The sequence below is a fragment of the Quercus robur genome, chromosome 3, assembly GCF_932294415.1.
Source record: "Quercus robur chromosome 3, dhQueRobu3.1, whole genome shotgun sequence".
NCBI lineage: Eukaryota > Viridiplantae > Streptophyta > Magnoliopsida > Fagales > Fagaceae > Quercus > Quercus robur.
Window position 1 is genome coordinate 54,798,886 of NC_065536.1, and position 70,468 is coordinate 54,869,353.

At 37.3% G+C, this 70,468-nt stretch overlaps 6 protein-coding genes and 1 pseudogene across 6 annotated transcripts in view; 5 read left to right on the forward strand and 2 right to left on the reverse strand.

The window, feature by feature from the left end:
* The first annotated feature begins 2,296 nt into the window (after positions 1 to 2,296).
* On the forward strand, positions 2,297 to 3,355 carry LOC126719800 (uncharacterized). The gene has a single exon (XM_050422315.1). The coding sequence runs from the start codon at positions 2,297 to 2,299 to the stop codon at positions 3,353 to 3,355; it is 1,059 nt and encodes a 352-aa protein (XP_050278272.1).
* Positions 3,356 to 4,652: 1,297 nt separating this feature from the next.
* Positions 4,653 to 5,879, forward strand: LOC126719801 (uncharacterized). Its single transcript, XM_050422316.1, has 2 exons — positions 4,653 to 5,012; positions 5,118 to 5,879. The coding sequence occupies exons 1-2, from the start codon at positions 4,653 to 4,655 to the stop codon at positions 5,877 to 5,879; spliced, it is 1,122 nt and encodes a 373-aa protein (XP_050278273.1).
* Positions 5,880 to 13,728: 7,849 nt separating this feature from the next.
* LOC126718412 (peroxidase 5-like) lies at positions 13,729 to 15,285 on the forward strand. Its single transcript, XM_050420584.1, has 2 exons — positions 13,729 to 14,265; positions 14,433 to 15,285. The coding sequence occupies exons 1-2, from the start codon at positions 14,050 to 14,052 to the stop codon at positions 15,201 to 15,203; spliced, it is 987 nt and encodes a 328-aa protein (XP_050276541.1). The 5' UTR covers positions 13,729 to 14,049; the 3' UTR covers positions 15,204 to 15,285.
* A 20,793-nt stretch (positions 15,286 to 36,078) lies between these two features.
* On the forward strand, positions 36,079 to 43,164 carry LOC126719802 (pentatricopeptide repeat-containing protein At2g13600-like; annotated as a pseudogene).
* Positions 43,165 to 43,597: 433 nt separating this feature from the next.
* On the reverse strand, positions 43,598 to 44,854 carry LOC126719803 (uncharacterized). Its single transcript, XM_050422317.1, has 2 exons — positions 44,296 to 44,854; positions 43,598 to 44,250 (listed from the first exon to the last, which is right to left on the reverse strand). Exons 1-2 carry the CDS (start codon positions 44,852 to 44,854, stop codon positions 43,598 to 43,600), a joined length of 1,212 nt encoding a protein of 403 aa, XP_050278274.1.
* Positions 44,855 to 59,581: 14,727 nt separating this feature from the next.
* LOC126718413 (60S ribosomal protein L27a-3-like) lies at positions 59,582 to 60,239 on the forward strand. The gene has a single exon (XM_050420585.1). The coding sequence runs from the start codon at positions 59,675 to 59,677 to the stop codon at positions 60,113 to 60,115; it is 441 nt and encodes a 146-aa protein (XP_050276542.1). The 5' UTR covers positions 59,582 to 59,674; the 3' UTR covers positions 60,116 to 60,239.
* Positions 60,240 to 66,845: 6,606 nt separating this feature from the next.
* The window catches only part of LOC126718417 (protein DETOXIFICATION 29-like), an 8,996-nt gene continuing 5,373 nt past the window's right edge, over positions 66,846 to 70,468 (reverse strand). Inside the window, exons 3-8 of the mRNA XM_050420595.1 lie at positions 70,375 to 70,461; positions 68,543 to 68,599; positions 68,194 to 68,432; positions 67,906 to 68,024; positions 67,566 to 67,652; positions 66,846 to 67,204 (exon numbers count right to left, since the gene is read on the reverse strand). Coding sequence (XP_050276552.1) covers positions 67,127 to 67,204; positions 67,566 to 67,652; positions 67,906 to 68,024; positions 68,194 to 68,432; positions 68,543 to 68,599; positions 70,375 to 70,461 — 667 coding nt within the window. The 3' untranslated portion in view covers positions 66,846 to 67,126. The remainder of the gene's footprint in view (positions 67,205 to 67,565; positions 67,653 to 67,905; positions 68,025 to 68,193; positions 68,433 to 68,542; positions 68,600 to 70,374; positions 70,462 to 70,468) is intronic.

Genomic DNA, 70,468 nt, shown 5'->3' on the forward strand with positions numbered 1-70,468 from the left:
GGAGGAGTCCTACCTCCTCTCACAAACGTGTGGGTCGTACATAGGTCACACATTGGGACCCACACCTCTTGTTTGAGAAGTGAAGACTCTACAAGAAATTATTCACTCCTAAAAAAAGATTATGGGAGTGAATAATTTCTCATAAGTTAGTGAAGACTAAAACATGTTGGTTCCTAAGAAAGAAAAAGGAGATAGCTTTAGTATATCAAAACTGGTGGTACTTGGGAATTGTGATAGGAATTAAGTTCTAACACTTAACTGAACAACTTAATAACAGGATTTTCTATTCGGGTTTTAATTTTTAGCGTACTAAATACCCTCACACAAATTCTTAAACACTAAAAAATGCCCTTATTTTTTAGTTAAATAATTTCAAATTAAAAAACACAAACTGGTTAAAAGAGTACTTTATTGTTCCAAAATTTTAGGTTTTTTCCTTTATCTTCTTCATTCATTCTAAAATTTAAGACACTATCTTTATCTCATTTTTAAACATTATTCCACGTTACCTTACATCTTTCTTAAAAATAATAATAATAATAATAAATAAAAAAACACACACATGCACATAGTTATTTATATATCACTTTAAACATTATAACACTAAACCAAAAAATAAATAAATAAAAAAAAGAAAATTATTGCACATGTAAAGCGCGTATGATGAGTGTAGGGGTAAAATTCCCAAGTCAAACAATGGGCCTTGGGCCCCGTACGGAGTCTAGCCACGATCAAGGGGGAAAAGGGGCACCAAAAGACTTCCAGCCCAACCCTGTTGAGCCCAACTTATTTAAAAGACGTCCGAGGAGGAATGTCTCCTCGGACGTACCAAATACGGGTCCAATGTGCACCTTATCCATAGTGAAGAATCATCCTAAACGAATATGGGTAGTAAGAATGAGCCTCACAAAGCAGGAAGAAGGAAGAAAATGTAAGACGTCTAGGGGGAAACCACAACTGCCGCATTAAATGCAAGGAAGCTACTTTTCCAGCCGCATTAATGTGGAGAAGACAGGTGAACAGTGTTACATTGGCCAATGCAACTCACAGAAAGATAGGGTGGATGTCCGATGGGACAGGCACTCAAGTGAAGGTCCAGATGGTTAACAAGTGTAAGGCTCTTATTAATTTAAGGAGGCCATATAAGAGAAGGAAATCCCCATGAAAAAGGGATTCGAAAAAAGGGAAGAAAAAGGAGATAGAGAGAGAGAGGATTGCTATAGTCTTTAATCAGAACCAAAGGTGCACCCATACATCTCCTCGGACCGAACATCCTGTGGACATAAAGGAGATATTCTTACGTTCAAACTGCTGCATGGCATACAATTAACTAACATTCACTTCGTCAAGCCCTAGTTCTGTAACTCGCTCTCTACAAATTCAGTGTCTAGGGTTCTTTGGGCTAGAATCATTTACTTGCTGGGCCTGTGCCTCAAAAACCGACCCTACAATTGGCACCATCTGTGGGAAGAACTTGTGTCTCGACAAGTGAGACTGTTAAGAAATGGAAGGATCAGGTTCGCGCCAAACCAGACACGCAGATTCCCAACGGCAGAACAACTTTTTGAATCTCCTACAGGAGAAAAATCAAGACAAACAGCGAGAGGGCAGTGTGAACACCTCCCACATAAGCAGAAGTCGCTCGAAAGGGAAAGATCATGCATCTCATAAGCAAAACGATTGCAAGGCTTTACAGCAAGAAATTGATGACTTAAAGAAAAAGCTGAGCCGAGCAAAGTGAAAGCGTCCTTCACTCGGCTCGGACACTAGCAGTGAGGAGGACAATGAATATAGGCAGAGATCAAGAACCCCTACAAGCGAGACTTTTTCCTATGAGGAAGATCAACCTCGCAAACGTGGTCACAAAAGCCCATCTTACCAAGGCCTAGCCAACGATGCTATGAGCAAAGCCCTGGATCGCATCTCCAGTCGCCTTTCACGCGTAGAATAGAAAGGGCAGAGCTTCCTCGGCGGTTCCATCAACCAACCTTTGCTATATACAATGGTCGGACAGACCCAGTAAAGCATGTAAGTCAGTTTAATCAGAGGATGGCCGTCCATTCCAGGGACGAGGTGTTAATGTGTAAGGTGTTTCCGTCCAGCTTGGGACCTATGGCGATGAGATGGTTTGATGCCCTTAAGCCAAAATTTCATAAATTCATTTAAACAGCTGACACAGGCTTTTGGTTCCCGCTTCATTACCAGCAGTAGAGTCCCTCGGTCCCTAGATTCCCTCATATCCTTGTCCATGCGGGAAGGAGAGACACTGAAGGCCTACTCAGACAGGTACTAGGAAATGTATAATGAGATAGAAGGAAATTACGATGACGTCGCCATTAGTACATTCAAGAGGGGCCTGCCGACAGAGCATGGCTTAAGAAAGTCCCTCACTGGGAAGCCAGTCACTAGCATGCGCCAACTCATGGACAGAATTGACAAGTACAAAAGGGTTGAGGAAGACCAGCAGATGGGGAAGGGTAAAACTAAGGTTGTCCCTCAGGAGAGGAGGGACTTCAAGTTGGACCGCATTATCAACAGTAATAGGCCGAGAAGAGATTACTCAGAACAGTCTGGTTGCACTGGGGCACCAACGGTCCATGCTGTGTTCCGAGAACCACTACACAAGTTCCTAAAGAAGGTAAAGGGTGAGCCATTCTTTCAATGGCCAAGCAGGATGGTAGGTGACCCCTCGAAACATAATCAGAATATGTATTGCGCATACCACCAAGAGCCAGGTCACATCGCCGATAATTGCAGGAATCTAAAAAACCATTTGGATCGGCTTATCCGAGAAGGGAAGTTGAGGCATCTGTTACATTGCCCTGAGGGATGGCAGGAACAGTCAAATATCGAAACCAAACAAAGTACATTGAGGCCACCCATTGGCACAATAAATGTCATTCTTGCCGCACCTGGAAGGACCGGTTCCAACCCTTTCAGAGTAATGTCAGTGGGCAGGTTCCCGGCTGAACCGGGTGACAGGGAATCCAAGAGAGCCAGAGTAATTGCCACGCCCTTAATCGGGTTCTTGGATGAGGACAAACAAGGAACCCTTCAACCCCACGATGATGCCCTAGTCGTCACGCTCAAAATTGGAGGTTATGACATGAAAAGAGTGCTGGTTGATCAAGGCAGCGTCATGGAAGTAATGTATCCTGACTTGTATAAAGGATTGAACCTGAAGCCAGAGGACCTGTCGGCATACGACTCCCCTTTGGTCAGTTTTGAAGGAAAAACCGTCACCCCGAAAGGCATGATTAGGCTGCCTGTACAAACAGATTCAGACATGGGGGAGGTAGACTTCATTGTAGTAGATGCTTACTCCCCCTACACAGCCATCGTGGCCCGACCGTAGCTTCATGCACTAGGGGTTGTGTCATCAACTTTACACAAAAAAGTGAATTATCCATCGGGAGGTCGAGTGAAAGAAGTAGTTGGGAACCAAGGGATGGCCAGGCAATGCATGGTGTCGGCAATCTCACGAAGACCAAATAGTGAACCCCCTCCTCAGCCGAGAAGAGCTTATAGCAATTAGCAACCCAGGTCCCAACGGCGGATAGCAGAGGATCAGCCATGGAGGTGAGTTGCGAGGATCTGGAGAAAGTACTTGTCGGATCAGACCTAAAGAGGTTTTTTCAGCTTGGCTCAGAATTACCGCCCCAAGAGAAGTCAACACTAGTTGATTTTCTCAGACAGAACAAGGACGTATTCGCTTGGGACGCCTACGAGGCCCCTGGGGTCGACCCAGATTTCATCTGCCATCATCTTAATGTTAACCTGGTTATAACGCCTAAGAAGCAGCCTCCTCGGCGACCGTCGAAAGAACACACAGACGCCGTGAGAGAGGAGGTCATAAAATTGAAGAAAGTAGGGGCTATCAAGGAGGTATTCTACCCCAAATGGTTACCAACACAGTTGTGGTAAAAAAGAAGAATGGGAAATGGCGGGTCTGTATAGATTTCACGGACCTAAACAAGGCCTGCCCGAAGGATCCCTTCCCCATGCCGTGGATAGACCGATTGGTGGATTCGACTGTCGGACACCCTCGAATGAGTTTTTTGGACACCTTCCAAGGCTATCATCAGATACCCCTGGCTGCTGAGGACCAAGAGAAAACTGCTTTTGTCACCCCCGTTGGAAATTATCATTATAAGGTGATGCCCTTTGGCTTAAAGAATGCCGGGTCGACCTATCAAAGGATGATGACCAGGATGTTTGAACAGCAGATGGGTAAGAGCGTTGAAGTGTATATAGATGACATGGTGGTAAAAAGCAAATTAGTGGCCAACCACGTTAGAGATCTTGGGGACATCTTTCGAATTATGAGAAAGTACAAGCTACGACTAAACGCATCCAAATGTTCATTTGGGGTTGGATCAGGGAAATTCTTAGGTTACATGGTGACCCACAGAGGTATAGAAGTTAACCCTGACCAAATTAGAGCTATACATAGCCTGCAGCCTCCTCGGAATCCCAAAGAGGTCTAGAAGCTCACCGGCATGATTGCCGCTTTAAACCATTTCATTTCCCGCTCAGCGGAAAGATGCAGGCCTTTCTTCCTCCTATTGCACAAGTGGAAGGGCTTCGAGTGGACTGAGGAGTGTGCTTTAGCTTTCCAATAGCTCAAGGAATACCTCGCCTGACCATCAATTATGTCCAGTCCTGATGCCGACGAGGTGTTGCTCGCCTACATCGCAGTAGCCTCTCATGCAGTGAGCTTAGTGCTAATCCGAGAAGAGAATGGCACGCAACGACCCATTTACTATGTGAGCAAATCACTGCATGAGGCAGAGACCCGTTATCTCCCCCTCAAAAAAGCCATCTTGGCCATCGTACAAGCCACGCGAAAGCTCCCCCACTATTTCCAGGCACACACTGTAGTTGTGCTAACTCAACTTCTGTTGAGATCCATTCTCCGCAACACCGACTACACAGGTAGAATTGCAAAATGGGGAACGATTTTGGGCGCCTTCGACATTAGGTACATGCCTCGCACCGCTGTGAAAGGTCAGGTCCTCACCGATCTAGTAGCTGAATTTGCGGAGCCCACACTAGAAGGAAAGGAAGGGTCAGGATGACTAAGTCCTGATGGGAAACTGATCAGCACAATCTCTTAGCAAGAACACAATTGGTGGAAAGCACACATCGACGGTGCAGCCAACCAAAGGGGCTTAGGGGTGGGGCTCGTTCTGGTCTCCCCTGAAGGGATAACCATCGAAAAATCGTTGAGGCTTGGATTCTCTGCCACGAATAATGAAGCCGAGTATGAGGTACAATTGGAAGAAATGTCAATGATCCAGAAACTGGGTGGAAAATTCGTGAACATGTTTTCGGATTTGAGACTCATCGTGGGACAAGTAAATGGGGAGTTGGAGGCGAAGGATGAAAGAATGCAAGAGTATCTCGTCCAAGTTAAGCACCTGCAGACCCATTTCTATCACTTCCATCTGGTGCATGTATCCAGGAGCAGGAATACCCATGCTGATTCTCTCGTGACGCTCACCACCTCCTTGGCTCAGCCACTTCCTCAGGTTATTTTAGTAGAAGATCTCTACCGTCCAACAACGGAGAAGGCCAATGGAATACGGGTCCACAACGTCAGGGCTGGACCTAGCTGGATGGATCCTCTGGTGCTGTTCTTAAAGCACGACACCTTACCAGACGATAAGAATGAGGCCGACAAGATCAGGAGGAAAGCTTCTCGATTCTGGTTGTCCGAGGACTCCAAACTATACAGGCGCTCGTTCTCAGGGCCATACTTGCTGTGTGTGCACCCAGAGGCTACTGAACTCATCTTGGAGGAGTTACATGAAGGAATTTGCGGAAGTTATACGGGGGGTAGGTTCTTGTCCCATAGGTCCATAACGTTGGGTTACTGATGGTCGAGCATGCATAAAGAGGTGCACGAATATGTGAAGAAATGCGACCAGTGCCAAAGGTTCGCCCCGAATATACACCAGCCAGGCGAAAAACTTAACCCGCTGTCCAACCCTTGGCCATTCGCACAATGGAGCCTAGACATCCTAGGACCATTCCCCAAAGCGGCAGGGAACAAGAGATTTCTTCTTGTCGGCACTGATTATTTCACAAAATGGGTCGAAACTGAGGCATTGGCAAACATTAGGGACGTTGATGCCAAGAAGTTTATTTGGAAAAATATCATCACTAGGTTCGGGACCGCCCACACACTGATCTCGGACAACGGCCTCTAGTTTGACAGCAAAGCCTTCAGAAGATACTGTAATGAGCTGGGAATTACCAACAAATACTCCACGCCGGCTTACCTACAGGGTAATGGGCAGGCAGAAGCCGTCAACAAAACTATAGTGAATGGGCTGAAAAAGAGGTTAGACGACGCGAAAAGGAGGTGGGTTGAAGAGTTGGCCCATGTCTTGTGGACATACCGCACCACACCTCGCAGGTCCACGGAAGAAACCCCCTTTTCGATGACCTACGGAGCTGAGGCTGTCATTCCACTGGAGATAAACTTCCCAACACAAAGGACCACTGCCTTCTGCCCCATTGCCAACAATGGACTTCTGGAAAAAATCTTGGACCTCATCGAAGAAAGAAGGGAAAGCGCAATGGTCCACCTAGCATACTATCAGCAAAAGCTCAAGCAAGGTTACGATGCCAAGGTGAAGCTAAGGCCCTTGGCGCCCGGGGATCTGGTATTGAGGAAGGTCCTGGGCACTGCGAGAAACCTTGCGTGGGGAAAACTCGGACCAAATTGGGAAGACCTATATCGTATCACCTCCATAGCCGGCATAGGAGCCTACTTTTTGGAAGATTTGGATGAACATGTAGTGCCCCACCCTTGGAATGTAAATAACCTGAAAATGTACTGTTATTAATAAAAGACATAATTCTTGGCGCCACACTATTGTACAGCCATTTTCATTAAGTGTTAAACAGAACCTAAGTACTGCCTGGCTCCTCAGACCACAGGCTTGGGGGAAATTAACCTTGAAGCCATTTTCTCTAAGTGTTAAACAGAACCCAAGTACTGCCTGGCTCCTCGGACCACAGGCTTGGGGGAAATTAACCTTGAAGCCATTTTCATTTTCGCTAAGTGTTAAACAGAACCCAAGTACTGCCTGGCTCCTCGGACCACAGGCTTAGGGGAAATTAACCTTGAAGCCATTTTTGCAAGTGTTAAACAGAACCCAAGTACTGTCTGGCTCCTCAGACCACAAGCTTGGGGAAAATTAACCTTGAAGCCATTTTCATTTTCGCTAAGTGTTAAATAGAACCCAAGTACTGCCTAGCTCCTCGGACCACAGGCTTAAGGGAAATTAACCTTGAAGCCATTTTTGCTAAGTGTTAAACAGAACCCAAGTATTGCTTGGCTCCTTGGACCACAGGCTTTGGGGAAATTAACCTTGAAGCCATTTTCGCTAAGTGTTAAACAGAACCCAAGTACTGCCTGGTTCCTCGGACCATAGGCTTGGGGGAAATTAATCTTGAAGCCATTTTCGCTAAGTGTTAAACAGAACCCAAGTACTGCCTGGCTCTTCGGACCACAGGTTTGGAGGAAATTAACCTGGAAGCAGTTTTACCTAATCATTGACTATCACTTTTTACACATTGATTATCATTTTTTACACATTCACTCATTCATGCTTGGTTCTCAACAGTTAGTGGCAGAATAGATATTCATTTATGATGAAAGCAGAAAAGGTATCAGTGCAACAAAATTTAAAGGAAAATGACATCATTCATTGAAATCCAAAAGCGTTCTTTCACATACATTAACAGTACAAAATGTAAGGATTAAAGAAAATAGCTACAGATAAAGTCCTACACTACTTTCCTAAATCCTAACCCTGAGTAGGCTCAGGTTGATAATCTCTTGCCTGAGGTCCCGGAACAACCTCCTTGGCTTACACGACAACATCCCTGATTGAGAGACTGACCTCAGGCGATTTATCCTTCGCGGCCGGCTGCGTCCCCTCAGCTTCAGGCATATGGGAGTTCGAAGTTAGGTCCTTCGTAGGAAGAGGTTCCTCAGGAGCAGCCGAATCGGGAATCTCTCGAATATCTTCCAAGAAAAAGATATTCTCATCTTTCCGGAGATCGGAGTCCGCTGGAACTGCCGCCCGATCCAAGGCTACACCCCAAGACATAGTGATGTAATCCCTGCATACGGCGGCCACCTCTTCAGTCAGCCTAATCTCGATGTCCTTAACACCACGGTCATAAGAGGCTGACACCGCTTTCTCGGCCGCCTCCTTGACCTTTGCTAGCTCGGCCCTGAGATCTGAGACCGCCTGCTTCTCTGTCGCGAGCTTGCCTCGGACTGTTGGAGCTGTTGGCGTAGATCCTTAGCCTGCTTGGTGGTATTTTTAAGTCTGGCCTTGGCGCTTGCGCGACCCTTCTGCGCCTCCTTCACCTTGCTGCTCAGGCGATCCTTTTCCTGCCTAAGGGTGCCGGCGGCCTTCTCAGCAGCGAGGCGGGAATGAGCCTCATTGTGCAGGTCCTCGTGAGCCTTCTTGGCCCACTCCTTGGCAACAAAAATTTGTTGAGTGACCTACGCCAAAAAATAGAAGCCAAATTAAAAGAAAATGACGAACAAATAGGTACGGAATAAGAAAGCTAGATAAAAGAAGTCTTACTTACCATAGCCATGTCTCTCTTCAGTGACATGAAATGGTCTGGTTACCGAGTAGCCCGAAGACCCTCCATATCTCGAGGCAAAAGGAGGGGCCGTTGCAGGGCCTCGGCCAGGAATGACGCCTGTCCTCACTGGGCTTCCCAGAGAGTTGTGTCCCAAGAGATCGGAGCGCCATCCAACTCGAGCAGTGGCGATCAGGTCCGCTGTTCCCTCCGAATAGCATCCTCGTCTCGGCTGTCAACGGACCTGGTCCTCTTCTCCTTGGGCTCTTTACCCTTCTTCTGATGCTTGGCCTTTTCAAGGCCGGCCTCGCCCTCCTCCAATTCCTCCACGGGCCTTTTCCGCCTCAAATTGGGTATAGGCTGTAGCGTTGGGTCGGACATGGGAGGAAGGGGAGGAGGAGCTTTGGAGGTAGTTTGTTCCTTTGGGGCATCCTTGGAAGATTGCCCTTTGTTCCTGTTGGAAAGGAGGCCCCTGAGACCAGACCTGCGTTTCAATCATTGATCTGGCACCCAACCGTCAGATTGAAAGGATATAAAACCGCTAAACGCAATAATTAGCATCTCATGGGTCATTAAACGCCTTCAGCATTAATGAGGCACGTGGGAAGCATATCTCCGCACGGGTGAAGCAGGAATCCACAATAAATGATCCTATGAATGTCAAAATCCTGCCTTTCCTCCTCAGACAAGAGAGAAAGAGTTGGAATTTTGAGGGGCTATTGTAGGGGTAAAATTCCTAAGTCAAACAATGGGCCTTGGACCCCGTACAGAGTCCAGCCATGATTAAGGGGGAAAAGGGACACCAAAAGACTTCCAGCTCAACCCTGTTGAGCCCAACTTATTTAAAAGACGTCCGAGGAGGAATGTCTCCTCGGACGTACCAAATACGGGTCCAATGTGCGCCCTATCCATAGTGAAGAATCATCCCAAACGAATATGGGTAGTAAGGATGAGCCTCACAAAGCAGGAAGAAGGAAGAAAATGTAAGACGTCCAGGGGGAAACCACAACTGCTGCATTAAATGCAAGGAAGCTACTTTTCCAGCCGCATTAATGTAGAGAAGACAGGCGAACAGTGTTACATTGGCCAATGCAACTCACAAAAAGATAGGGTGGATGTCCGATGGGACAGGCACTCAAGTGAAGGTCTAGATGGTTAACAAGTGTAAGGCTCTTATTAATTAAAGGAGGCTATATAAGAGAAGGAAATCCCCATGAAGAAGGGATTCGAAAAAAGGGAAGAAAAAGGAGATAGAGAGAGAGAAAGGATTGCTATAGTCTTTAATCAGAACCAGAGGTGCACCCATACGTCTCCTCGAACCGAACACCCTGTGGACATAAAGGAGATATTCTTACATTCAAACTGCTGCATGGCATACAATTAACTAACATTCACTTCGTCAAGCCCTAGTTCTGTAACCCGCTCTCTACAAATTCATTGTCTAGGGTTCTTTAGGCCAGAATCACTTACTTGCTGGGCCTGGGCCTCAAAAACCGACCCTACAATGAGTCTAATTAATTATAACTTAGTAGACTTCCTCTTTTTGCCAATGTTGGAATTAGGTATCTAACACTTAACCTTTTGAGAGTTTTATTTATTTGTTTTGGGTGGTGCTTGGGTTTTAGATTTAAGCCTTTGGCTTGTGCTGAAATAATTTCGGATAAAGTTGCCTAGGAATTTAGGCTTAAGGAGGCTTTAATGCATTGCTAAAAGACTTGAGCTGTGGTTGAAGTTGCTTCTTTTGAAAGTAGAAACCTGGAAGCCATTTGATTAATTTAGGACTATGTTATAGGCTTTTTGCTTGAAAGGCTGGATTTGGGAGTTATTTGTTAATTTGTTGGGTTGGTAGAAACCTTGGATCTCGTTGGGCTTTGAGGCCCAATACTGTGCATTTTTTTTTTCATTGAGGTTGCCTTAGCTAAATAAAACCAGAACAAAAAAGGGTCCTAAACCCCCTTGAAACTACTATATTTTTCTAATTCAACTAACTAGATTATTATCTTGATAAATATTCCATTAATTTAGTTATTTAGTTTTTTGGTTAATTGATGGTAGATGATAGATGGGGGATAGGAGTTTTGAACCTTAATTCTTTTTCTTTAAAAAAAAAAAGGGGGAACAGGCTATGTTAACATTATTTTTTCAAAAAAAAAGAATGAAGGAGAGAATAAATGAAAGAAACCCTTTATTTCATCAACACAATCAGAGCTCCTCTTAAATAACACAACAAATTTAGGACATTTATGACCACATGATGTATATAGTGTATTTTTCCAACTAATAATTATAAGGCGAAAAACACATTTTGGTCCCTACATTTTCAGTCGATTCCCGTTTTAGTCTCTAAGTTTTTTTTTACCGCTTTTAGTCCCTCTCCTGAAAAACGGTTCCATTTTGGTCCCTACCGTTACATCATAAACGAATATTGCTGATGTGAAACGGCATGCACTGTTGGCCTGACGTGGCCATTAAAATAATAATAAAAAATGCCACGTCAGCATTTAAATTAAAAAAATTAATTTATTAATTTTAACTAAATAAAAAAAATTAAAAACAGAATTAAAAACTAAAAATCATATGAATTAAGATCTAAGTGTGTCTTGAACAAGAATACCAAGAACACAAACTCAAATCCAAGAACACAAACCCAGAAATTTTAAAAAAAAAAAAAAAAAAAACCATCAAAGCATTAGTTCAAACCCAGATCTCCGCCGATCCAAACCTACGCACACATCACAGCACACAAGCTCAAATCCAAGAACACAAACCCAGAAATTAAAAAAAAAAAAAAAAAAAAAACCATCAAAGCATTAGTTCAAACTCAGATCTCCGCCGATCCAAACCTACGCACACATCACAGCACACAAGCTCAAATCCAAGAACACAAACCTAGAAATTAAAAAAAAAAAAAAAAAAACCATCAAAGCATTAGTTCAAACCCACTCCGATCTCCGTCGATCCAAACCCATGCACACATCACAGCACACACCCAGTTTCGGTCACGCCCAGATCAACCTAGAAACCCACCGATCCAAACCCACGCACACATCACAGCACACACCCAGCTCCGGTCACGCTCAGATCAACCCAGAAATCCACCACCCAACAAATACCAAATCAGAACAATCACTTACCCAAACCACAACTTACTGATTTGTTTTCCGTTTCACTCAATGGAGATATCTCACAATCCACACTGATCTAAGCTTCACGCCGATCTGAGAGTGAGGACCGTTTGGTTCTCCACAAAAAAAAAAATAATAATAATAAAAAAATAAAAATCTAAGCTCCGATCTGAGAATGAGGAAGGATAGAGAGACTGAGATCTACGGATTCGAAGATCCAAACCCAGAAATTGATGTGTTAGCTATGGGTTCAAAAGGGTTTTTCAGTTTGGGTTTTTGAGAGATGAGTGTTAGGGGAGATGGTTTTTGGGGACTTAACGTTTTTGAGAGATGAGTGTTAGGGGAGATGGTTTTGTTTTCGGGGAAGGAGAGTTTTTTTATTATCCGGTTCTAGTTTTAGTTAATTGAAGAAGTGTCAGGTGGATAAATAGTGAAAAATACCTTCTTCTTTTTTTTGTTTGTTTTTTAAATTTCTGGGTTTGTGTTCTTGGTGTTCTTGTTCAAGGCACACTTAGATCTCAATTCATATGATTTTTAGTTTTTAATTCTGTTTTTAATTTTTTTTATTTAGTTAAAATTAATAAATTAATTTTTTTTAATTTAAATGCTGACGTGGCATTTTTTATTATTATTTTAATGGCCACGTCAGGCCAACAATGCATGCCGTTTGCCACATCAGCAATATCCGTTTATGATGTAACGGTAGGGATCAAAATGGAACCGTTTTTCAAGAGAGGGACTAAAAGCAGTAAAAAAAAAAACTTAGGGACTAAAACGGGAATCGACTGAAAATGTAGGGACCAAAATGTGTTTTTCGCCTAATTATAAACATGATGTAGGATGTGAACAACTTGCCCATTGATTTTTCTATGGTCCATTATATGTACAATTGTCAAATGGGAAAAATATTACTCTAAGTTTGTGCTCACGGAAATTTTCACACCCTCTCTAAACCAGGTGTTCTGGTGGTCTCATATCGAGTGAATGGTTATTCAATGTGATGGAGTATGTGACACTTTATGTGGAGTTTTTATCTAGCCGAACTTAAATAATTATGAAGAAAAGTGTGAGAAATGTTGAGGGGTTGAACTAAGCTAAAAGTTGTCTTTTTATAACTATTCATTTTGTCTTAGTCCACCAAATAAAAGGTTGGATTTGTAAGTTGAGAATGACATTTTACCAATCAAAGAGGACCTTTTCCTTAAGATGACTAATAAATGATTATCTAAAATGAGTTCCAACTGATAATGAAATGCTGGCTACTTGGTCAATTAATGGGAGATCCAGGTAGTTTGTCATACTTAATCATGAAAATTATTAGGTACTCTCTCCTTTATTATGTGAATGGTAGATTAAGGTATAAATTTAATAAGTATGCCCTATTGCTATTATGTGAGAGGAGAGGGCATGTTATTATATTTTGAAAATACAGAATAATTACTCGGTTGATCATTTGTTTTCTCAATTATAATACTATACATAAAATGAGATAAATAGATTTTTATAAAAAATATAATGGAATAGAAAAGGATATATATATATATATATATTTTAAATTCTAGTTTCCTAGTCTATTTGAAAATCTATAAAATAAATTAGGAACAAAAAAATTTATTTCTCTTAATTATTGAGGAAAATGATCATTTCCCTAATTTCTTACCTGCCACGCGCTTGAAAAACTATCAAACAGTAGAATAAATGAATAATGGTGGGATCCACTATCCCTTTCAGTACTTCTCTTCCACCCATTTCCTTTGTCCTAATCAAGATGTTAAAATATAATGAAAAACTATACAAAGATGCAGAAAATTAAGCTCATTGACCTAGTCTGCAGTAGGTGCATGTCTGTGGGGTATTTACGTACGTACATTATTGTACCTTCCTACCTTTCCCACTGCCAAGTTGACATCTGGGATGTCACATCCCTAACAGTCAAAGAACATAAATGCATCACTACCTACTCAATTTCTAATGGGCTAATAGGATGGAAGATCTTGTAAAATAAGCTACTGCACGTTGGAGTGAGCCAAAGAGGACTGTTTCCTCTTTGTTACCATGGAAACCCTCAAACTTAGACAGCTTCAAGTCTCTCTTCTATGCCGCAATAAATGATTTGGTTTACAGAGTAAAACTGCCAGTCCCATCTTCACTAACTTCATTCCTATAAATACTTGGCTAACAACAACCTTTATCTTCATCTCCATCTTGCTTATAATATTCTTCTTTAGCTGTTCTTTCTCTGCTCTTTACTCTCAGTCTTATTCATTCCCTCATTAGAGTATTGCAGTGTTTGAGTTGTAGAGTAACTATGGTAACAATCAAATTTTGCTTGGTTTTCTTTGTTACTATGTCTATGATGGTGTCAATGTCACTGGCGATGCCATCACTCAAAGTGGGTTTCTATCAATCAACTTGTCCTTCTGCAGAGACCATTGTGAGAAACACTGTGAACAAAGCTGTGTCAAGTAACCCTGGCCTAGCTGCTGGCCTCATCAGAATGCATTTTCATGATTGTTTCGTCAGGGTATGTTAATTAGCTCTTTGAAACACCAATTAACTTGTAATATGTTAAACCGAAACTGTACCTACATCTGTAGTCCCTTTTGCTTCTTTTTTTTCTCCGAGTATACCATATAAGCTACTTAATTACTAAGATGTGGAGTTTAATATTGTACATGTTATCTATGCCAGGGTTGTGACGCTTCTGTCCTACTTGATTCAACCCCTGGAAATCAAGCCGAGAAGGACAATCGAGCCAACAATCCAAGCTTAAGAGGCTTTGAAGTGATATTTGAAGCAAAGGCTAAACTTGAAGCTCAATGCCCACAAACAGTCTCATGCGCAGACATTGTTGCATTTGCTGCTCGTGACAGTGCTTACAAAGTTGGAGGCATAAGTTACATGGTGCCATCAGGACGCCGTGATGGCAGGGTATCACGTAAGGATGAGCCCGATCAAAACCTTCCACCACCTACCCTCAATGCTCAGGAACTAGAAGAAAGATTTGCACAAAAAGGACTTAGTCTTGATGAAATGGTGACACTTTCTGGGGCACATTCCATTGGAAGGTCACATTGTTCTTCTTTCTCAGAGCGATTATACAATTTCAGTGAAACAAATCTACAAGACACTTCAATGGATCCCATATTTGCTAGAGACTTAAAGACCAAGTGTCCGAAAAATGCTAATAATGGCAACGATCCAATAGTACCTCTTGATGTACTTACACCATATAGGCTTGATAATAAGTACTATAAAAATTTGAAGAACCACCATGGCTTATTGACCTCTGATCAATCTCTTTTGAGCAGCACTTCAACGGTTGAAATTGTTAGAAATAATGCAAGGCACGGTCAAGCATGGGCTTATAAGTTTGGGGCAGCTATGGTAAAAATGGGTTACATTGATGTGCTTACAGGAAGTCAGGGTGAGATAAGGAAAAATTGTAGGTTTGTGAACTAAATATATATTATAGGCTTATTTGTGTGACTGTTGAAACTTTTTTGTATGATTTACTTACGTATTTGTATCATTTTTCTGTGTTGATTCAAGTGTAAATTCGTTCTTTTGAAAGTTTGTGAGTGAATTTTGTTGAGACATTAATGGGATAAATTGGTATTTGTTAGATGTTACAAAATGTGCAAAGCATTCGTTTGTGGATCTTGAGGTTTATGTTCATTGCTTTATTTACGATCTTTTTTTTTTTAATGATACCGAAATATGTGAAGTGATTGTAACACAAACAGACATAATTACTTGAAAGTGCTATTAACCAATTCGCTGACCCTAATTTAGATTTTGATTTTTTATTCAATATATTTTAATACATTAAATTCATAGTTGACCATCAACTTTATTTATTTATTTATTATTATTATAACTGGAGATATCTATCTTTTTATTATTATTAATTCTTATAATAATAAATGGTTATTTAAAACTAAGTTCTCTGTATCGAGAGAAGTAGACAATACTATTGAGTTATAAGGCACTTAGGGCTTGTTTGGTTAAAAAAAATGGTCACTCATCACTTATCACTCAATTTTCGTCACTCATCACTCATCACTTAAAATACCCCAACTCTCTACACCTCACCCGTTTGGCACCATCACTTATTTGTCATCACTCAATATTTTTCAATTGTTTGTGGGCCCCATACCTATAATTTGGTGCAGCTTTTACTTTTTTTTTTCTTCAACCCCAATACCCAAACTCACAGAACCCAGTTGAAAAAAAAAAAAAAAAAAAAAAAAAAAAAAAACCTCACCGAACCTAGTGAGGAAAAAAAAAAAAAAGAGTCAAAAGTTGTGGCTTACTTGACTTGTGGGTCCCTCAATGTATGTTTAATTACAGAAATGTCATTAAAAACAAAGTTATGGAAACTAAAAACACATAAAATGTACTTTCAGTTTCCATAACTCATCACTCAAAAATTAGAGAATTGAGTGATGGAAACAATGATCCAAAACTCATCCAAACAAATGCTCATCCATGGGACCCACACGATTTGGATGATGGAAACAGAAAATTGAGTGATATCACTCAAAACTCATCCATCCAAACAAGCTCTTATCTTTTTTACACACACTTTTTTATTTCCTGCTTCTTTTACCTTTTTTTTTTTAATAGAAATTTTTTTAAGCATTTAGCAAACTCAAATTCACCTCAGAGATTTAAAAAGCCTCATTGCACAAAGTGCATGTGATGAGACTAGTATTATTTATGGTGTCATAGATAGTCGAACAAACAAAAAAAAAAAAAAAAAAAAGGACAAATTTACTTCTTATTCTAAAGAAAAATAAAATCAATCAAATAATTTTTAAAATAATTTTTTTGTGGTCGTTAAAATTCATGCAATCATAAATAAATTCAACAAAAAAATTATCTTACATATTTAATTATTAAGTTATATTCAATTTAAAGATTTTTTTTTTTTTGAAAATGACGTACTTAATTTTGTTAGAATTTTTAAAAAGAATATCAAATCTAATTTAATAGGGTTTTGTTTAATATTTGATTGTTTTATTGAAAAGAAGATGACAAAATTTAAATCAACATAGTTTATGGACGGAGGCATGCATTGACTATGGGGGACAATTGCCCCCCCCCCCCCCCCCCCCCATTTAAAAAAAAAAAAGATATTAGTGTGTGTACATATATATATTTGTTCTATAAAATTATATTTTGTCCCCCTCAACAATATCATTAATTCTTTTTAGAGTAACAGCAAAGTTACAAATTCATCTACAACATTTTACCAGTTCCCATCTGAGCTTATCACTCACATCACTTTTTTACTTACAAATAATCACTCACTATATCAACAATATACTTCTAGCATTTTTCTCAATTTAAAGGTCATTAAAAAATTTATAGATCTAAATTCTAAAAAAAACATATACTAGCCCAAAAACATTTGTGCAACAACAAAAATCACCAATAGCAAAGCTAAAAAAAATTAAGTTTAATTAACCAATTTTACTCAAACAAACAACTAGCCTTTTAAAAAGTTTTAAAATGAATAATTTTGTCTTTAATCAGTAGATGCACACATCAAAAACTCAAAAAAAAAAAAAAAAAAAAAAAAACCTCAGCGACTAAGAACTTGTAGATCTAGAAGTTGAAGTCACCCCCCTTAACTCAAAATTGTGGCTCCATCCTTGACATACATTGACACTATTTCTAAGGCTAAAATGGTTAAATACCACTATTTGACAAAATATGTAAGGATCTACGATTGTTTTGGAAATATATATGGATGTACTACTCTTTTGGAACTTGAGTTTGCTGTATAACTCGAGTTCTAGAAACTTGAGTTCTTTGAAAAAATAGTTTTCAAGTTTGCCATACTGTTTTTTTTATAAAACTTGAGTTCCTGGAACTCGAGTTACATAAAAAATTGGTGGCTATTTTTCATGGGACTCAAGTTTGTGAAATACAAGTTATACGATAACTCGAGTTTTAAAAAAGTGATAAATTCCTAATTATTTTGCAAACAATGATAGATCCCTATATATTTTGCCAAATAGTGGTATTTGGCCATTTTGGCCTTATTTCTAATCATAAATACTAAAAATATGTTATAATTAAAAAAAATTAAATATTGATTTTTACCAGACAACTAAATATATTAGAATTAATAATAATGACGTGAAAAAAAATTTATACATATTACATATTTAGTCAAAAGTATTAATTCAGAATAAAATTAGTTGCATGGCTAACGTGGATGGTGGATGATTAAATGAACATCAGCCCTCTAATTCAACCATTTTTTTACATGATGGAACTTAGCCAATAATGTTGTTCTTTAGAGGAAATTGACTTGTGAATAGTTTGTCAAATATAATTAGACTTACTCATTGTTGAGGTGTAAATTGGATTTTAACTTGTTGCTATGTGGTCTAACATTGTCTACCTAACAGCTATTAGTCGAGATCATCCAAGAAAGGTCACTCATGCTTGGATTAATGTTGATGTTCAAGATGACTCTTTTTTTGAAGCTAAAGGGGGACTCCTTACTATTATTAGTTCTCTTTCTATGAGTTAGATCATAGGTGTGTTTGTATAAGCTATTCGAAAATTGTGTTTTGAGTTTAAGATGAATGTTTGTAAAAAAATTATAAAGAATTATGGTTGCAAAACAGAGTTTTTGGTTTTAAAAACGCTATTTTAAACTCCCAAAACACCTAACCAAATCAAACCCATGTTATTTTTAGCACGTGTGTGAGCATATTATAATCTTGACTAAAAAAAAAAAAAAAACCCACTAGTTTCGTTACTCAAATTGTAAAAGCAACTCTTACTGATAATAATTCTTAATCTATGAGCCTAGTATCTGAAAGTAGTTATACTTTCCATGTTGTCATTCACCACCTATAATTAATCCACAATAATGGTATGGAAAAATAAACTATACTATTAATTAAGTAGCAATATAAGATATAATATCTAAAAAATTGTACCTAGTTTTAATTCCTTTGTAATTGTACACAAGCTCTTATACGAACTCTACATTGGGTGAAATGCATGTCATTTTTCCTGTAGATCAAGTGTAGGTGAGATGTTGTAATCATCTATATAACATTTAAAAAGTATTTATTGTTGACAAGCTCTTGATGAGTCATATTAGCATAGCATTTCAATTTAGTTCGACGTATTCAGTCTATTTTGATCCACTTCAGTCCACTTTAGTCATTAGGTCCAATTCAATGGTCCACTTTGGTCCATTTAGTCCACTTTGATGATACTTTGGGAGGAGAGATTTGTGTAGAAAAAATTGCTACTTTATTGACAGTTATGTCTCATTTTTAGCTTAATGTTGGTAGGTTCTTAATCAGGGATAGACCCAGGTGTGGGTTCAGGCCCCCTTAGGTCCAATTTTTTTTTTTTTAATCATTCTATATTTCATTTTTGCAGTTGGGTCCCATTCTCCCCGATCAGTCTAGTTAGCTTAACCCAAAAAGCAACTATCCAACCCAAAAAGTTATAAAAAAAATAAAAATATTCATAATGGTGATTGTATTTTAGGGAAAAAAAAAACTATTTTACCTCCAAAGAATAAAAAAATATGTGTTATTGGAGAAGATAAAGCTAAATTTTTTGCAATTACATACCAGTTTACTGTAGCAAGTTGTTAAAAATAAAATAAAATATTTTATTAAGATTATATCTCTTCATTTAATTAAAAAATTCAAATTCTATCTCTTCCTTATTATTTTAATGAGTTGTTTATATTATTTTAAATGAAGTGATAAAAAAAAATAGAACATTTGATTTTTGGTGTATTGTAAAGTGAAGTGGTAAAATAGATAAAGTAATTTTTTGAGGTATTAAAAGCTAAAATTTTAACACTACCACTGTGAATGCTCTAACTAAAAAAAAATCCTAAACTGCCTAGTATTAAAAAAAAAACATTATTTTGTTTTTGTTTTTATCTTTGTTGGTAGATAATTGCATCTTAATGTATTTAAAAATAACAATTTTGTGTATTTATAATTTTTTAATACTATATGGATGTCTATATGAATTTTTTTTTTTAATACTCCGATCTCTACTAGTTTAAAATCCTGGGTCCGTTCCTGTTCTTAATAAAATGACAATTTTCTTGTGTTAGTAAAGTCTTTTATATATATATATATATATATATATATAAGTAGGAGATTTACATATATCTACTCTCTCTGTAGGTCATTCAAGATTTATAGAGATGATGAATCATTTGTAAGAAGTACTAGAAACAAATTTCAACCACACATTAGATTATTTACAAAAATATCTTGTCATATATAATAATTAAAAGTAAAATGAATTATGTTTCCTTAAAAAAAAAAAAAAAAAAAAAAAACTTACTACATTTTAAAAATAACTTATTGCATTATGCCATATAATTTTTTTTAGGAAAAAAAAAAAAAATTGTATCAACTATATACTTCGTTATAAAGTAATTACATCATTCTAAGAGCGGGTTCAAAACTAACATTTATAAGTCTCATCTACTATTTTCATTTTTTACTAACAAAAAAACAAATCGTCAAATTTTTCGTGCATTGTGTAGGTCTATGACTAGTGTAGGTGAAACTCGAGCTCTTTATGTTGTTGGTCAAATGCATTTCATTTTTAAAAAACATTGTTTAGACCCATTACAGTTTACTTATCAATTTTAATGAATTAGTTAAATTACGACTCAAGGTAGTTATTAGCACACATTCCAAAATAATCAAATAATGAACATATAAGCATAATCAAAATCACGCAAGAGGCAGTATTTGTCCATGAAGTGAAAGCCCTTGTAGAAATATTACCAACGTAAAAACACTTCAATGGTTTAGACTTCCACTAACACGACATTCTCATACATGTAGTTCGACATGGTACCTAATCTCCCCACTTTTTTAGCAACTATAGACCCTAAGGGTCTATTTGGGATACGATTATTTTGCTGAAAATACTGTAGATAAAGGTAAAAGTTAACTGAAATAGTATAGTAAAACCCATGAATAGTACCAAAAAATGTAATAGGACCCACAAATAGTAGTAAAAATAAGCTGAATAGTAAAATAAGTTGACAAAATTAATCATGCCAAACGGACATGATTTGTTACACGATTTTTTTCACAAATAATTGCTGCTTGCAGATTAATCTCTACACCACTCCAAGGGAATCTTGAAAATTTGGATTTGTCTGTATTAATCTTTTTATCAAGCCCCAACACAATGTAGCTGATCTTATCGATAGAATAATACAACTATTAAGGATACTTTATGAAGAGTTGTTATAATGGATTTTCTCTATATTTTTCCAATTATCATCTTCTCTAATAATTAGGGTTAAAATAAGGTTTAAATGCAAGTAAACTTTGGGCTTGAGGCGGCTACAAAAACAACTGTGGGAAGCCAAGTTGGTTCTATCCATAATAGGGGTTCACTTGACTAAGTCTCGAGCAAACCACTGTTGACACTTTTTGTCCAAACTTCAATTTTGCTCAACAGATTACAAGTTTTTGCTTAATCAAGGTCTTGAATCTCACCTAGTGGATAGAATGTTTCAATGCTCAACCAATTAACATCCCTATCAATTACATTGTTCGTGACCTAAAAGGCTAAAATTTGTCATAAAATTAGCCAACACTCAAATACGTAACTCATTTCAATTGTCAAAGTTGAATATTCTTCTATGAAAATTAAGGATCGTGCAGCAATGAAAACTACAACCACCATATATTGATTCCATAGATTCATAAAGACACAATTACCCATTTTTCATAGGTTTATGAATCTTTCTTGGTACATGGAAAAAATGGAGTATTGTGTTAGTCATTTTGTCAAACAACAATACTACATTGACAACATTTTTCATAAGTTATTTTAGAACGACAGATTATGAATGAATCAGAATCACTTTCAAATAAGCTCATTTGAAATCCTAATACTATTTTATCTACAAATGAAAACAGGCTATATATTCCACTATATATATATATATATAAAATATTAGTAAAAACATTTGTGACACTAGTCCAATTAGGAATTGCCTATTTTTGGTAACTTATTTTCATAATATGAGTCAAAAAGTTAAAAGTCAACTTATTTTTAAAAAGCTGAAACTTAGTGTGCGTTTGGCATTGATGAAAGTGGCAAACTTATTTTACTATTCAGTTTGTTTTTGCTATTATTCATGGATACTACTATACTTTTTGGTACTATTCATGAGTCTCATTATACTATTTCAGCTAATTTTTATCTTTATCTACAGTACTTTCATAAAAAAGTTTTCAGTTTCAGCAAAATAAGCGGATCCCAAACAGACCTTTAAATTATTTAAAATAAGGCTAAAACAAAAAGTAGTGTGAGATTCAAAAAATAGTACTTAAAATGAGAAAATAATAATTTTATTTCAAAGTGGACTTTCCTTAATTTTATTTAGGCTTTTTCTTGGGTCTTGAAAACTCAGGTCCAATATTAATTGGACCAACCAAAAATATCCAATACAGCCATTCTCAGGCCCAACTTAACACTCTCTCTCATATTCAACCTATTTGAAATTCCACACGTACAAAATGTCCTATTTCTTTGATAGATAGGGGCCGTTTGGTATGATAGTTTAAGCAACACTTTTCATTTTTTAAACAACATTACATGTATTTTTACACATTTTTTTACCTATACGTATTTCCAAAAAATACAAACAATGTTACTAGAATAACGTTACCAAACAGCCCCTAGATATCCTGCTCCTGGTATCATTATCTCTATCATTTACTACCTCTCTTCCATGCTCTAAGTTTTGTAGTTTTTCAACATCACAATTTGATAGCTTAAGCAATCAGATTCGCCGTACAAGTGTGGTTACATTTACAACTGTGCATGAATTGAAAGAGCCACCAGCTGAGGCAGGGCTATTGAGAAAAGGTTCAAAAATTGAGATAGGGTCACCTGTTATTTGTTCAGAAATTACCTTAAATTCCAATTGTGACTTGGAAAGTCAATTAGGTTTCCTAGTTGAAGAAGGAAAAATTAATTTGGGTTCCTTGTTATAGAAGAAAAGACTATTCCTTGGTGTGGAAGGAAGTCTATTCCTTATTAAAGATGTAATGTATGCCTAGTTCAAGAGGAAATAGACTTTTTGTTAAAGAGGTAATATATTCCTAACTCAAGAGGGAATAGCAAAATAGTCTTATAAATAGACAATGCTACAAAGAATTTGTGAGCTTTGGCTTTGGCTTTGGCTTTGGCCCAAACGTCCTTCCTATGGGGAGAGGGAAAATAAAGCATGAAACCAAGAGAGATAAAAGGTATTTTTGATTGGGAGGAATGCAAGAGGAAGGAGAGAGTAAGGTGTTGCCATCAAGAAGATAGCCAAAGAGAAGAGAGTAAATGGTTGCCACCTTCAAGAAAATAGCTAAGGAGGAGAGAGTAAAGTGTTGCCGCCTTTGAAAGAGATAATTAACGTGTGTATGAGAGCAAAGAAAAATTAGAGAGATTTTTCTTTAACCATGAGATATACATAAGAATTATTGTAATTAATTTGATAATAGTGAAATTATTCGAAGTTTGTCCAGTGGTTTTTTCCTTTCAAAGAGAAAGAGTTTTCCATGTAAATATTTATGTTCTTGTGCATGATTGTTAGTATGGATTGCTAATATTTTTGATAATATTATTTGGAACCCAAGATTATTGTCATTGAGGCTCTAAAAATGATATAGACTTTTGCATTAGTTCCATGCCTTAGGGTGAATTCTAGTCTAGTCATTGTTGGCTTTTTGGTGTTGTCTTCTGGGCTAGCATTGTGGTTCTTAAAGCAACTGCATCAGTCAGTGCAAAATTTCCATCTATTTTGCAAGAAAAAACATACTTTTTCAATTTTACACACTCACTTTTACAAAACAACCACATCAGTTTATCTATTCTACATATTTATTTAATAAAATATTCATTTCTTTAACACTATCATCTCTCTCATAGACCTAACACAATCCACACAGTCACCATCATTAGCCACCATCATTAACCTAGCTATATGAAATCCAGAAACTCATTCAACCCAGCCATATGAAATCCCAAAACCCACTAATTAAACAAAGAATAAAAAATGGATCAAAACCCACTTATCAAGATCAACGCCTCACCCTGAACAACAAGATTGACGCCTCTGGCCTCCCACTATGCAACAAGATCTACAACTCCTTCCTCCTAGCCATATCAACCTAAAGGAAAACCAAATCAACCCCATTCAACCCGAAACCCACTGATCAAACAATGAGAAATAAAGGCAAGCAATCAATGATCCAAAAGGCTTCGACGAGAGATCGGAGATCGGGGTCGGCAATTGGTGGTAGTGGATATACTAAATGGCGATGGTGATTGGTGGCGGTGGCAATCAGTGATCATTGGAAGCTAGAGGAAGAAAGATTTATGAGATGAGAGAAAGAGAATTGTGAGCCTGAGTGAGTTGCGTTTTGTGATTGGATGAAATGAGAAAAATAGAGTGAGGTGAGGTACAGAGAAGAGAGAGAAACAAATACTAAAATATTAAATGCAAGAGCTATGGTAACCGTGTATATATGCATGGTTACTGTAGCAGTGGTGCATATTTGCACACTTTTACACTGACTGATGTGGGCATTTTTTTTTGGTTAAAATGTGCAAAATGATGCACTTTTAGTATTTTGCAAGATTTTGCAAGAGCTAATGCACTTTAGTTTAAGTTTTTTCAACATGAATGTGAAAAAACTACATCAATGTATGAATATGATGCTCACTACATGTTATTACATTCTTATTCAGGTAAGACTTATGCAGGATTGTGTTAAGAAAGCCTAAAGATGTATGGGCAGTTAGTCTTACCGTTGGTACATATCTCATAGACCGGAAATATTTCAAGCCCTTCGAGCTTGATGAATGATTCGCTAGGCTATGAAAAAAGTGGAGTATTAGAGGACACCATCTTCAAGCCTAAGCAGCAACAAACTTTATGGGGGAAAAATGATGATATTTTGGGATTGTTTTCTTTCTGCTCAAGATTTTAGTTTTTATTTATTTATTTAATATTTTTTTTATGGAAATACTTTATACTAGTTGTCCTCTGATTCATGCATTCAAGGTTCATGGCTAATCCCTTTGTTTCCACAGAGGCACAGAGAATGTAATTGGTTTTATAAGACCTTGTTAACAATGATGCATTAATGGTGCAAATATATATATATATATATTGAGAAACAAACACACATACACAAGGGAGAGGAAAAGAGGTTATAATACAAAAGTATACCACAACTCTACTAAAAAGCCATGGTCATGCAAATATCTTTATTGATGTATACAAAAAATGCGACATACTATATGTTGACTGAAAAAAAAAAAAAAAAAAAAAAAAACAAACAAACAAACAGAAACTAGTTGCAAGAGAGTGGCCTCAAAATATAAATATATTAGGGTGATAATTCTATCATCTTAGGTGCGGTTTGGATAGGACTGAAACTGTGTTTACGTTTTCTACGTTTTTTTTTTTTTTTTCCTCAAGTCGTGAATGTTGACTTTCTGCATGAACAGTGCATTTGTGTACTGTTTACGGACCCACAAACATCACTTTTCAGTAACTTTTTTATTAAAAATGGGTCCCACGGCACTATTCACACATTTAAAAATTATTTTGCTACAATGTTTTCAGTTTTCAGTTTCAGCAAAATAAATTCTATCCAAATAGACCCTAATTAGCCAATTGAAGTATACTCAATTCAATTGTCAATAAACAAATTATTGTTTTTCTAGAGGCAACTGTTTTCGTATTTAAAGTGGCTTTACCTTTTTATGAACATTGTCTCAACTCTTAACTAACAATCAAATGAGATCTCAAACTCAAAGCTACAACAGTCCTTCACTTCCGGATTTTCCTCACTCTAAATGATTGTCTTCCACAACTCTCACTCATACTCATATGCCATGTATCAACCTAACAACAAAACCTCTCCACAAAACTTGTTCTCTTCCACGACCCCTCAGCACAATTGTCTTATATGGAAGTAATGGAACTATCCCTAAAGTTCTACGAGGCCATGAAAGCCTGTGCTTCCATCAAGTCCACACCCATTGGTCAAAAATTCCATGCACAGCTTATCTCCACTAGCCTTGACTCTTCCGTTTTCCTTCAAAATCATCTCTTGCATTTGTACTCCAATTGCAATCTCATCAACGATGCTTGTTGGGTTTTCAACAACATTGAGTATTGGTGATGCCGTAAAATCACCAGTGAACTACACGATCCTCGCACGCTTGAAATAGCAACCTGCAAGAAGAAAGAAGTGATCTAATAGAGGGCACCGGTGTGGTGCCGGCCAAATACCCTCCGAAGGTCAAGTTAGAATTATTCTCAACTCTAGAATGTTAGAGATGGGTAAATTATGCGTACCTTGATTTATGAGGGTATTGGGGCTTTTATAGTAGTAGAAGGTTGGCTTCTCTTCCTTGATGTAGAAGTCTTTTCCTTATAGGAATCCTCTTGAAGAATCCCAAACGTGATGGACAAGACATTTCCTTGTAGAGAGGTCTTTCATTAACGCGCGTATCTTCCAAAATTCTCCTTGTACTAGGATTCCTATTTCCTTTGGGATTCTACCAGATTTCAAGCGTGTGTAATAAGTATATCAAGTTAGGGTTCCTGCTATGCCCTGGGCTTACCCATTGTCAGCCCATGGGCTAGGATCTGTTAGGCCCAACATAATGAAGATCCGTTATGCTAATTTTTACCCCTTCAGTTGCCCTTTTCACCCTATGGTTCGTCATGCTTGGGTGGATGGACCAATAGGGTGACGGTTCAATATTCTTTGGGTTTGACGGTTTAAGGTTCCCGGAGTTGACGGTTTAAGGTTCTTGAAGTTGACGGTTCTCTAAGAGGACGACACGAACTATGATCATTTGTTGACAGGTTATCAATCATTTATGAGGTACGACACATGTCACTTTTTGATTGGATTTTGTCTTGGATCGAAGCGTCGCTTCGTCTTCCATGCATTTTACACACACACACACACACACACACACACACACACACACACACACACACATATATATATATATATATATATTACACTTCTCCTCACTCATTTCTCCATTTTTTTAGCTAAAACATATTGTCAAAGCGCCATTGTCAGCCTTGTCAGAGAGCTTTCCGTCGAATATCTGTACCCGTCATCTATACAACAGTTGTCCTTCAGTTACTCAAACCTAGTGAGTATTATTATTATTTTTTACAAGTCTTGCATTTGTGCTTTCATTTTGCTAGACTTTTATACACACTCGTCAACACTCCTAGATCCGTCAGTCTTTGGTTTTGTCGTCACTTATAGGCAATGTCTGGTGCGTCAAGTAATCAATCAGTAGTTCATGACGGGGTGGATTACGAGAAAATATACCCGTTCGGTCATAAAGACAAAGAGAGTCCAGGCGAAGAGAGGAGTTCGTCCGTCTCTTCCTCGTCCTTAACAAATGAGGATATGGGGATGGCTAAGCTAGAGGATATTTCTGATAACGACGAGGATCAACCATTGAGATCCGTCATTAGTGCTGATGGACTTAGGAAGTTCATTATGCTACCAGAGTGGACGGTGCATAAATTCACATCCGTCATCAAGGAGAAACATTTCAACACATTTAGGGCCAATTTTCAAATTCTAGACTACATTTCAGTCCGCTTACCCTACATATCAGAGAAATGTTATTATGAGGGGGTAGAAGGTGTCGGAGTGTACGAACCGATGCTGAAGGTGGGACTTAGGTTTCTGTTAAGTACCCTGCATATAGAACTTCTAAATTATTTGGGTTTGTCCATTACCCAGATATCCCCGAATGCCTGGAGGGTCTTCATAGCAATGGAGATTCTTTATGGTGCTATGATAGATGGTGCCAAGAGGCTGACGGTGCGTGAATTCCTTCATTGCTACCATCCAAATGAAATTGACAGGTCAAGGGGAATGCATAGTTTTGCTAGTAGAAGTCCATTGTTGAAGGTCATCTTTGAAACACCTGACTCAAATAGAGACTGAAAGAGTCGTTACTTCTTCCTAGAGGGTGACGGGTGGATGGGTCGTTCAGGGGAGACGGAATATATGCCCGTCGACACAACCTGGGGAGTATTAAATCCATCTCGTATGCATCCGTCCTAATTTGCAAAATCTTTTTATATTCGCTCAGTTATGATTTCTCTCTTTTAACCGTCCATTTCTTTTGTAGGTAGACGGCATCCGCAAGATAGTGTTGAGGAGTTTAGTTTTCTTGAGAAGATTTTTCAAAAGACCAAGCTAGAGGAAAGGACTTGGGTGAAGTTAGTAAATCCAAATACCATCCACTGGTATTGTGACGGTCCTGAATCCATGTCGGAAGCCATCAGATATAACGACAAAATTCACAGACGTAAGTCTGTCAACCTTTATTTTGCATAAATGGCTTCAACTCTTAGTTAAGAAATTCACCCATCCTTCTTTACAGAGATGGACGATGCTAAGAGGAGGGTGCTAATAAAATCATAGGCTGTCAAAAGAAAAGAGTCCGACGAGGTGGTTCCTAAGGGGACGGCTTCGTCGATAAAAAGGAAACCTCCATCCAAATTTGACCGTCCTCTTAATAGCAAAAAGTCTCTCTGGAACCTGTCATCGGGTTGATGGTTGAGGGTGTGAAGACCATCACCCTAGTAAAGCATGGGTCAGGCAAGGGTTTAATGAAGGCCCCGTCCACAAGCCAAGAGAAGCCTCCTCATCTCCTTCGTGACGATTCCAAATATGCCTTGGAGAAGCTTTCATCTATTATCTCATCGGAGGACTATAAGGATTTGGGCAATCACTCGACGGAGGCAATGGGGGAGACGGATCTCTTTGCTGTTGCACAGGTAATTTTTGTCCATCAATTTACGCCCATCCACTCCACCTAGTTTTTGTCTTACACTCTTAAGTTGTTTGTTTCAGTCCCTGGTCATGATGAAAGGCCTAATGGATTGGTGCCTTAACCATGAGGCGACTCTGGAATGTGTGCGAGCAAAGGTAGAGCAGATGGAGGATGAGCTGAGTCAACTTAACAAGTGGAAATCCACTATGGAGAAGAAGTTTGACCTTTCTGAGCAGGTAAGGAAGGAGCCTGAGCAAAAGACGGATGAGGCGAGGAAGGCCTTAGAGGTCAAAGAAAAAGAGATCCAAGACCTAAAGGAAAAGCTCCGTCAGGCTAAGGAGGTAGCGGTCCGACAATACTGTGATTCCGACGCTTTATTGGCCGAGCTGGGGGACTCATTCCTGCAAGGTTTTGATGACGCGCTCCGTCAATTTAAGAGAGCCTACCCTGAACTGGATGTGTCCATGATAATCGTTGAAGATCAAGGCCAGATGTCTGCCTTGCCCGTCGCCTCAGAGAACACAGATGACCTATTTGCCGAGGAGGTAGCTCAAGGCAACGGAGAGTCAGCTTAAGCAAAAAATGTCCAAGATGCCGACCCTAAAAAGTAGATTGTTTTTTTTTTTTTTTTTTTTTTTTTGAGAACAATCCGTCCTTTATTTTTGTGTATTAAACAATTACCCTCTGAGGGTTTTATCCATCAATGTTGCTTTATTTCACAATTTTATGCCTGCTTTATCAATCTTTATCATTTGAAAGTTGTATAAATATCTGTCCTCTTGAGTTGTTCATTATACGGAGACTGGCCATCTTTATGGACTTGTATAGTTTTAGTTTTTGGACGAACCGTCCTTGAATACTTATGTAGTTTACCCGTCTTCCATTGTGGACTTGGAAATTTTCACCTAATGGGGTGATCCGTGCAGTTGACGGGCTTATGTCCGTCCATTTAGAACTTGTTGTTATCCATCCATTTTATGGGCTAGTCGTCACCCGTCTGGTGGATAAACACTATTTTTACGAGCTTAGGGGATTCACCTGTTCAAGACTACCTGTCTAGTTTGTGGATTTTGTTCTATCCGTCCATTTTTTTTTAACTTAAAGAGTTTTCTCCCGTCAGGGATGATTCACATATTTAGTGTACTTTATTTTTCATCCATCTAGGATGATCCGTCAGTCTTGTGGAGTTTACAATCTATAGATGGTCCGTTAACGTTTTTGGGGTCATAGTAATAAATTTAACCTATTTGCAACCCGTCCACTTTGTGGACTTGACGATTATTTTTGCCCTATGGGTGGTCTGTCTACTTTGTGGACTACAATTTCCGTCCTTATGGGTTATCCGTCCACTTTGTGGACTTTGTAAATATTTCCACCGTACGGGTGATCCGTCCACTTTGTGGACTTTGTAAATATTCCCACCCTATGGGTGATCCGTCCACTTTGTGGACTTGGTAGACATTTGCACCCTATGGCTGATCCGTCCACTTTATGGACTTTGTAAATATTTCCACCCTATGGGTGATCCGTCCACTTTATGGACTTGGTAGTCATTTGCACCCTATGGCTGATCCGTCTACTTTGTGGACTTTGTAAATATTTCCACCCTATGGGTGATCCGTCCACTTTGTGGACTTGGTAGTCATTTGCACCGATGGTGATCCGTCCACTTGTGAGATTTTAAGTCGAAAAATACGGTTGTGTCTGAATAATTCCTCTTTAAAAAGAAAATGCATTTGTTGGGAAAAGTACTTGCCCCCTTGGGCTTAAAAAGGCATAAAATATTGTAGCAAAAATTATTAAAGAAAAACTAGTAATTGTAGCTAAAATTAAATAAACTGGGAATTTGGGGATCGTCACTGCTTTTCATATTATCTCTACTGGTAGTATTTCCATAGATTCTCCATGTTCCATGGCTGCTGCAACTTTTGTCCGTCCATCGTCTCGAGGTGGTAGGTGCCCTTCCTTTACCATGATGCGATCCTATAGAGTTCTTCCCAGTTGGGGTCGAGCTTTTCTTGCGAAGGATCTCTAGTGGCACCCATTACCTTTTGTAGTACAAGATCACCGACCTGAAAGTCCCTATGCCTCACTTTGGTGTTGTAGTGTTTTGCCATGAGATTCTGATAACGCGCCAACCTCTGCTCTGCTGCCGCTTTGACTTCGTCCACTAGGTCGAGCTAAAGGCGCATGGGCTCTTCGTTGTTATCCTCGTCGTAGCTTTCCACCCGGTAGCTTGTGAGCCGCACTTCTGCAGGAATGACAATTTCACTTCCATATGCTAGTCAAAATGGTGTTTCTCCAGTGGGTGTTCTTGCCGTGGTCCTATATACCCATAGGACGCTTGGTAGTTCATCCTACCAAATACCTTTTGGCCCCTCGAACCGGGTCTTGATTATCTTGAGTAAGGACCTGTTCGTGACTTCGACTTGCCTATTTTCCTGTGGGTGTGCAGGCGACGAGTAGTGATTCTTGATCCCTAGCTTCGAGCAGAAGTCTCTGAACGTGCTGTTGTCGAATTGCTTACCGTTGTCAAAGACTAGCACTCTGGGTATTCCGTACCTGCATATGATATTTCTCCAGATAAAATTTCGGATGTTCTTCTCTGTGATGGTGGCTAAGGCTTCTGCGTCTACCCATTTAGTGAAGTAGTCTATGCCAACTACCAGGAATTTTAGCTGTCTGACCGCCATCAAGAATGGACCCATGATATCTAGTCCCCATTGTGCGAAAGGCTAGGGTGCCGTCATGGGGGTCAATTCTTCAGACGGTTGTCTGATGAAATTACTGAACCTCTGGCATTTGTCAGAGGATTTGACATAAGCTTGCACGTCCTTCAACATTGTAGGCTAGTAGTATCCTGCTTGAATCAACTTGTGTACTAATGATCGTGCGCTTGAGTGGTTTCTGCAGATACCCTCGTGGACTTCTCTCATTACGTAATTTGCTTCCTCGTGGCCTAAACACCTCAGGTATGGTCGAGAGAACCCTCTTTTATATAAGACATCTTTCATCAGCATAAACCGTGATGCCTAAACCTTCAATTTTCTTGCAGCGACCTTGTCGTCCGGTAACATGTCGGTTTTCAGGTAGGATATCAATGGCGTAGTCCAATTGCATTCAGAGTCTATTTCTTGCATACTCATTCCGTCATCGATAAGTAAGGAGAGTTGAACGAATGATAATACCTGTTCGGGGACAAGCATAAATTCGGTTAAGGCAGATTTTGCTAGATGGTCGGCACATTCATTTTCTTCCCTTCGGATTTGAACGAATTTGACTTCAAGGTCGTTGATTCGGTATTTTACTTCTTCTATATACCTCTTCATTCTATCGTTCTTGTACTCATAGTCGCCATTGATTTGACTCGTGACCACCTATGAATCGCAGTGTATGACTATGTTTTTCGCACCCGCAGCCTTTGTAAGGTCTAGCCCGACCACCAAGACTTCATATTCTGCCTTGTTGTTGGTTGTGGGGAAATCTAGTCAGATCATACATTGGATCTTTTCTTCCTCTGGGGTTTGGATCACTACAGTGGCTCCTCCGGCTTATCTATTTGAAGATCCCTCTGTATAGATATTCCATTGTCTTTTCTCCTCCGCCACCTAGCCGTTTTCGAGAGTGAATTCGGCGATGAAGTTAGCTACCACCTGCCCTTTCATAACCGTCCACGGATGGTATTGGATGTCAAACTTGCTTAGCTTACTACCCATAAAGCCATTCTTCTTGCTGCTTCTGGACTACTCATGGCTTTTCTCCAGGGCTTGTCCGTCAAGACAACGATGGTATGCTCTTGGAAGTATGGCTTAAGTCTTCGCGCTGCGATTATCAACGCAAAAGCCAACTTCTCCATCTGAGGATACCTCTCTTTTGCCCCTCGGAGTGCTCGGCTAGTAAAGTAGACTGGTTTCTGAGATCCATCATCCTCTCTTACCAAAGTTGCGCTTACAACAGCTTGTGAAACGGCTAAATATAGGTAAAGCTCTTCTCTAGGCTTGGATGGATTGAGCAACGGTGGAGATGAGAGATATGCCTTTAAGTTGTTAAATGCCGTCTCGCATTCGTCCGTCCACTCGAATGATTTCCTTAGAGTGCGAAAGAAGGGTAGATACTTGTCCGTCGCTCTTGAGATGAACCTGTTCATGGCTGCATCTTTTCCATTCAAACTTTGGATCTCCTTAACCGTCCTTGGTGGCTTTAACTCCATTATGGCCCGTACCTTCTCTGGGTTAACCTCTATACCTCTTTGGGACACCATGAAACCCAAGAATTTCCCAGTCGTCACTCTGAACGTGCACTTGTTTGGATTTAGCTTCATGTTAAATGATCAGAATGTGTCAAATGTCTCCCAAAGGTCGTCTAGGTGATCAACTTCATGCAGGCTTTTTACCAACTTGTCGTCAACATAAACTTGTATGTTCCTGCTAATCTGGTGCGCAAATATCTTGTTCATTAACCTTTGATATGTTGCCCTAGCATTTTTGAGTCCGAAAGGCATCACCTTGTAGCAGAATAATCCTTGGATTGTAACAAAGGAGGTCTTCTCTTAATCAGATTCGTCCATCCTGATTTGGTTGTAGCCCGAGAAAGCGTCCATGAAACTTTAGAGCAAGTGTCTTGTAGTTGAATCTACCAAGGTATCTATCTGTGGGAGTGGATAGCTATCTTTAGGGCAAGCCTTGTTGAGGTTCGTGAAATCCACACACATCCTCTAGTTTTCTTTGACCTTTTTAACCATGACGATATTTGCCAACCAGTCGGGGTAATATACTTCCCGGATGAAACCTGCCTCTAGTAATTTTCGAACTTCCTTAACTATGGCCTTGTTCGCTCCTAGGCGAACACTCGTTTCTTTTGTCGGATCGGAGGGAATGAGGGTGACACATTTAGCTTGTGGACCATGACTGAAGGGTCAATTCCTAGCATGTCTTTGTGACTCCAAGTGAACACGTCTTGGTTATCTTTAAGGAAAGTTGTGAGTGTTTGGCGCATTGGCCAACTAGCTAATGTGCCAATTCTAATCGTCCGTTCCGGCCATGTGTCATCAAGGCTCACCTCTTCCAGTTCTTCAACTGGTTCTGCTAATGCTCGTTGCTCTCCGATACACATTGTTTGCTATTGATCCTCCATCTCTAACATGGCAATATAGCATTCCCGTGCTGCTATTTGATTTCCTCGCAGTTCTCCTACCTCACACTCCGTTGGGAATTTAATCATCAAGTGGTATGTTGAAGTCGTCGCCTTCTAGGAATTAAGAGTAGGCCGTCCGAGAATGGCATTGTAGGTGGATGAGCAGTCGACTACAAGAAATGTTACCTCCTTAGTGATCTGTTGAGGATAGTCACCTAAGGGGAACACCTTCGTTCCCCCAAATTGCACGAGTAGGGTATTCGTTGGGGTTAACTGTACCCTATCAATCCTCATTTACTGGAATGCCGGGTAGTATAGGATGTCCGCTGAGCTGCCGTTGTTGACGAGAACCCGATGCATGTTATAATCCCCTATTTGAAAACTAACCACAAGTGCATCGTCATGAGGATGGTGAAGTCTCCGAGCATCATCCTCTGAAAATCTGATAACGAGGTTATCTATTCGTGGCATCTTAGGTATGGATCCTGTAAGTTGGACGCTATGGACCATTCTGAGATAGGTTTTACGGGCTTTTTTGGAAGATCCGACCGCAGCTGTGCCCCTTGCGATCATTCTTATGTCCCCTATATGTGGTCTAGGGCGCTCGTTCTCCCATCGTGGGGCCTGTTCCTGGGGTGGATCGTTTCTTTCTTTGTTGACAAACTTCTGTAGCTTCCCTTGTCTAATAAGGGCCTTAATCTACTATTTCAGATTGTAGCAGTTGGTTGTGTCGTTCCCGTGGTCACGGTGGAAGTGACAATACTTGTCCCTTGGCCTCTTGTTGGGATCTCCCTTTAGTTTACCAGGGAAAGTCAGTGCTCCTTCATCTTTGATCTGCATCAAGACTTGATCTATCGGGGCGGTTAATGGGGTGAAGTTGGTGAACTTTTCAGTGGGGGGTCTAGGGCGCCTTTCATCTCATTGATCTCCGATTCTAGCAATCTTTCGCCCCCTATCTTGTCGTGTGTCCTCCTGTCTTTCCCTCTTCCTGGGCTTCTCCTCGCAGGCCAGCAATGCATCTTATACGTTCATGTATTTGGTGGCTCTATAGAGTACGTTTGACATGGTCTTTGGGTCATTCTTATATAAGGAAAACAAAAACTTATCCTTTCGCAATCCGTTAGTGAATGCAGCTACGAGTATCTTATCATCCGCTTTGTCAATTGAGAGGGCCTCCTTGTTGAAATGAGTTATGTAGGACCGTAGCGTCTCGTCTTCTTGTTGCTTGATGCTCATTAAGCATGTGGTGGACCTTTTGTACCTATGTCCCCTAATGAAGTGCGAGGTGAACTGGGTGCTCAACTCCTTGTGGAATTTTTGTGGCAGGGGGAATGAGTTGACAGATGTAGTGAACGGTGAGTCAATTCTGTTTACTAGGTCATCAAGATCATTGAACACTCGTCCCTTGAGGGCATTCATCATGACCTCCATCTGTTCCTTCATCGCCTGCATCTCTGTGACAATAGGTGGAGGGGCTGAATCCATAAGAGATGGAAGGCTCATGTTTTGCCGCTCTGGTCTGCTTGGGGTGTTGCTGCCCTTTGGCTTCTCTTGGTCCCTTCGTTCGGCACTGGTACCTTCTTGGTTTTCCTTCTGAACGTTATGTCTTGCATCCCTTTGGCGTAGCTGCTCCTCTAGATCATGGTTCTGGTTTATGAGACATTCTACTGCTGCCATGAGTGTTTGGACTTGCCTCTCTAATGCAGTAGATCTTGACGGCTCGTCTCCTTAAACGATGTTGGTGGTAGCCATAAAGCAAGTGAGTACCATGCAACTCTTATGTCCGGGAAGCGATAGTCTATTTAAACTCGACGTTTCCCACAGACGGCACCAACTGATGATGCCATAAAATCACCAGTGAGCTACACGATCCTCGCATGCTTAAAATAGCAACTTGCAAGAAGAAAGAAGTGATCTAACAGAGGGCACCGGTGTGGTGCCGGCCAAATACCCTCTGAAGTCAAGTTAGAATTATTCTTAACTCTAGAGTGCTAAAGAGGGGTAAATTATGCATACCTTGATTTGTGAGGGTATTTGGGCTTTTATAGTAGTAGAAGGTTGGCTTCTCTTCCTTGATGTAGAAGTCTTTTCTTTATAGGAATCCTCTTGAAGTATTCCAAACGTGATGGACAAGACATTTCCTTGTAGAGAGGTCTTTCATTAATGCGCGTATCTTCTGGAATTCTCCTTGTACTAGGATTCCTATTTCCTTTGGGATTCTACCAGATTTCAAGTGTGTGTGTAACAAGTATATCAAGTTAGAGTTCCTACTATACCCTGGGCTTACCCATTGTTGGCCCATGGGCTAGAATCCGTTAGGCCCAACATAATGAAGGTCCATCATGCTAATTTTTACCCTTTCAAGTATTGTAATGTTTTTAGTTGGAATACGATGATTAGTGGGTTTGTTGATTTGGCTCAAATGAGTGAAGCGGAGAAGGTGTTTGATAAATGCTTGAAAGAGAATCTGTTTCTTGGATACTTTAAATATGTTTGTTTCAATGGTACAGGATGGTAATTGTGTTAATGATCCGTTTTCTTTCACTTATGCAATGAAGGCATGTGGCAGTCTCACATAAATGAAGTTGGCTCTACAATTACATGGTCTTGTGGAGAAGTTTGATTTTGGCTATTCAGAATTCAATAATGGATATGTATATTAAGTCTGGAAAAGTGAGTTATGCTGAGAGTGTTTTTGAGGATCCCAAATCTGAGTTTCTTTTGTTGGAACAGTATGATCTTTGGATATTCCAAATTGGATGCCTGAACGTTACTCTGTCTTGGAACACGATAATATTGATCTTCTCTGAACATGGCTTTGGGGTTCAGAGCCTTAGTACTTTTGTTGAGATGTGGAGTCAAGGTGTTAGATTGAATTCCACGACACAGGAACGGACCCAGGTAGAAGGCTAAAGGGGCCTGGGCCCCCCCTGGGCCCAAAAAAAAAAATTTTTAGCAAGTAAAATTTTTCCAAAAAAAAAAAAAAAAAAAAGGGCTTGGGCCCCTCTGAAATTTTTGCTCTGGCCCGCCTTCCCCTAGCCCATCATTCGGCCAGCTCAGAGCAGAGCCTATAACCCATGTCAATCCAAAAAAAAAAAAAAAAAAAATCTCAGCTCTCAGCAGTCCAAAACCAAACGGAGAAACCAAAAAACAAAGGAAAAAAAAGAAAGGAAAGTGAGAGACTGAGAGGCGAGAGCTGCGAGCGAGACAGAGAGAGACAGAGAGCGGTGTTGCCGTGACGCCGTGATGGAGAGAAACAGATAGCGAGATGAGAGTGAGAGAGTGCAAAGTACGAACCCAGCTTCGAGCGAGACCCATACCGCCACGCGAGACGAGATCCACTTGCCACCACTACTGCCGGTTGTCGTTGCTCGATCTGCCCAGCCCAGCTTCGAGCCTTCACAGAATCACAGTTCACATGTATTTACTCTTTAACTCTTATCTTTTCCTTCAAATTTCAAAACCTTGTAATCTGAGATTCTGAGAATCAAAGAAATTGTGCTTGTCAGGGATGGACCCAAGTAGAAGGCTAAGGGGGCCCGGGCCCCCCCTGGGCCCAAAAAAAAAATTTTTTAGCAAGTAAAATTTTTCCAAAAAAAAAAAAAAAGGGCTTGGGCCCCCTTGAAATTTTTGCTTCGGCCCCCCTTCCCCTAGCCCATCATCCGGCCTCCCAAAAAGCAAGAACCCCCCTTCCCTTAGCCCATCATCCGACCAGCTCAGAGCAGAGCCCATAACCCATGTCAATCCAAAAAAAAAAAAAAATCTCAGCTCTCAGCAGTCCAAAACCAAACGGAGAAACCAAAAAACAAAGGAAAAAAAAAGAAAAAAAAAAGAAAGGAAAGTGAGAGATTGAGAGGTGAGAGCTATGAGCGAGACGGAGAGAGACAAAGAGCGGTGTCGCCGTGACGCCGTGACGGAGAGAGACAGAGAGCTAGACGAGAGCGAGAGAGTGTGAAGTGCGAACCCAGCTTCGAGCGAGACCCACACCGGCGAGAGTGAGACCCACGCCGCCACTCGAGACGAGTTCCACTTGCCGCCGCTGCCGCCGGTTGTCTTGCCTGATTTGCCCAGCCCAGCTTTGAGCCTTCACAGAATCACAGTTCACAGGTATTTACTCTTTAACTCTTATCTTTTCCTTCAAATTTCAAAACCTTGTGATCTAAGATTCTGAGAATCAAAGAAACTGTGCTTGTGGTGTTTCTTGTTTGTGTTTTTACTGATGAACTAAACTGATTTGGACCATTTGGTGATTTGTGCTTGTGCTGCGGCTGAACCGAACTGAACTGTTTGTGTTTCTTTTTTTTTCTTTTTCTTTTTTGGCTTTTTGGCTTTGTGACTCTGTGTTTGTGACTCTTGCATTATATAGATAAATGAGATAGATAGAGAGAGTAGAGACTGTAGTGATAGGCAGATGGTTTTTTCTTTGTTGACTAGTAGTTGGACATAATAATAGGGAATAGGGAAAAGTGGAGTTGCTGTTGGGCAACAGACAAGTGACAGGGGGGAAAAAAAAGGTAAAGTTAAGAAAAGTTTTTGTTAGTAGTGCTTGATTGTTTGTAGTGGGATTCATTGGGTATTTGGGTTAGTGGGTCAGAATTAGGAAGATGAAGACAAGAGACAACACAAAGATACAAAAAACATAAAAGACATAAATAAAGGAAGAGACAACACAGAGACATAAATAAAGGCAGTCCAAACACAAAGACATTAAAGGTAGACCAAAGACAAAAAGAAAAAAAATAAATCATATAATATAAAAAATTATCACACAAATTTTAAAAAATAACGGTAATTCTTATATAATTTTTATTTTATTTGTAGATCATGAAAAAATCAACTACAATGCTTGATTTTTTCAAAAGAAAAGGTTCAACTTCAAATTCTTCCGAAGTCAACGTGGAATTGCCAACAACTAATGTTGCTATTCCAATTCCGGAAAATGTGGATGTTCCAATTTCGAAAAATGTGGATGTTCCAATCTCTCAAACACAATTTCAAAGAATTGACCTTGATTCTTTGGATTATGTTCCCGGAACACGCAAACAAATATGGGAATATCATGTTAATTAACGTGATGAAATTCGACGGACTTACATTAAAAAAGGTCAGCACCAACCTCCTCTAGAGACATTCAAAAAAAGTGGAAAGCACAATTGTAGCTTTCAAGCTTCTTGGTATAGAAATAATTCAAAATGGCTTGAATATTCTCCTACAACAAATGCAGCTTATTGTCTACCCTGCTTTATCTTTCATAATCCAAATGTGGTTGTGGGACAAAATACATTTATTGTTGGTGGATTTAGAAATTGGAAAAAGGTTGGGGGCAAAGTTTGTTCTTTTCAAGTTCATATAGGAAAAGATCCTAACTCAGCTTATAGAGTTGCTGAGCAAATGTGTAAGGATTTGATGAACCAATTGCAGCATTTGCAAATGGTAGTTGATCATTTCACTACTGAACAAATTGCAAATAATCGGTTGCAACTGAAGACCACAATTTTTATTATGCGATATCTTGCCTTTCAAGCTATAGCTTTTAGAGGTCGAGATGAAAGTTTTAGTTCATTAAATCGTGGGAACTTTCATGAATAATTGGGTATTATGACTTTTTGGAATGAGAAGGTTGCTGAAATAATAGAAAAAGCTCCAAAAAATGCAACCTACACATCACCTAGGATTCAAAAGGAAATTCTACATATTTTCTCAGCCAAAGTGAAGAAGGCCATTTGGGAAGAAATTGGTGATGCAAAGTTTTGTATAATGGTTGATTTATCTCGTGATGAGTCCATGAAAGAGCAAATGGCTGTGGTGTTTAGATATGTTGATGCAGAAGGCTTTGTGAAAGAACGCTTTTTTGGGCTTATTCATGTTGTTGACACTGCAGCTTTGACTCTAAAGAAGGGGATATATTCTTTGTTATCTCAATATTGCTTAGATATACAAAAGATTCGAGGGCAAGGATATGATGGAGCAAGCAACATGCGAGGTTTGTGGAATGGATTACAAGCTTTGATTTTGAATGATTGCCCATGTGCTTACTATATCCATTGTTTTGCACATCGCTTACAATTGGCATTAGTAAAAGCATTAAAACAAGTTGTTCCCATTAGTCATTTTTTTCTTACATTGGTTTTTCTGATCAAAATTGTTAATGTTTCATGCAAGCGCAATAAGCAATTGAAAGTTGCCAATGCTAATGAAATAGCACATTTGACTGATCTTGAAGAGCTTGAGACTGGAAGTGGACTTAATTAAATTGGTACTTTACAACGACCTGGAGAAACATGTTGGAGTTCACATTTTAGATCAGTTTCTAGCTTATTAAGGATGTTTAGTTCAACTGTTGAAGTTTTACTAAATATAATTGATGGTGCAATTGATGGAGAAAATCGGGCAAAAGGAGAGTCAGCTTATGAAGGTTTAACTTCATTTGAATTTGTTTTCATCTTGCATCTTGAGAAGGAAACTATGGAGATCACTGATAAACTTTTTCAAGCTTTGCAAAGCCAATCTCAAGACATTTTAAATGCCATGCATTTAGTTTCATCTACTAAAGCACTTATCCAAAAATTTAGAGATGATGGATGAGATGGCTTACTCACCACTGTGATATCATTTTGTGAGAAGCATCGCATTGATGTCCTAGATATGAATGCTCGTTATGTTGCAAGGCGAGGTCGAGCTCGTAATCAACAAGATAACGTTACAAATGAGCATCATTATCGAGTAAATATTTTTTATGCTACAATAGATTCTCAACTACAAGAACTAAATTATCGGTTTAATGAAGATGCAATAGAGTTACTTAGGCTTAGCTCAGCTTTAGAACCTCGAGAGGCATTAAAATCTTTCAGAATTAGTGATCTTTGTTTGTTGGTAAAGAATTTCTATGCACAAGATTTCACAGATTATGACAAACAAGTGTTGGAGAAGGAGCTTTATCATTTTGAGCATAATGTAGTCCAAGATCCAGAGTTCAAAAAATTGAAAAGTTTATCTGAGTTGTCTCAATGGTTAGTGAGAACTGGAAATTCAGAACACTACAAACTTGTTTATAGAATGGTGAAACTTGTGCTTACTCTTATAGTTTTTATTGCTACTACAGAGCAAGCATGTTCAGCTATGAAACTTGTCAAAACTGAACTTCGAAACAAAATGGAAGATGACTTTTTGAATGACTCTTTGATGTTATACATTGAAAAGGATATAGCTTTGACATTTAGTTTGAATTCAATAGTAGATGATTTTGAAGATTTGAAAGAGCGTCGAGTTCCCTTTTCATAGATAATTGTATAAAGAAACAATAGTGTTTCGTATCTTTTGTTTTTGTTAGTAGATTGTATTTTAATATATTAAGAAATAATGATTTTTGGGTATTTGTCTTGGTTGATAGTTTATTAATACTATATGGATGCGTATTTGAATTTTTTTTTTTTTGCTTATCTCCGGTCCTCCCGGCTTAAAATCCTGTGTTCGTCCCTGCCACGACATATGCCAGCGTACTTAGCGCTTGCACAAGTATATATGATCTTGCATGGGGTACCCATTTGCATGCTCGGATTGTTCGAATGGAACCAACTATTGATGTTCTAGTTGGTAGTGGTCTGGTTGATATGTATGCAAAATGTGGATGCTTAGAATTTGCTAGGCGGATCTTTGATGGCTTAACAGAACACAATGCAGTCTGTTGGACTTCTTTAATCAGTGGACTTGCACATTTTGGGTTAGAGGAAGAGGCTTTGGAACTGTTTAATCAAATGAGAGAGGCTCCATTTTCCTTGGATGAGTTTACTCTTGCAACAATTCTTGGGGTTTGTTAAGGTCAAAAGTATGTTTCAATTGAGGAGCAGCTACATGGATATACAATCAAGACTGGAATGGATTCCTCTGTTGCTATAGGAAACGCTGTAGTTACGATGTACATAGTGTGGAAATGTACAGAAAGCGAATCATGCATTTGAACTGATGCCAATGAGAGACATAAAATCATGGACAGCAATGATCACCGCATTTTCTGAGATTGGTGATATTGAAAAAGCTCGACAATGTTTTGATCAAATGCCAGAGCAGAATGTCATAAAATGGAATTCAATGTTAGGCACATATACCCAACATGGTTTTTGGGAAGAATGTCTCAAATTGTTTACTTTGATGCAAAGGCAAGGAGTTAAGCATGATTGGGTCACTTTTGCAACTTCAATTAGTGCCTGTGCTGATCTAGCAATACTAAAACTTGGTATCCAAATTGTATCTCAAGCTGAAAAAGGGTTTGGTTCTAATGTTTCAGTTGCAAATAATGTTGTTTCTATGTATTCACAAATCAAAAAATGTGATTTGTTGGAATGCGATAATGGCTGGATATGCTCAAAATGGTCAAGGTAGGAAAGTAATAGAGATTTTTGAGAATATGTTGGAGATGAAATGCTCACCTGATCATATAAGCTATGTATCTGTTCTATCAGCTTGCAGCCATGCAGGGCTTGTAACAGAAGGGAAGCAATGCTTCTATTCCATGACTGAGGATTTTGGCATCTCTCCAACATCTGAACATTTTTCTTGTATGGTGGATCTGCTTGGTCGGGCTGGGTCACTTTAGGAGGCCAAGAATTTGATTGGTGGAATGCCTTTTAAGCCAAATGATGCTATTTGGGGGGCTCTCCTTGGTGCCTGTCGGATCCATTGCGAATCTAAATTAGCCGAAGTTGCAGTGAAGAATTTGGTTGAGTTTGATGCGGAAGAATCTGGAAGTCACATCCTTCTAGCAAATATATATTTAGATTCTGGCAAGTTAGAAAGTGTTGCAGATATGAGAAAACTGATGAGAGAGAAAGGAATACGAAAGAATCCTGGTTGTAGTTGGATAGAGGTAGAAAACAGGGTACATGTATTCACTGTAGATGAGACTAATCACCCACAAATGAAGGATATTTACAGAAAGTTGGAGAAGATGATGAAGAAGATAGAAGATACAGGAAACTACAAAAATGCAATTAGGTCACTTCGTGGACAAGGCTACCACAGTGAGAAACTTGCAGTGGCATTTGGTTTGATTAATTTGCCTACTTGGATGCCAATCCATGTAATGAAGAATCTTCGAGTATTTATGCTATGATTGTCACCTGACAATAAAGCTGATTTCCCTTGTTACCTCAAGGAAACTTACAGTGCGTGATGGATACTGATTTCATCATTTCAAGAATGGATTTTGCTGTTGTGGAGATTACTGGTAATCTGAAGTTATTGATTTTGCTCTTGTGGAACCTACTGGTAATGTTCTAATTTATTTTATTTAGAGGAATCAGTACATTAATTTTTTCCCCTTTCAATTGTGTCCGTGTGCCACTATATTTTTGTTATTTCAATTGAAGAGGGATAAGAAAGTGAACAGAATAGATAAGTCTTGCAGAACTTATCCCTAAGTGGCTTACCTTTGTTTCCTAAAACAAAAATTCTATTCTTCTACAGTTTCATGTAACTATATATTTCTGAGTTTAATATGCATTTTAGATATATCAATATATTTTCACAGGCTTCTTCTCTCTTAACTCCATGCCAAGACCCAGCTGGGATGGATGTGCATCATTAAGAATTTGTAAATTTCATGAAAGCATTCTTGAAAAGAGAAAATTTCATCAAGAATGTTTAAATTTCATGAAGATAAAAAGACATGCTAACTATTGACTCCTTGACAAATATGCCAGAGTTCCAAAGATTGAACATCTGGTTACATCAATGATAGAAAAAAATAAAAATAAAATAAAGAACTAAAACTGAGAAGAACAAAGAATCTGTGCAAGACCGAAAAAAGAATCTGTCCAAGACCATAACAACTCATAGAGAAAATAATCAACTCAATGCTTCATCCGGGATGTGGGATCAGCAAACCATGCAGCAAGTAATTCATCAGTATTAGCATTAACAACATGGTCAGATTTGGATTGACTGCATACTTCAACCGGGGGCAGTAGATCAGAAAATATTTGAGTCAATGCTTCATCTGGGGCTTTGAGATTAGCAATCCATGCATCAAAATCTTCATCAATGTCAGCGTCAAGAACATGGTCAGAATTTGATTGATGACATACTACAACCATGGGTGGTAGATCAGAAAATATTTGACTCATTGCTTCATCTAGGGGTGGGAGATTAGCCATCCATGCATCAAGCTCTTTATCAATGTCAGCATCAAGAGCAAGGTCAGATTTTGATTGATGACATACTTCAACCATGGGTGGTAGATCAGAAAATATTTGACTCAATGTTTCATCTGGGGATGGGAGATCAGCAGTCCATCCAGAAAACTCGTCATCATCAGCACCAGCATCCAAACTTGGCATCTCAGGCTCAAGGCGCAGCCTTTTTCTGTGTTCTTGGGCGTGGGCATCTACTTGTTCATGTGATATCACAGCAGTTGTATTGAAGCTTGATGCCTCTTCAGCAGCAGCAGCAGCAGAATAAAAACATCTTTTGAACCCTCTTCCTTTGGCCTTCTCACAAACTGAACCTTTATTTTGTTGATCAGCAATATTCTATGCAACAAATTTCTCACAGCTTGGCATTTCAAGCCATATTTTTCCATGTTCATCAAGTGACATCATAGCAGTTGTTCCGTAGTCCTCCTCACAAACCGACCCTTTATTTTGTTTATAAATGACGCAGAGGACTTTGTTGAGTCTTGCAGATCCTTGAACTGCTGTTTTGCCAGCAAGGGAGAACTCATGCATTATCCAATTAGTCTTGTTGAATTTTCCCGAACCAACATCCTTGGCCTTAAAAGAGAGCATCCTGTCGATCCCAATAAGATCGCCCTTAGAATCATGGATTCTTTTGGGCTTGCTTTTTTCAGGCCAGGTTCCACAAGAGGCAGCCTTGCACACACGATTGCCGGTTTTTTTGAGGTTGGTGAACACGTAAAGCTTGCGTTGGAAGGTGTGTAAATGATAGTACGAATGAGAATCATATATTTCCCATGGAGGAATTTTTCCGTATACCTGACAATCATTGACAACACAATGTTTTAGGCGACGGTGTTCTGTGCCGTCTACCTTGCTATTCAAAATGTTTATCAAATCCTCGTCCTTAGGATCAAATCTAAAACCCACACTCATCTTTCCACCAAACAAAAGAAAATTTCAAGAAACCAAAGAAACCTTCTTTTCACTGATAAAATAAACAAAACACTCTTCTTGAATTCTTGTCTTGCGCAGAAAGTCTCAAACAAGTACTACGTTAGAAAAAGATATATCATATATATAGGAACTTAGGGCGGCTGGGATAAAGGGCGGTTAAAAGCGATTAAAACTTAGTTTAAAAAAATAATAACTTTTTAAATAATTATTTAATTTGTTTTTGAACTGATTAGGCTAGTATTATTTATGAGTGAGAAAATCGAACTTCAGTTTTCCAGTGGGACTATAGGAATAAAAACTTATCAGCTCAAGGAAAAAAAAAAAAAAAAAAAAAAACTAAAAACGTGTCATTCAAGTAGAATGAATTTGAGTCAGTATAGCCGAAACCCCTCTTTTTGCTGAATTATAGTCGTATATTCTTCTGACTCTCGAATGAATAAAGAACTTGTAACGCAGTCATTAGACTGTGTTCTTCATGGCACTATTGAAAAACATGAACGAACTCTTTTTCCACCCAATTCTTCCTCTGAAATCCTATATGGGTTAAACTGTATGTTTCTGTTTAATTGGATATTGGGCCATCAACTCCCTCACAATCATATCAAATACATAAGATATTAAATAAAAACTAATAATTTAAAAGCTCCTACTAAACTCATATTCACACTCTATTTTCCCTGTGGATCTCTTATCTTTTTTACACACCCTATTTTTTTTTTTCTTGCTTCTTTTACTTTTTTTTTTTTTTTTTTTGAATAGAAATTTTTTTAAGCATTTAGCAAACTCAAATTCCCCTCAGAGATTTAAAAAGCTTCATTGCATAAAGTGCATGTGATGAGACTAATATTATTTATGGTGTCATAGATAGTCGTAAAAAAAAAAAAAAAAAAAAAAAGGACAAATTCACTTCTTATTCTAAACAAAAAACAAATCAATCACATAATTTTTAAAATAATTTTTTTGTGGTCGTTAAAATCCATGAAATCATAAATAAATTCAACAAAAAAATTATCTTACATATTTAATTATTAAGTTATATTCAATTTAAAGATTTATTTTTGAAAATGACGTACCTAATTTTGTTAGAATTTTTAAAAAGAATAACAAATCTAATTTAATAGGGTTTTGTTTAATATTTGATTGTTTTATTGAAAAGAAGATAACAAAATTTAAATCAACATAGTTCATGGACGGAGGCATGCATTGACTATCGGGGGCAACCCACCCCCCCCCCCCCCCCCCCCCAAATTTTTTTAAAAAAGATATTAGTATATATATATATATATATATATATTTGTTATCAATTTTCATCTGAGCTTATCATTCACATCACTTTTTTACTTACAAATAATCATTCACTATATCAGTAATATACTTCTAGCATTTTTCTCAATTTAAAGGCCATTAAAAAATTTATAGAACTAAATTCTAAAAAAACATATACTAGCCCAAAAACATTTGTGCAATAACAAAAATCACCAATAGCAAAGCTAATAAAAATTAAGTTTAATTAACTAATTTTACTTAAACAAACAATTGGCCCTTTAAAAAGTTTTAAACAGAACAATTTTGTTTTTATTCAGTAGACGCACAGATCAAAAACTCAAAAAAAAAAAAAAAAAAACCTCAGTGGCTAAGAAGCTGTTGAGTTAGAAGTCAGAGTCACCCCCCTTAACTTAAAATTGTGGCTCCATCCCTGACATACTTTGACACTATTTCTAAGGCTAAAATGGTCAAATAACACTATTTGACAAAATATGTAAAGATCTACCATTGTTTTGGAAATATATATGAATGTACTACTCTTTTGGAACTTGAGTTTGCTATGCAACTCGAGTTCCATAAACTTGAGTTCTTTGAAAAAATAGTTTTCAAGTTTGCCATACTATTTTTTTATGAACCTCGAGTTCTTGGAACTCGAGTTACATAAAAAATTGGTGGCTATTTTTCGTGGAACTCGAGTTTGTGAAACTCGAGTTGCCAAATAGTGGTATTTAGCCATTTTGGATTTATTTCTAATCATAAATACTAAAAATATGTTATAATTAAAAAAATTAAATATTGATTTTTACCAGACAACTAAATATATTAGGATTAATAATAATGACGTGAAAAAATATTTATACATATTACATATTACATATTTAGTCAAAAGTATTAATACAAAATAAAATTAGTTGCATGGCTAACGTGGATGGTGGATGATTAAATGAACATCAGCTCTCTAATTCAACCATTTTTTTACATGATGGAACTTAGCCAATAATGTTGTTCTTTAGAGGAAATTGACTTGTGAATAGTTTGTCAAATTTAATTAGACTTACTCATTTTTGAGGTGTAAAATGGATTTTAACTTGTTGCTATGTGGTCTAACATTGTCTACCTAACAGATATTAGTCGAGATCATCCAAGAAAGGTCACTCATGCTTGGATTAATGTTGATGTTCAAGATGACTCTTTTTTTCTCTTCTTCTTCTCTTTTTTTTTTTTTTTTTTTTTTTTTTTTTTTTGGAAGCTAAAGCGGGACTCCTTACTATTATTAGCGCTCTTTCTACAAGTTTAGATCATAGGTGTGTGGGAAATTATTATGTACTCCCAGAGTACCATAAATGCGTATTCTCTCATCTCACCTGAATGGTGGGTCCCACTAATTAAATTCATGGTTGGACCCACCATTCATGTGAGAGTAGGGAGTACGCATTTATGATACTCCGGGAGTACCTAATAATTTTCCTAGGTGTGTTTGTATAAGCTATTCGAAAATTGTGTTTTGAGTTTAAGATGAACGTTTGTAAAAAAATTATAAGAAATTATGGTTGCAAAACAGAGTTTTTGGTTTTAAAAACCACTATTTTAAACTCCCAAAACACCTAACCAAACCAAGCCCATTTATTTTTAGCACGTGTGTGAGCATATTATAATCTTGACTATCAAAAAAAAAAAAAAATCCACTGGTTTCATTAATCAAATTGTCAAAGCAACTCTTACTGATGATAATTCTTAATCTACGAGCCTAGTATCTGAAAGTAGTTATACTTTCCATGTTATCATTCACCACCTATAATTAATCCACAATAATGATATGGAAAAATTAACTATACTATTAATTAAGTAGCAACATAAGATATAACATCTAAAAAATTGTACCTAGTTTTCTTTCCTTTGTAATTGTACACAAGCTATTATACGAACTCTACATTGGGGGAAATGCATGTCATTTTTCCTGTAGATCAAGTGTAGGAGGGATGTTGTAATCATCTATATAATGTTTAAAAAGTATTTATTGTTGACAAGCTCTTGATGAGTCATATTAGCATAGCATTTCGATTTAGTTCGATGTATTCAATCTATTTTGATCCACTTCAGTCATTTGGTCCAATTCAATGGTCTACTTTGATGATACTTTGGGAGGAGAGATTTGTGTAGAAAGAATAGCTGCTTTATTGACAGTTATGTCTCATTTTTAGCTTAATGTACGTAGGTTCTTAATCAGGGATAGAACTAGGTGAGGGCTCGGGCCCCCCTAGGTCCAATTTTTTTTTTTTAGTCATTCTATATTTCATTTTTGTAGTCGGGCCCCATTCTCCCAAATCAGTCTAGTTAGCCTAACCCAAATAACAACTGTCCAACCCAAAAAGTTATAAAAATAATAAAAATATTCACAATGGTGATTGAAGTTAAAGCTAAATTTTTTACAATTATAATAAACTGGTATAAATATCGGTTAACTGCAGCAAGTTGTTAAAAATAAAATCAAATATTTTATTAAGATTATATCTCTTCATTCAATTAAAAAACTCAAATTCTCTCTCTTCCTTATTATTTTAATGAGTTGTTTATATTATTTTAAATGAAGTGATAAAAAAATAGAACATTTGATATTTGGTGTATTGTAAACTTTTGTCATTTAGTCTAGTTCAATGGTCCACTTTAATGATGCATTGGGAGGAGAGATTTTTGTAGAAAAAATGGTTGCTTTATTGACAGTTATGTCTCATTTTAAGCTTAATGTTGGTAGGTTTTTAATCAGGATCAAACCCAGGTGGGGGCCTGGGCCCCCTTAGTTCCAATCATTTTTTTTTAGTCATTCTATATTTCACTTTTGTAGTTAGGCCTCCTTCTCCCTAATCAATCTAACTAGCCTAACCCAAATAGCAATTATTTAACCCAAAAACTTATAAAAAAAATAAAAATATTCATAATAATGATTGTGTTTTAGCAAAAAAAAAAAAAAAAAAAAAAAAAAAAAAAAAAAAAAAAAAACTAAGGGGGACAAATCAGGGATAAGGGCCCAAAATCATATATTGGGCCCACTTGTAGGGATAAGGGCCCAAAATCATATATTGGGCCTTGGGCTTTGTCCGAGGATGTTGAATGGTCCGAAGAGGGACAAATAGTTATGAGGGGTTCCTTAGTCTTATGAGTAAGGAATGAATGGAAGGTAGTCCGAGGAGGAACTCCTCCTCGGATATGATGAATGCAGCTTAAATATGTATTTTAGCAATTAGAGTGACCCTCCAAGAAGCTCTAGGGATAGGGACGTGCCTTATGAACATACGAGAATGAAGGAAACCCAAAAATATCTAAGGGAAAACTGCTACCACCGCATTAAATGCATTGCAGCTACTTTTTTTACTGCATTTATATGAAGAAGACCCCTGAACAGTGCTGTCTTGGTTACCACCACCCACAAGAAGCCAAAGAGGGTGTCTGATGGGACAGACACTCAAGTAAGGGCTCAAATGATCAACAAGTATAGGATCAAGATGATCTCAAGGGAGCTATATAATGTGGGAGACCCTCTATGAGAAAAGATTGAAAAATTCATCAGAAAGAATATTGTAGCAATCTAAATTGCACTTGTACACAATTGTGATCAATTTATAAAAGTAAGACCTCCTCAGACTGTAAGTTCATTGATATCAGAATCTCTTATTTGTGTTTGATTGTCATTCAATTCAGTACTAGCCGTTGTCCAACTCACTAAGGCCTAGTTCTTTGACTCACTCTCTACAAATTCATTGTATTGGGCTCACTGGGCCAAGATCATATAACTTGGGCTTGGGTTGCAACACGGGTCCTTACACCACCAAAGAACAAAAAAAATCATGTGTTATTAGAGAAACTAAAGCTAAATTTTTTGTAACTATAGAAAACTGGTATAAATACCAGTTGACTGTAGCAAGTTGTTAAAAATAAAATAAAATATTTTATTAAGATTATATCTCTTCATTCAATTATAAAACTCAAATTCTCTCTATTCCTTATTATTTTTTGTGTATATTATTTTAAATGAAATTATAAAAAAAATAGAACATTTGATATTTGGTGTATTGTAAACTTTTGTCATTTAGTCCACTTCTGTCATTTAGTCCAGTTCAATGGTCCACTTTGATAATGCTTTGGGAGGAGAGATTAGTGTAGAAAAAATTGCTGCTTTATTGACAATTATGTCTCATTTTTAGCTTAGTGTTTGTAGGTTCTTAATCAGGGTTAGACTCAGGTAGGGGCCTGGGCCCTTCTAGTTCCAATCTTTTTTTTTTAGTCATTCTATGTTTCACTTTTGTAGTTGGGCCCCCTTCTCCCCAATTAGTTTAGTTTGACTAGCCCAAATAGCAACTATTTAACTTAAAAACTTATAAAAACAATAAAAATATTCACAATGGTGATTGTATTTTAGCAAAAAAAAAAGAAACTATTTTACCACCAAAGAACAAAAAAATCATATGTTATTAGAGAAGTTAAATCTAATGTGGGGCCCGATGATTTGAGGCCCTGGCCCGTTTATTCGTTGGGGCCCAAGGCCCGAGCCGAGGAAGGTTATAGCCCAGACTCGGTAATACGAGTCCAAAAATAGTCTTGGGGCACAGCCGAGGACGATTTAGTCCTCGGCATGTCCGAGGTCTCACTGAAAGGAAGGGCAAAAACGGTATAGGAGCAGCTTGGAAAAAATCTAAAAATATCTAGGTCAATAGAAAAGGATACGCTGGAAAGTGTAAACGACCAGGAAAAGCTGCCCTTACTGCCATTCAATACTCTGCACCTGACAGAGTCATGCTCTCCAGCTTTTAACAACCACCCCCAACCACTTTGGGTATGGGCTAATGGGACAAGTATTAGTCTTGGAATGTCGATTCTACACGGGGACGAAGGATAAGGAACACAGGCTAGTATAAAAGGAAAAATAAGCAATCCAAAAGGCTAGCTGGGAAAAATGGCCAAAAACCAGAGCCTCCCAGCCCGCCTCCAGGAGAAAGACTCCTAAGGCGAAAACGACTTAATCATGTATGAACACCACGAGAAACCCACCGTCTGGTGACTGAGGCCTAGCCTTTCAAACCCACGCTCTACAAATGATATTGTTTGGGCCTTTTTACGTGTGAACCTAACACTGTTACGGTTCGTTACGAATCGTGTCCTTACATCTAATTTTTTTGCAACTACAATAAACTAGTATAAATACCAGTTGACTATAGCAAGTTGTTAAAAATAAAATAAAATATTTTATTAAGGTTATATTTCTTCCTTCAATTAAAAAACTCAAATTCTCTCTCTTCCTTATTATTTTAATGAGCTGTTTATATTATTTTAAATGAAGTTATAAAAAAATAGAACATTTGATATTTGGTGTATTATAAAGTGAGGTGATAAAATAGATAAAGTAACTTTTTGAGGTATTAAAAGCGAAAATTTTTAGCATTACTATTGTGAATGCTCTAACTTCAAAGAAAAAAAAAATTATAGCCAGCCTAGTATTAAAAAAAAAATTATTTTATTTTTATTTTTATCTTTTTAGGTAGATAATTGCATCTTAATATATTTAAAAACAACAATTTTGTGTATTTATAATTTTTTAATATTATATGGATGTCTATATAGATTATATATATATATATATATATATATACTCTGGTCCCCACTAGTTTAAAATCCTGGGTCCATTCCTATTCTTAATAAAATTATAATTTTCTTGTGTTTAAGTCTTTTATATATGTACATGTGTGTGTGTGTATAAGTAATAGATTTACGTATATCTACTCTCTCTTTAGGTCATTCAAGATTTATAGAAAGGATGAATCATTTTAAGAAGTACTGGAAACAAATTTCGACCACACATTACATTATTTATAAAAATATCTAGCCATATATAATTGTAGGGTCACAATTTGGGGCCCAAGTCCAAGAGGTATGGGGTCTTGGTCCAAAGAGCCCAGAAATAATGAATTTGTAAAGAGTGGGCTATAGAACCAGGCTTTAGCGAAGTGGACAGTGATTAATATTGGGCTATACAACAGTTGAGTACAAGTGAAGTAGGTTAATATCCATAGATTCTAAGTCCGAGGAGATGAGATGAATATATACTGGTCCCTGTTTGAAGATTACGGTTGTTTGTACTGTTCCTCCATTCTCTTTCCTTTTTTCGTCCCCCTTTCCTCATGGGGACTCCCTTTCTTATAAAGTCTTCTTGAAGCTATCGTGGCCTTACACTTGTTGATCATTTGGACCCTTACTTAAGTGTTTATCCCATCGGACACCCCCTTTCAGCCTTCTGTGAGTTGTGGTGGCCAAGGCAGCACTGTTTACAGGTCCTCTCCACATTAATGCGACCAGAAAAGTAGCTGCAATGCATTTAATGCGGCAACAACTGCCCCTCCTTGGACACCTTACGTTTCCTTCTTTCCTACGGGTCTGTGGGACTTATCCCTGCTATTAATGTCTGTGGGGTGGGTCCTTCTAGTAGACAGAGTGCATATTTGAGTCATACTCATCACGTCCGGGGAGGCGTTTCTCCTCGGACCGTCCTTTAAATGTCTCCCTATCCACAAGAGCTGGGCTGTGAGCCCTTTTAGCATCCACTTCCTCTCCTCGAACATGGCTAATCTTCCCGTATGGGGCCCAAGACCCATTTCATGATTTTGGGCCTTTGCCCCTACAATAATAATTAAAAGTAAAATGAATTATGTTTCCTAAAAAAAAAAAAAAAAAAAAAAAAAAAAAAACTTACTATATTTAAAAAAAAAAAAAAAAAATCCTTATTGCATTATGCCATATAATTTTTTTTTTTTTTGAGAAAAAAAATTATAATACTTGGTATCAGCTATATACTTTGTTATAAAGTAATTACATCATTTTAAGAACGGGTTTAGAACTAACATTATAAGTCTCATCTATTATTTTTATTTTTTACTAACCAAAAAACAATTATTCAAAATTTTCTTGCTTTGCGTAGGTTTATGATTAGCATAGGTGAAACTCAAGCCCTTTATGTTGTTCGTCAAATGCATTTCATTTTCAAAAAAAATTGTTTAGACCCATTACAGTTCACTTATCAATTTTAATGAATTAGTTAAATTATGACTCAAGGTAGTTATTAGCACATATTTCAAAATAATCAAATAATGAACAAATAAGCATAATCAAAATCACACGAGGCAATATTTGTCCATGAAGTGAAAACCATTGTAGAAATATTACCAACGTAAAAACACTTCAGTGGCCAAGCCTAAAAAGCGAATTCACTAGTAAGGGGTTGCTATGGTTTAGACTTCTACTAACATGACATTTCGGCCAAAATTGGAAATTATCACTATTTGCCAAACAATATAATTAGTAAGCACTGTTTTCAAACTATATTTTTTACTAACATCTCGAGTCTAAAAGGCTCGATTTAGGGCCTATAAATCGAGTTTCAAAGACTCGATTTTCATGGTTTGATCACGTCTGATGTGGCATTTTATCCACGTGGTGACCACCTGGAAATCGAGTCCCTAAGACTGTTAATAAGCTTTGTCTTCTTCATCTGAATTTCTTGTCTCTCAACTGTGGATAGCTTAGCGGCCCGCTTATCGCTCCCTTCACCACCAACTGAGTCGTTAGGCCGTGTGACCTAGGCCAACACGACCCAGGCGGTGGTTAGAGTGTATTTTTATTTTATTTTTGGGTTTGGGTTTCCAATTCGATTAGTTTTTATTTTGGATTTTGTTCTTGGGTTTTTTGGGGCTTTGGAAGTTTGAGAAAGGAGAGTGGGAGAAGAAGAGGATGAGAGGAAGATGGGGAAAGAATGACTTCTGTTTGTTTTGTTGAAGAATAAGGAAAAGGACAATCTGGGTCTGGGTCTGGGTTTGGGTACCAAAACCACTCCAGACAGTTGAAAATATTTGCACTATAAATGTTGCAGATGTAAATTTCCAGATAGATGCCACGTGGAAAAAGTGCCAACTTAGACCCGATCAAAACATGAAAACCGACCCTCAAAGACTCGATTTATAGTTCAAAATCGAGCCTTTTAGACTCGAGATGTTAGTAAAAAATATAGTTTGAAAACAATGCCTACTAATTATATTGTTTGGCAAACGGTGATAATTTCCAATTTTGGCCTGACATTTCTCATACATTTAGTTTGACACTGTACCTGATCTCCCCACTTTTGTTAGCAACTATAGACTCTTATTTTGTGTCTTTTACACAATTTGTTTCACAAATAATTGCTGCTTGGAGATTAATCTCTACACCACTCTAAGAGCGTCTCGAATATTTGGATTTGTCTCTATTGTTCTTTTAATCAAGCCCCAACACAATGTAGGTGATCTTATTGCTAGAATAATAAAACTCTTAAGGATACTCTATGAAGAGTTGTTATAATGGATTTTCTCTATATTTTTCCAATTGTCATCTTCTCTAATAATTAGGGTTTAAATAAGGTTAGAATGCAAGTAGGCTTTAGGCCTGAGGTGGCTACAAAAATAATCGTGGGAAGCCAAGTTGGTTCTTTCCAAAATAGGGGTTCACTTGACTAAGTATCGAGCAAATCACTGATGATACTTTTTGTCCAAACTTCAATTTTGCTTAACAGATTACAAGTTTTTGCTTAACCGAGGTTTTCAGTCTCACCTAGTGGATAGAATGTTTCAATGCTCAACCAAATAACACCCCTTCAATAACATTGTTCGTGCCTTAAAAGGCTAAAATTTGTCATAAAATTAGCGAACACTCAAATACTCAACTCATTGCAATTGTCAAAGTTGAATATTCTTCTATGAAAATTAAGAATTGTGCAACAATGAAAACTACAACCACCATATATTGATTCTATAGGTTCATAAAGACACAATTACCCCTTTTTCATAGGTTTATGAATCTTTCTTGGTAGATGGACAAAACATTTTATCTTTTACTTCTTTCTTGTCCTCATTGTGAATCTGTGATCAATTGGGGTAACTATTTCAATCAATATTTTATTATTCTTGTCCCATTAAGGTGAATTTTGATTCGTGTCACTCTTCTTTCATTTTTGTCCCAAAAAAATCTAAATTATTATTTGCTAAGGTCCTAATTATGTAGTTACAATCGAAATAGTTGAACCTTACAACAACAGCAGTTTCTCTGTTCTGCAAGATCATTCCTCACAACAGCAGTTTCTACAGAAACAGCATCCAGTCTGTCACACACAGAAAGTTGTTCCCCCTCTCTAGGAACTCCGAGAATGTTCCCCAAGATAGTCACCCTTGCCTTGGTGTCCGAAGACATTGCAATCTAGCTCTGATACCAATTTTCACAGGGTCAATTTTTCTCTTAAATTTTCTACCTGTGATGGCATTAAGCCCACTGACTTAGTGTGGGTTTGGATTCAGCGTTTCCGCTGAATCCCGCGTCACGTTTTCCTTTTTCTTTTTTTTTTTTGCTTTCACGCGTTTAAGGGAGAGACAAATGTCACTGTTCATGCATTGTTCATCACTGTAGCAGCACTGTTCATACATTAAAAAATATTAAAAATTGGTCCCACGGTACTATTCACACATTTAAAAATTATTTTGCTACAGTGTTTTCAGTTTTCAGTTTCAGTAACAACAAGTTCAATCCAAACGGACCCTTAGTCTCAGCCAACACTCCACACACACACACACACTGTAGGAACACTCAGAACATAATTATCAAGGAAATTCACACACACACACACACACACACACAGCACACACAGTATTTACAAGATACCAACCCCAACCTTTATAACTCAATATCAAGTACAAAGGAAGCCTAGAGAATACACACGAAATTCTCTAAGCAAAATTACACACTCTGCTATTGACAGCCCCAACAGCCTAGGATAAATATACATAATTAACTGTCACAGCAGTTACTGCCAAGTAACTGCCCCTTGTACAGGACTTGCTGCCACATGTGGTTTGACTTAGGACACCTTAAATTGATGTTGTCTTGGCCTGCTTTGCACATTTCCAACCCCTACACAGTAAGTTTGAACATCCACAAAGCTAGGAACTGATTGGTAACTGCCGATAACTGCTACTGCAAACTTTGCACATGCCAGCCCATTACTCAGCACATCATCATGGGGCTTCTGTCCATGCTCCAGAAGCCCACAAATAATATTTCCATCACATTTTAGAAGCCTTGGCTCTCTGTTCAAGCCCTTTTCATCAGCATCACAACCCACACAACATGTCCATGTGCAACACACCAAGTAATTGCCATCAGCATACTCATACAAGTCCATGCATTATGCCAGCACGAACCAACCCAATGCCTTGCACACCATATCATCATCACAGCAACCCAGCACTGCCTTGCACCCAGGCCACCAAGCCCACATACAAAGCAACCACTAGCCAAGCCACCATGCCATGCACTATCACATAGGGTGAGCACCACCTGTTGCTGCCCATCATCACCAAAACCATCTCTGTCCACCATGGCCCTCTTTTGCCATGGCTTTGGGGCATCATGTGGAGCAAGGTGCCTCCACATGCTATCCTTCATCATGCTCATCAATCTGAATCCAGCAGGGAGACTGGGCTTGTCCCCCTCAAAGAGCAATTAGGAGCTTCACTAGATAGGCACAAGAAGCCATTAGTGTCTTGAGAAAATATTGAGCCATGTGACTGACCTGATGTTGTCCAAGCACTCCAATTCCTCATGCCATCATCAGCAATTTGTAAAGCTCCTAACATTGTGTCAAGTTATGTAGTCAACGACACAAAGGTGGAATAGGAGATTGCTCTGTTTTCCCTCCACCTGGAATTCCTAGTCAATGTGTTTGCAACTTTAACGCCCCGATTTGTCCTCCTAATTGATTCTCTTGGCAACATGCACTACTATATATGTTAGAATAATGTGGCCTAACATTATGTTATACACTAAAGTTGTAAAATATTGCTATATTCAAATAAGTCTACTTGATTTAGTAGACTAAGATTATGAATAAATTTATTGTAGTCCTTGACTTATCCATATCTATTATGATGTAGCCTATTCTTATAGATAAATTGTTGGGCCATAATAGAAAGGAGATGCAAGTTAAAATTGCTCAAACAATAAGAGACAACAAGGACCAATATCTTAATGGTTAGCGCATAATAATCTTAACATTCCTACGATAATGAAATTCATGCATGTTGAATATTGGCCTTAATAACTTGTCATTGTCAAATGCCAATAACTTGACAATAATAAGAAAAGGGAAATGCTAACAAGTGCCCTTAGGGCATTGGTTAAGAATCCAGTTAAAGAAAGTTTTGATATTACTTTTATGGGAAATGAAAAAAAGCTATCAAAACATTAATTGTTTTTTTTTCTTTTCCCCTAAAGACTTTCTTTAACTGGATTTTTCTTGGTTTTGTTGACAGTTTCTTAATACAAAATAAATCATGTTTGCACAACATCTAACCAAATGTCAACAATTTTTTTTTTTGTTGGCTTTGTAATAACTATAAAAAACCTTGCAGACTTCAATCACCACTCACACATTATAGATATTGTAGCTTATATGTGTTATTATGTGATATTCAAAATTAGGGCAATAGATGTGGCTGCCAAAATTTCAATTGGAGAGACTTCTTTGACATAATGATGCACCAGCCAACCAATATATAAATATATTGTTTAACAACAATTAAGAAGAACAAAATTTTATAATAAAAAAAAAATGTACACATTGTTTTGAACTGTCTGAATTTTGAATCAAAATACAACTAACTAAATTTAGTAAAATGGTTTTCATATTGATGGTGTTATGAAATAAACCAACTCCTGAAATTCATTCATATGGCTCGTCCTAAGGAAGAGTTGACTGGCTTAGATCATGTTCGTCCAAGGATAAGCTCGTCCATTTGTGAAGTAGGTTGGACAAGCACCTTGCGTCTTGAACGTGATCCTTGAATATGTACTTAAGATGACCTCTATTTTCCTGTCAAGCTACAAAACTACTTCCCCAATAAACGGTTGTGGAAAACAGATGCCAAATAAGGTAACTTCCATGACAGTTATGGAAGTTACCTCCGAGTCTTCCGAACTCCACAACGGTAGGAGAAGTAACTGCCTCAGACAGCACTATATAAGGGCTCTTCCACGGGAAGGTATGGCATTTAGACACTTCCACACAAATTGGAATTCCAAAAAATACTGTCTTTACCATCGGAGGATTCTCGACCGGTCCTCCCCGGTCTCCTCTGATTTTTATCTTTTCAAGATATTCCAAGTAACACAAAGATCATCAACGCCCGAGATATTCAGCCTTACTGATTTCCTTGTGTTCATCACATATAAATACAGCTTTATATGTAAAATGTGAGTTGAATTCTAATTCAAATTGCCTAAATGCAATGCAAATCAATTTAAAAAGTCAAATGCAAATCAATTGTAGAGATCTAGGATTTAGGGGTTATTTAAGGTGATAAGCATAAATTTTCAATTATTTAAAGTAAAAATTAAGCTAATCAAACAATTAAATAATTCACTGTAAATTTTAATTGGTGAAAACAAGCAAGAAGCACTTAAATGAGAGTGGAAGTGCACTAACAAATTCCCTTCACAAACATAGTAAATCTTTGAATTAAAAACCTCAAATTTTCACCACAAACACACAAAACTCATAAAACCCAATTAAATACTAAACCCATAAAGCCACAAGTTCACTAAAAAAAACTCAACTTGGTGAGCAGAGGTTGGCCGGAGAGGTGAGGAGAAGGAGGAGTAGTTTGATGGTTTTGTGGGCAGAAAATAAGAGAGAGAGAGGCAAATCGTTGTGTGTACATTGAGGCTTTGGTTGAAAGGTTGAGATATTGTAAAATAGTCAGACTATTTTTTTTTTTTAAATTAAATTAAATCTTAGGTAGCACAATATAAGAAAATCAACAAAAAGTTAAAGGTTTCAGTTTCATAGTATATATAGATAATTTAAACTTTGACATTTTGTAAATAAATTAGGGTAAATTGCAAATTACATCTTTAAAATTTGAGGGTATTTAGATTTTACACTTTAAAATTTCAATATTTGGTCTTTAACCCCTACAGTTTGGAAGTGTTTGGATTCTGTACTCCCAAATTCTAAAACTTTAAAGAGACACCTCCAAACTTTAAGGGGTAAAATCTAAATTCTGAAACATCAGAATGTAAAATACAAATACTCCCAAGCTTCAGTTAGGTTTTATAGTATATATAGATGAGCAAAAAGCTAGCCTACCTTCCTTCATTTTATCTGGGCTTTTTATTGGGTCTAGGAAACTCAGAGACGAATATTAATTGGACCAACCAAAAAGATCCAATGCGGCCATTCTCAGGCCCAACCCAACACTCTCTCCATTTTCAACCCATTCAAAATTCCACCACTACCCCCACGCACCCCCAAACCCTAAGGGCAAATCCGTCACCCCGAAAAACCCATCCCCTCATTTCTCACATAAAATCCCCAAACCCTATCCCTCTTCTCTCTCTCACCCCTCTCTGAGGCGCGCCGAAAACCCTACCGCACAGAGAGACCGAGAGCGAGAGCGAGAGATCCCAACAATGGCGACACGTTTCAAGAAGAACAGGAAGAAGCGCGGACACGTGAGCGCCGGACACGGCCGTATCGGCAAGCACAGGAAGCATCCTGGAGGTCGCGGAAACGCCGGAGGCATGCACCACCACCGGATCTTGTTCGACAAGTACCATCCTGGGTTCTTCGGCAAAGTCGGTATGCGCTATTTCCACAAGCTTCGCAACAAGTTCTATTGCCCAATCGTTAACGTCGACAAGCTCTGGTCTCTCCTCCCCAACGATGTCAAGGACAAGGCCTCCAACGACAGCGCTCCTGTGATCGATGTCACTCAGTTCGGGTACTTCAAGGTTTTGGGCAAGGGTGTTCTTCCCGAGAGCAAGCCTGTCGTTGTTAAAGCCAAGCTCATCTCGAAGATCGCAGAGAAGAAGATCAAGGAGGCTGGTGGTGCTGTGGTACTCACTGCTTAGGTTTCGGTACTTTTTTAGGTTCTTATATGAAAATTTTGGTTTATTCGCGAACCCTTTTGAGACGTGTTTGGTATTATTATTGTTATCTGTTTAATGAAAGTTTTGAATCATGGGATTATTGTTATATGTTTCTTTTTTTGGGAATGGTAGATTCAATCGGTTTATTATGCTTGATATATGATATTTTATTGTTGTTCTGGATTATTGGCTTGGTGATTTTATGTTATGAGATTTCGTTTTGCTTTGTATTAGCTGTTTTGATTTGCTAGAAATGGATGAATACGGTAGTTTTTTTAGGATTCTTAATGTTCCATGTCTGATTTTGGTAGATTGATGATTATTATGGTTTGGTGAGTGTGAGTGTGAGTACTGAGTAGAGATATTAAGATGGTTTGTGATATTGTATTGGTGGATTTTGTTGGGCTCTTAATGTTTCACATCTGATTTGGGTTGATTGATGCGATGATGATGACGCATTGGTGAGTGGGGATTTTATTTTCCTGTGAGAGTATATGCTTTAGGGTACATGGTCATGGTGTTTCAGATTTGTGGAGAAATATATTAGTATAGAGTTTGTTTAATTGGGATTGGGCACTTAAAAAGTTCTAAGGATTGTTGTGTAATGAGTGTGGTTTTAGAAGTGTTGTGCTGAATTTTTTGTTAGAATGATGGATTTATGAAATTGCATTTAGCTATAGAAAGCTCTTTTAGCCAGTCAATTGTTTCTTCCGTATAACTCGGGGGAATTGTTCCCATTTGTCTCTTTATTTCTCTGTCTTAAATTCTTATTTCAATCTTTTTTGTCTTGTTTTTACTCTGAATCTGTTGCTCATGGGCAATTTGTGTATTCTGACTCTTATTTTATTAACATGCCATTCTTAAAGACCTTCCCTACATTTTTTTCAATGAGCCCTTTCTTAAATGTTACCTCCTTTTTCAAGAATGTGAGTGGGAGGTGAGGTTGCGGGTTCAAAACCAATTAGGTATTTGTGTAACTTTCCAATGGGAGAAGGCATGTTATGTTGACTTGCTGACAGTTCTTTTGGATTAGGGTGTGATAGTGTTATGTGATGGATTCAATATCCTGCATCAATTAGTGTAAGTTCCATGTAGTGACATGAGTTCTGATACATTGTCATGCTATTGAAGGTTGTAATTTTTTGTATTGCATTTCATGTGGGATAGAACTAAAAGATATGAAGTTCATTGTTGCCATAGTTACATACTCAAATTCATTTCTCAACCTCTTGTTTTGTGCTCTTTATATTTTTTTTCCTTGGATTACTTTTGGCCATTTTTAAGTTTAGCTTTAATAGGAATTCTCTGCTTTCTTGTGGCCTTTAGTTGTATCCATCAGCCAGAATTTGCACCTATTTGTATCGATTTAGTGATTAGTCCGCAAGTTTCATTGATCCCTCTCACTTCTCCTTTTCCACTTGCTTCCATTAGGTCAACCTACCCTGAAAAATTGTCAGCCTACACAGTATACCGAGGCCTATCAACCATGGGCTTCTTTTTTCAACTAATGATTTTTTTTGCCATTCTCGTCATTTTCATTCTAAAATTTGTGCTTCACTTAAGATCATTGTTGGTATGCTTAGTTCAAAACACGAAGCCGGCTTGAACGCTTTTTGCCTCAAAAGCTAGGCTCATTTAAAGCACGCTCTAGTGGCGCTTTTTTAAAAAAGCTCGAAGCACACTTTTTGGCTCTTTTTTATATTTTTCAAAAAACAAAAACAAAAACTGAATTAAAACTATAGGATTTTGACATTATTGTTATAAACCATTTATTTGACATATTTTTAGTGCAACTTATTTTTAAAAAAGAAAAATTGAGTGTAACTTGTCTTGATACCCACAACTTTTGAGTTCTTATCTATTTTTAATTTTCTTTTTCCTTGATTTTTTTTTCTCTTTGAAATTGTAACCCACTCTGTTTGGATAAGTGGGTTTTTGGATCATATCACTCCGTTTTCATAATTAAGTTCTCAAAACATGGGGTCCCACAAAAAATTTTGTGTTTGGCTTGGTTTTCAACGCATATTTCTATCACCCAAAACTCAAAATTTTGAGTTAAGAGTGATGGAAACAGAAAAAGCAAATAGGTGTTTTCAAAAACTGAGAACTAAGTTATGAGTTTTGAAAACTGAGTTATGAAAATTGAGATATAAAAACTAAGCTATCTCTAAACCAAACGGGCTCTTAGCTTCTCCTTATTCTATTTTTCCCCTTTTGGATATTTGCTTGGAATCAATTACCATATTACTCTGTCCTCGTATTCTTAGCTCAATCATGAAAAAAAAGTATGATATAATATATTTGTGCTAATTGTTTAGTTACTTTAGTGGTTGATGTTGAACATATAGACTAATTCTTATAAACTTATAGTCATTAAGTGATTAAATTATTAACTAATATTACTAATTTGTCATAGGGCATTATGGATATTGGAGATTTAAGAAATGATATGACTCATATCTAGTTGAACAAAGTTTATTGTCAAACTAGTTTGGAGAGAAACTTTTTACACTTCTCATATATCTTTTTCTTTTTTAATTATTATATATGTGAATTTTGAAAATCTAACCGTTGAATTTCATATTTCTTATGTTCTTAACATGCATATTAAATTTCGTTCAAATTGAATATTATTTACTATTCGATAAATAAACTTATTTTCTACACACAATTTTAGATCATAAAAATTTGAAATTTTAACATTTGCTTGATAAGATAGCAATTGATTTTTGATATTCTTGAAATTTTACGTACATAAAGAATATTATAAAAAACATGCAATCTAACAACTAGATTTTCAAAATTCACAATTAATATAAACTTTTTTCAATCAAGCACTAGCTTGCACTTAGGCTCCAAGAGGTATTTGCGCACAAGTGCGCCCTTCCTTTTTACCAACACTGCTTAAGATGTTTTATTACTAGCATTTGGTAAACAGTGACCATGTGACTGTATACAAGTAATTTTTCCCAACTGTGTAAAGTTGGAAAAATTACTTGTGGCTTTTTCCACCATTATTCTTGCGTTCTTGGTGATATTAAGAAATCATGTCACGGGGATGAGGCATGATTGGATTGATATCATTCTGTATTTTTAGATTTGGATTGGTATCGTTCTGTACTTTTAGATAATGGACTCGTGAAGTTATTGTGTTTGTGATGTTGGAATAGGCAATAGAGCATTGGTAATTTGCCGTTGCTAGTGTGGAGGTGTCCAGTCAGAAAAGTGGTGAAAAAGTAATGCAGGATATAACATAACCTGCCTAAAAGAACCAGACAATCTTAAGTTGGCCTAAGCAAAATTTTAGTCAAATTATAGAACCAAACACGTGATGGGATGCTATCTTGAACATGCTATTTAGATCATTCATGTTGGGCTGAGCTAGATTCGTAAAGGAACCAAGTCATTCATGAATAACTCGGTCTTGGCTCCATAAAAAGGTTGTTCATATTCGTTTGTTTATAAATAAGCCAAGTTTGAACCTTAATTTTAGGCTTGTTTGATAAATAAGCCGTGTCCAAGCAAAAAAAAATTGTTCGTGAACAAGCTTGTGAACAATAGCGATTGATACAAAACATATTGAGCTTTGGCTCGTTTTTAGCTTGATATATGTTTACTAAATAAACTCATTATTATGACATTACACATGTTTTGGAATGTTAATTTATAACTTGTTTATTTATATATGTTTTGAAATGTTAATTTATTTAGATTTGTGAAAATTATAGCACAAATTTGGATATAAAAATTGTATTTTGAACAATTACTCAAGTTATAGATAATGAATGATAAATGGATGGATTTAATTATGTAAGTTGTAATTTGAATAATTTCTAATTATGGGTGGAATTCGAAGCATGATAAAATGAATATATTATTTTATTGTTTTTTTTTTTTGTTTACTTGATTTTTGGTGATATAAGCATTTGATGATGCAAATTTTTTGAATCCCAAGCTAAAAAGCTTAACTTGAGCTCGAGTTTAAGCTTGATATTAAGCTCGAGCTTGGCTTGGCTTAATTAAGCTTGGTTTGGCTAATTAATTAACTCAAGCCAAGCCAAGCCAAGCTTAAACTTTTTGGCAGTCTCACAAGCTTGAGTTCAAACATTGTTTTAAGGCTTGTCTTAAACTCGAGCCAAACTTGAGCATTTGATTTTTATTGACGAGCCAAGCTCAAACACGCACTATTCGACAAAGTTTGGCTCATTTATAGCCCTAGCCCTGAGCAAAATTATAGTCAAATTTAACGGAAAAACTCACTTTTCTACTTAATGCAGTTTGTTTTTCACTTCCATTTGCGTTGAGCTCTTTTTTTTACTACTATATTTAAGTACTACTTTTTTTTTAATATATATATATATATATATACAAACTCTTGTACCTCTTCTTCATCAACTCTGCCAAGCTAGGCCCCATTTTGTTTCCTTGCCTTTTACCTCAACATTCTTGTCCCTCTTGATCTGAGTCCAACCCTAATCCTAACCTCGCGAAATTAAGTTAATTGGTGTAGATCTTGTTGAAGATACAATGCTAGTTAGGTTTAACCATGTGCTGTATGTTAAGGTTTATGCCCTAAGATCCAATTTATTGGCATGTTATAAATAATTAAATTGTTTAATTATTTAAGACTATTTGTAAATGAACTAATTGGACATTATCATAGTCCTTGAGATGCATTGTATGTGATTTAGTTATAGAAGATACAAATTACAAATTCCTTGTAAACTCAAAATGTAGTTTGTAGTCAATGATGAAATTATGCATTTCATCTGCGAAGACTATAACACATCAGTTAAGATGGTTTGTCTTGATCATGGAAGTAAAGACTTTTAGTTGATGTATTTATGTGTCTTAAGTGTGTAAGATATATTAAATTGGACCGCTGTGAGATTAATTATTCAATTAACAACTGTCACTTGAATAATAAATCTCACGACTTCTAATTTCATAGATTCTCAATCCTGAGAGGATAGTGAACCCAATCATGAAGTGTGGGTTACTTTGATATATCAGGAGTAAGATATAATTTAATGGTCAAAACCTCAGTATATTAGGTAAACGCATATAGTATTGAGGGAATACATATTCTTAAGATGGAATCCATAATTTCTTTCTATAAAGATATGAAGTAACCCCTTAAGATAAGTTTAATAGAAACTGATTATTCAGGGCCTACCACTTTAGTAAGGAGTTACTAAAGTTTATATTTAATGAAATTAAATTTCATAAATATGAGTAACTAAAAGATTAAACCGGGGACCCAAGGAGTAAAATAGTTGTTTACAAAGTGATAGTTTATTATAACTTTGTTCACTATGGATATTTCATGGAGGGGTCAAATGATACCATATTAGAGTTTTGAGATATAATTTATTAATAAGGCCTAGAGTGCAATTATATTTCTATAATAGTACTTATTATATAATTAATGGTAAATTTGGACTTATCAAGAGTTGACAGAGAAGCCCGAGGCCCACTGGAGCTAGAGCTTTATTTGTCCCTTTGGTCCCATCCTAAGCCATATACTAAAACCCAATTGGGCTGGTCCAAAAGGCTAACCCAATTAGATAATCAATTTTTATTTAATAAAAGTTACTAAATAAAATAACTGCCCTGACAATTAAAAATGTACGTATGATTAAAAAAAGAGAAAAATAGTTTTTCTCTACAAGATCTTTTGAATACATTTTTTCAAAGAAAATTCAATGTACTTAAGAACTGATTGAGAGACTATTCATCTTAGGCACCATGTGGAATTGGGGTGAAGATTTAAGATCTTCTCAAGTCATGTTTTTGAATTTCACTGTATTAAGGTACGCTTTCTATTTTTTGTTCTAAAATTCAAGGTTATATGTTATCTCTCATGATTGAAATAGATCATTGTGTTGCTTCTGCTGCTAGTTTTGTATGAGATGCAAAACTAGTTTTTCCAACACTGTATGTAACAATTTTCTTAGTGTTGACCTTTCTTCAATTGTATGGTGTAATTTGCCTGGATTAGGAGGATGTCTAATCTATTTCTAATGCTCTTGCATTTTGTTGATCTCTCTCTCTCTCTCTCTTCTTTTGCCTTGTATTTTGCTGATCTCATTGTCTCCATAGCAGTAGCCAGTAGGATTTGAGTGCAGTGTGTTGTGCAATGTCGATTGTTGCCTTAGCTAGCTAGACATCACTTAAGTTTTTGATGATACTGTTTTGGTTACTGGGTGTTCAAAAATTCTAAAACCACATAATAAATCACAACTTTTGTCATAATTGTCCACGTGACAAACTGTGAATAGTAGATAAAAACTTGTGGGACCATGTAAAAGTGACATTATGTAGTTAGTCACAGTCTACCATATAAGATAGTTGTGGCAAAAGTTGTGACTTTTTATGTGGCACTAGAATTACTCTTGGGTGATAGGTGGGTGGTTTGGTTTTTGAGGATATATATTTTGTTGAATGAGTAATAATGGGACATTGTTCTACATCTTGATTTAATGATTTATAGTCTAATTAGATTAATTAATGCTAAATACATTTTTGATTTATAGTCTAATTGGACTAGTGCTAAATACGGAAATATAATTTGAAGAATATTTGCATGAGTGTGCTCCAGTTTTGTAATTTAGTACATGTTTATGAATTTATGTTGCTTTTGTTATGTTTGCCAGAAAGAGGAAGGAGGAGGGGGTTGAATTGACAACCCAGATTAACCAAACACTAGCAGTTGGAAAAAGGTATAGGCTAACAAAAACCCAACCCCTTTTAGCTTAGCTTCACTAGAAATTAGCCGATCTTAAAATTGATCTAGATCGTCAGGCAATACGAAGAAAATTTACAACTTCTAGCAAGGAAAGTGAAATCATGAGTTCTTCGGCCCAGACCAAAAAAGTGGAATAAAATTAGGCTAATTAGCTTTAAACTGCTGATGTCAAATACTCATTAGCTGAACAATGATAATCTTATTATTCTGTAAAAAAAAAAAAACTCAGGCATGTTTCCTTGAACTCAGCTCTCGTTTGTTTTCTCTACATCACTCTCTTTCGGCCCTCCCCATTTCCTTATTCTGTCTTCAGCAATTGATGCCTGCATTTCACACCAATTTAGTCAATCCTTCCATTCTTAACACGGGCAATTTGTTGAGCATTTTTTGTATAATGTAACTATTTAATATGGGCAGTGTTAATTACACAAATCATTTTACACACGTCTATTCATGAAGATTTCAGTTCAAATTCACTTGTGTATAGATGAATGCGCAAAATGGCATGTGTAATAGATTTTACTGATTTAAGATTATCATTCCAGTTAGAAAGATTGAAGACAACTGTCTTTCGTTTTTCGTTTTTTGTTTTGTTTTCGTTTTTTTTTTTTTTTTTTTTTTTTTGAGTAAAATGAATTTCATTAGAAGCCACATATACATAAGATAAATGTGAAAAAAGTATACCTCTTTGTTCCAGTTGGTCCTATAAACTATAAAGAAAAGGACACAAGTTTGTACAATTGTTCCTGCTATCATACCGTACCAAATCCCCTGCAAAATTGAGAATGACACAAAGTTCATGTTTCACATTAAAAAAAGGGACAAGAAGTTCATTTACATGGTGATGCATGGCTTATCTGATGCAATAAGATCCTATTGAGTATTGCACGTTTGTGATTGTTTTCACTTTTCATAATTTTATCTCATAATTATTAAAGATTACTAGTAGGCTTGCTTGCTACTTCCATCATTTTCACTTGGAAATAGAAATGAAATAAACAAAAAATAGGAGAGGAAGACTTACCGTGACACCCCAATCAAGCTTGTAACCGAGAATGAGACCCAAAGGGATCCCAAAAACGTAGTAACATGCAATGTTCACATAAGCAACAATACCTTGCCATCCTGCTCCAATAGCCACCCCTGTGAAAAAAACATTATTCACCCAATTAATTAAAATCTATTTCCATTTCCCTCAAGAATCTGAATTTTTATTTAAATGAAGAAGATAATATGATATAAAGACTAAAGAGGACGTATTATAAAACAAAAGATCGAAAAAATTTTAACTAGAAAATTCTAAGTTTCTAACCAGAGAGAACAGGTTGAACATTGTCAATGACGATGCAAAGAGCCAATATTGGTGTAAGCTGTTTAACGAGAGTTTCAACACTTGCATCACTTGAAAACAAGGATGGGTACAGGTTTCGTGTCAGGATTAGAATGATAGAGATGATAACACCGATCAAGAATGAGGTTATCACGGCCACTACTAATGAAAATTTAGCTGTTCTTGGATGAGCTGCTCCCAATTCATTTGACACTCTCACACTGCAAAAAATATATTTTGGTTTTAATTTTTCAGACATTTTGCAATCGAGTACAGAAATATATATATATATATATATAGCTTTATTGAGGTGTGTTTATCTGTCACTAACCTTATAGCTGCATTCATTCCAACAGATTCCATAATTGTCCAGACCAATATGTTCATGCTACGACAAACATTGGCATTGCAGGAAATCGTTAATCAAAAATAAATTATATTCAATGCACAATAATGATAGAATAGCTTTAGGCCCATGTATTGCACTGGCTTCATATATTCAAAGCACAATAATATTATAACGATTATATAACTTTTTCTGCTCGCAAAAATTGTTATTCCAAATACAAATAAAATTTTCTTAGACTTTACTAAAAAGATCCCATTAAGAAAACATAACTAATATTTTTCTTACACTTCATACAAATGATATTGCAAGGACTAATAAAGTTGATACAAAACAATTAGAACAAGATCTAATTAAGAAAACATAAATAACAATTGGTTTAAATAAACGAAATCAAACAATCTATGACATTCTACTCATTGAATGCACATATTTGAAAACGCCAAGAGCAAGAATTAAAGATTGAAATTTTGTCACCAATTGATAAAAAATATATATTAGCACAAATTGATAAAAAAAAAAAAGACATGCATGATTAGCACAAACTATAAGACATAGACAGATCCAACTGCATAACACGTGGATGTGGTAATCATTTCATAAAAAAAAAAAAAAAAAAAAAAAAAAAAAAAAAAAAAAAAAAAAAAAAAAACATGTGGTAGTCATCTTTTTGCGTATAGAGAGAGTATTCAAATTACTAAAGGGTGCTTTTGTTTTGGCTTCAAACCACTTCCGGAAATGTTTTTCCGTAAAAGTGGGTGTTTGGTTGTTATTGAAAATTGGGTTAAACTGAAAATGTTTTTAGTCTTGACCGCAAAATAAGAGCAATGGGGCATAAAATATCTTCCATTGTTATTTTTACTTCAAATCATTTCCGGAGACGTGCAAAGAGAGAAAGAGGGAGAGAAAGAAGGAATATAGACGCGCAAACACAAAGAAAGAGAGAGAGATTGTGCCGTCAAACCCACGATTGTGCCGGTTAGATCGCTGTCCTCGTCCCCTCCACGCGACGATGAGTGCTTTGTTCATCCAAGCACCACCAAGATCGCACACCAGCACCCCAGCACCGGCGAGATTGATCCACATCCAAGAGCTCCGATCCCTCCTCCATGAGCTTTGATCCACATCCATGAGCTCCGATCCCTCCTCCATGAGCTTCGATCCACATCTATGAGCTCCGATCCCTCCTCCATGAGCTCTGATCCACATGACCCACCCATGCCCGACCTCTCCCTTTCCCTCACTTGTCGATCACTCTCTCTTCCTCCTTCTCTCCGTTTGACCAAGATTTTGGTGTTAACAAATGTTTTGTTCTGATTTTTGTTTGGTTTTGTTTTGATTTTTGTTTGTTTTAAGTTTATATATTGAAATTTTCAATTATGAAATTTGTTTGGAAGTTGAGAAAATAGTTGAGAAAATATGAAAAATTAGTAGAAAAATAGCATTTTTAGAACACAACCAAACACTAAAAAATATTTTCCAAAATATTTTTTGGAATGCAACCAAACACTTGAAAATATTTTCCTTTCTCGAAAATATTTTCACCTGAAAATATTTTACACTCGAAAAATATTTTACATTCAACCAAACACAGCCTAATTTAGAAAGTTTTGCTTAGAAAAAGATTGAATGCAGTGAGACAAGAGTCGTCCTATTCTAATTAATGTCACTGCATATGTCACAGGCGATTTGACCGTTGACATATTAGAATTTGACGCTCATTGTGGGTGCTTGGGGTATATATAGGAATGTATGATATATTGGATGCATTGAAAAATTTAATATGATTAATTAGGGGGGGAGAGAGAGAGAGTTACCATATGGACAAGGCATCTACTGAAACTTCCGCATTTTGTAGATATCCAGCGAAAAGAATTAGTGCCATGAAGTACCACACTTCCAAGCTGCACA

Coding starts and splice junctions, on each gene's coding strand:
- LOC126719801 (XM_050422316.1), top strand. CDS start 4,653: ATGTCCAGTCCTGATGCCGACGAGGTGTTGCTCGCCTACATCGCAGTA. Junction 5,013..5,117: donor GCACCGCTGTGAAAGGTCAG/GTCCTCACCGAT, acceptor ACAATCTCTTAG/CAAGAACACAATTGGTGGAA.
- LOC126718413 (XM_050420585.1), top strand. CDS start 59,675: ATGGCGACACGTTTCAAGAAGAACAGGAAGAAGCGCGGACACGTGAGC.
- LOC126719800 (XM_050422315.1), top strand. CDS start 2,297: ATGTATAATGAGATAGAAGGAAATTACGATGACGTCGCCATTAGTACA.
- LOC126719803 (XM_050422317.1), bottom strand. CDS start 44,854: ATGAGTGTGGGTTTTAGATTTGATCCTAAGGACGAGGATTTGATAAAC. Junction 44,251..44,295: donor ATGGCTTGAAATGCCAAGCT/GTGAGAAATTTG, acceptor AACAAAATAAAG/GTTCAGTTTGTGAGAAGGCC.
- LOC126718412 (XM_050420584.1), top strand. CDS start 14,050: ATGGTAACAATCAAATTTTGCTTGGTTTTCTTTGTTACTATGTCTATG. Junction 14,266..14,432: donor TTCATGATTGTTTCGTCAGG/GTATGTTAATTA, acceptor TATCTATGCCAG/GGTTGTGACGCTTCTGTCCT.